This window comes from Arabidopsis lyrata, assembly GCF_000004255.2.
Source record: "Arabidopsis lyrata subsp. lyrata unplaced genomic scaffold ARALYscaffold_8, whole genome shotgun sequence".
Classification (NCBI taxonomy): Eukaryota; Viridiplantae; Streptophyta; class Magnoliopsida; order Brassicales; family Brassicaceae; genus Arabidopsis; species Arabidopsis lyrata.
The window spans coordinates 673,700-744,198 of record NW_003302548.1 but is presented as its reverse complement, the minus strand read 5'-3'; the positions used below and the strand labels follow the sequence as shown (position 1 = coordinate 744,198).

Here is a 70,499-nt window from a genome sequence, read left to right as displayed (position 1 = left end):
TCATCTAAAACACTTTTTGACTCTTTTACAGTAAATGCCCATAATCAATTTTTAAAAATTAAAATAAATCTAACATCTATATTATTAATTGGGAATCACTACATATTAAACAACCTTATAAAGGGTAAAATATTACAAAAGATGCCATTGATTTTTAGTGTTTTTAAATAACTTCATTAAGAGTACAATAGTAATCACAAAACTAGGATATGACCCGCGGTACACCGCGGGTTAATTATATGATTTTTTTATCTATTTATAAACTGATAAATTTGTTATATAGAATATTTTTTATTGTACACCGCAGATTATATATGCTGTAACTAAAAAATAAAAATTTTAAATTGTATTTGTTTTGTTTTGTGTTTAAGATTGTATAATTGTATTTTGATTTATTATTTCTAAGATTTCACCCGTGGTATATTGTCTCCTATTAATATCGACCCAAACCCGTCCCACCATATAATCCCGTCCTGTGAAATTAAACATCATTTTATTATTTTTTTTAATAATATTTTTATTTAAAAGACATATAATTCGACTCAATTTAAAAGTTTGCTTTCAAATGGTTTCCATAATATATATATATTTTTAAATTAGTATGTATTTTTTGACCAACCCGTAAAAATAATATACCACCGATATTAAAACATATTATAAAATTATAACTATATATATAAATATTTTAATAATAATATTATGCCACATTTTAATTATAATTTTTAAATAATTAAAAATAAATAAAAAAAAACCTTATTGAAGTTGGAATGTCAGTTGAAGTGAATATATAGGGTTTTTCGATTTGCATTTACCATAGAAATGAATATATAGGATTTTTAATATGCAAATCTTGTATTTAGTATTTACAATAGAAATGGGAAAGTGGGAAGTGGCCCATGTAAATCACAAAGCGTAGCCCAACAAATACTAAACGATGCGTTTGGCAATCGTCATGTCCCTTGTTTTTTAATGGTTATTTCCGAGAGAGAGATGGAGGAAGACGCTAGCTTTGACGGTGGCGGAGAGTTCGTTGGAGGCGATTTAACCGGCAGTATAAAATGGTGTTGGTACAATATGTTGAGACGACACAATCTGGTACATGTAAGGCATTTTGTCAATTCTAAAAACATAATCAATCAAACAAATTATCTTCGTCTCTTTGACTCTTTCTCTCGGTCGTGTTCATCATTGAATCCCAGCTTCTTCGAAGTGATCCTTCACTTGTAGACTGCGATTTTCTGTTTTTCTTCAACGATTGGTGAGTTCTAGATCGGATCATATCTTACATCCACAGATTTACTGTTTCAAAATTGAATTGAGGATAATTCGACAATTCCATAATCAAAAACCATCTTCTTCGCTTCCACTTCTTCAGCTAACAGGGAAAACCTAACCGTTGAGCTAATCCACAGTGACTCTCCTCATTCTCCACTTTACAACCCTCACCACACCGTCTCTGACGGTCTCAACGCTGCTTTCCTCCGCTCAATCTCACGCTCTCGCCGTTTCAATACCAAAACCGACCTCCAATCCGGGTTGATCTCAAATGGCGGCGAATACTTCATGAGTATCTCAATCGGTACTCCTCCGTCGAAAGTCCTTGCCATCGCTGACACGGGAAGTGACCTAACTTGGGTTCAATGCAAGCCATGTCAACAATGTTACAAACAAAACAGTCCACTCTTCGACAAGAAGATATCTAAGGGAAAGGAAGGAGAAAAACCCTAACGAAATTCCTACCATTTTTGTTTTCATTTGCAGTTGCGAATTGGGATCGGCTAAAGCAGCTCCGATTGCACAACAATGGCTTCTCGTATCATCATCAATCATTCCTAAAAGGTTTCTTTCTCGATTTTTTCGTTTTATCTACCGTTTTTGATCTTCTCTCTTTGATTTCTTTTTTTTCAATCAGTCTTCCTGATAGTTTTTTGCTTTGGAGCCTGCAAATTAGAATCAAGAGACAAACTAAATTAGTTTAATTGGAGATACAAATAAGTCAAACCTCTAGTCCAGATGCTTACATTGTTTTGAATTCTTCCACCTCTGGAATATAAAGATTTTCATCCACTGGAAACTATTAAACGTGGTAGATAAAAATATTTTTCTACCAGCATTAAAGCTGGTCATCAAGTTAAGATTTCTTACTTATTAAGAACATTTAGAATGTTTGAAAGAGTAGGATATACGAACTCTTACCTCTATATTCTTAAATTCGACCAGAAAACACTTTGCTTCCTAAGACATGCAACATATCAAGTTAGTTGATAAGAAAAAGGTTTAGAATCAAATCTTAGTACATGGAAACTTACTTTCTCATCAGTCTAGACCATATCAAGTGTCTCCCTTTTTTGACAGTATATTGTCCATGAATGCAGGTTCTTAAACTTGGACGCACCATGCGGCTTTGTAAGGTCTCAAATGTCAAATCTCTGAGATTGGAAAATGAAGCAACCATTGATTTCTGGAAATGCTTCTCTTATCGTGTTAAAAGGTAAACTTTGTGCTGATGTGTAATTCTCTGTTAGCGAAAACATATTTATAGATGTCATAGTCTCTTGGCGTTTAGGTTAGAGAATTTAAGAAATTCGTGTTGAGAAAGTATAGAATATCTTTACAAATCTTTGATTCAATAATATATAGAATATGCTTTATAGATATTTCGTCAAAATTAAGAACAAATAGTTTGATTTATTAGACATTTCCAGTTGATGTTGTGTATATTGAATGTAGACATTATATTGTTCAATTTTATTAGGAAACTGAATAGATTTGTAGAATATATTTAGCATATAAATGGGATACAATGAGATAAACAAATCGTCAGAAATTAAAGTATATTGTTAGGATTCCATGTTTAGTTGTTATAATCGTATAATTAATGTTGTAATTATTGTTGTTTATTTTTGTAGAAAAAATCTTACCAAAATAGATTATACATAATAATAGTCAAAATTTGTGGAAGAGATTCCATTGTTAGGATTTGTTAGATTAGGAATGTAATTAAGAGGATATTTAGTCGAATTAGTTGATTTTTTTTTTGGAAAGTCGCATTTAAAAGAATCCGAGAGTTTTGATTGGCCAGTGAGTCGGGTCAAAAAATCTAATCGGGTCAAAATCTTTTAAAAAACCCGACCCGATTGGCTTTGAGCAAATTTGTACTTCAAAAATGTTAAGTAGATTAATATATTTAAATACAAAATAGTTAAATTCTTTAAAATAATTATTAATTTCCAAAAAAATAAACTAATTTTCTCTCTCTTATTAATTATGGACGAAAATTTGAAATTAATTTCTAAAAATTTTTTAACCAATGAGAATTGAAAAACTAAGATTTGATATCCAACTAAAATTTTATATAAACCAATCCTAATAGACTATTCTATATCAAAAAAAAAGAAATTAGTATCATTTTAATTCAAAATACTATGCCTTAAAAGATTTATCAATGGAGGATTTTAATATTGAATTTGAAATTTCATAAGAAAATCAAATACAAATTTAAAGATTTAGTTTTGTTATAATATTTTCATAAATTTTGAAATATAAAACAAAATTTTATTTCACAATTTTTGAAAAACGATATTAGATATTAACAAATATTTATATTTACTATGAAATAAACTCAAATAATAATAAATTTAAAATAAGTATCATCATGGCCTTCGTTTAGAGCAAGTTTCGGAAATATCTAAACAATGCATTGTACATATTAATTTCCAAATTATTTTGCGTTTTTTTTCAACCGAATCTTCCTTAAATAAATCCCTAAAATATTGCACGAAATATTGTAAACTAAATATATATTTTGTATTCAAAACAAATTATGCAGCAATAGCATATCCCTTTTAGAGATGTATCTCAAATTTTTATTTTTAGTCCAAAAATCAAATTAATTATGATTAAACAATGAAAAGAATAATATGCATAATTTAGCTAAGGAAAGAAACATTAATAAAAAATTTAAAATATATTTGTTATTTTAACAACATATATATTAATCTGCAAAACTCACAGTATGTATTGTATGGTATTTAAAGGTAAGCAAACAAGAATTTGGTTTATAAATTTAATGGAATGAAATGAAAATAGGAATTACGAGACGGGACGAGATGAGAACATAAATTAAAAATCAAACTAAATACCCAACTGGTATGTGTTCGGCTTATGAGCACTATATAAAATAAATTTGTTTACACACATAATTCTGTACGTACGTTTTCATTTACACATATTCTATTTATGCCGGATACGGGACCGTCATATATTTATTTCACGTATACGAGACGGGTTATAGAACGAAGAATTTATGACAGATACAGGACGGGATAGGTTTCCCGTTCCAATATAGTTATGCCTAGCTAATATACATGAAATAACCAAACTAAAACCGAATCCATATCCTATATAACACATGTAATCAAACTGTTAGAAATGTTTTGATTAGTTTAGAAAATAAAAACCGTAACATCATTTAACTTTTGCAACTAAATTATATCTTAATTATTTCTTAAATATAATTTCACACGTACGTGTAGGTCCGAATCTTAAAATATAACTATGCACTAACGCAACTGAATTCCGTTCATTACTCTAACTATATAATATTTATACTATTATGAAGTTCACTAACACAACAAAATATTTTATATTTTTAAAATCTATATAAAAATTTATATATATAAAGATATCTCTGCACATACGTGTGAATTCAGATCTAATACACTAAAATATATATCATAGAAACAACAAATAATCTATATTGAATTAAAATTTGTTAGAAATTTTTTTAAAATATGAAACCCCGCACGTATGTGCGGATCAGGATCTAGTAAAAATAAAAGTATGAAACTAGTTGATAAAAGTTCCGATATGATCAAAAATATCAATCTGCTCACTTTTTCAATAATCCTTATTTTCAACAAAAGTTTTGATTGGCCAATAAGTTCTTCCTAAGTTCACATGCTGAGTTCTTTATTTCAACTTATTTTAAAAAGCAAAATTATACAACCATATCAAGAGATTAAATTGACATTCAATACGACAATACCATACATACTACTGTAAACATATACTACCATATCCATATCAAATGATCAAATTCCACATTTAACAATTTACCTCAAAAATCACTCTTTCAACTACAAACCAAAAGTAAAAATGACATTTATATCCGACAATTTGTTCTCTGTAAATCGAAAGACAAGATTTGTGTGTGTTTCTTACAGCATTCTATCCTGAAGATCACTGAATATACTAGAGGCAAATGTTCCGAGCTTATTCTTAGTTTCCTCAGCTAAGTTAGCAATAGATGACATATCTTGCTGCGCCTGTGCATAAACAAAGTCAAATCAGAAAAAAATTATAAGCAGAGTTAAGAAAAGCTGAAGAATTTGATTCTACTTCAGAACTTTACCTGGAAAGAAATTCGGTTGATGAGATCGCTTGCAGTGATATCGATGTTGGAATCATCTGGTCCGTGGCCAAAAAGATCAGAACTTGAAATAGCTGCTGAGCCCTGTTAGATTTGTAATCGCATTAGGTATGTATGAACAATGAGACTCAAGAAAAGTTTATTGGTTTAGGACATACCGAGAATTTCTGAAGGGTAGCTTTTGAGTCCAGATCAGCATCTCTGTTCTGGTTTCCGAAAAATTGGGCAGAGGAAATCGATTTGGCGTTTGAAAACTTCTTTCTTGCTTCATCTGTTTCTTCAACCTAAGTAAAAAATGTACAGTTGAATTAAGATTCGATTTCTATCTCTTTCTTTAGTTCTTTTAAAAATGCAACTTTTCTTTACCTGAGCATTGGATGAGCTTGAGCTTGACTTCTTGGGGAAAGCACTGTCCATTCCAAATTCATTAAAGAAATTCGATGACTTTGGTGGAGCAACATGGCTAAGCACTCTTGTGCCACTTTGCCCACCAGATTGCTCATCATCAAAGTACTCAAATCGAGAGGCAAATGATGATCCAGCTGATGATGTGTCGTTAGTTGAAGAAGCAGCAGGAATCACAGGTACAGGCTCTTCAGGCTTCTGCTCATAGAGGTTATCCTTTGGCTACATATACAACAAGGAAAAATCTAATCAAAACCAACGCGAGCTTTTCATTCTTTAAAACAACTAAACTCTTTACCTTAGTAGTAAGCTTACGAGCACCAAGACCACCAGTCTTCCCTGTCTTTCTCGAAACAAGGGGTTTCTTAAACGTACTAGCAACAACTTTCTGAGAAGCTTTTGGTGAAGAAGTGGAGACAACAGTTGCTTCTTGCTTAACCAAAGAACTCTCTTTTGGAGATTCAGAAGTAAACCCATTTTCAGATGATTCCACTGGCTGAGAAGTAGCAACAGAGGATAATGACGGTAAAACAGTTTCTTCGGCCATAGCTTTAGCAACTTCTTTAGCAAGTGTTTGTCTATACAAATCAGCAGCTCTTGAAGTATACTTAGCCTCAATTTTGCCACCATCATTCCATCCATGTTGCTTAAAAAACACCTGAGCTCGGTTGTTCCCACCAAACATCATTGTTCTTAGCTGCTCAGGACTCCACGAGTCTAAGATCGTTGACCTTCACAAAAACAATGAATGTGTGTATACAATATGGTCTTATAATCAACTAGAAGATCTACAACAAAGTAAAATGCTATAAATAGAATAGTCAATAGGAAAAAAAGTCAATCTCTTCCTAATCACAGGCTTAAACCCTAGCCAGAAGGTGAAACATTGCTACAGGTCCTTGAAGCTATAATTAAGCCTAAAGAGTTCAAATTTGTGTTCCTCAAGATCCAAAGTTTTACCTGACGAAGCTAATATGAACACCGAGACTTCGATGAACAGCAGAACAATCGATGCATAGAAAGATCCCATAAGGAACCGAAGCCCAAGTTGGATTCTTCGCACTACAATCGAAGCAAACCTAAAAAGCCAAGTAAAATCAGATATCAAATCGGGATATTTAGGTCGTATAAGCTCCAGATCTGATCGAAACCACACCCAAATTCAAATTGGGAATGGAGAAAACCCTAACCTTGTTCTCGGATTTTGATTTCAGTTTTCTGAAAACAACATTCTTATCGGTGAGATTCTCAGTCGCCATCGTTGAAGATTTCACAGGTGTAATTTGCCAGAATCTGGAAATCTGAAACTGGTGACGATGGATCGCTCTTCTTCTTCAAAGCAGAGAAATTGTTTTTTTTTTTTTCCTTACGAAACCTGTAAAGGTCATTTATTTTATTTTATTTGTTTACGTTTTATTTTTTTATATTGTTTTATTGTTATGCAACATTTTATATCTTAAAGGCCTATCAATAGATTAGCGGATCAATACTAAACTCGATGGGCTTGAATGGCCCAATCATAAAGAAACCCATATTTGTATTACTCTTACGAAATTGTCTTTTTTTTTTTTTTTTTTCACACAATTCTAAATCAAATGTACTCTACAATATAACCATAGTCTAAAACCTATCAAAAACTTATAAATCAAATGCTTTTCTCTTTTGTTATCCTCTCCTTTGCCAAATATACGACGTGTCACATGACTCACAATTTTTGGACGTACCTCTACCTCTGTATTCAATTTAATGATCAATCAATAACCAGTAGTCTCAAGTCTCAATAAGTCAATAGAAATAATAAAAAACAATATAAAGATATAACATAAAATGTATAGCATCATGATTCCATATTCATAGCATTTGTCCACATGTTCTCTGCTATTGTTGCTCTCCAATTATTAGCAAGTACTCTTTGTTGTTACAAGTGGATTCGATTGGATACTTGAGAATGCTTGATATGAGAGAGTGAGAGAGAACTTGAAAGTAAAATCGAGATCGAGAGAGATAGAAAGACAAGAAGGAAGAGAGAAAATTGAAAGTGATAGAAAGACGAGAAGGAAAAGAAAAAATTGAACCAGTTGTTGGCATGCTTTTTTGGACTTTTTTTTTAAAACCAAATACCACTTCTAGAGGTGGTATTGTTTTGTTATTATTTTTGCACTAAAAAAGTGTTCAAAAGTCTCTCCAAATCTATTTTCACTATTTTTCTTAAAAAGAATTGTGAAGTTGGAATAACAGTAGATTTGCTTTGGTTTTTCTAAATTCTTAATTGAATAACAAGAGATTTGGAATTATTTGAAGTGATTTTATATAAATTCCACTTTCAATAACATAGAATTTAGGAAGAGATTTTAAAATCACTAATTGAATAACAGGTGATTTTAACAAAAAAAAAACAAAAAATTTAAAAATCACTGTTTGAATACACCCCCCTTAATCACAAAATCTAACCATAAAACATAAAATTATAAAACTAAACCTCATCGAAGCTTGTCACTAAATTCATCTTGTTATATTTGCAAAGAGGATCGTTTGGAAGATGAAAACATTTCTGTCCAAAATTTTAAAACCACGATAATTGTTAAATCCCAAAAATCCAAAAAAAGGACTTATTATTGAAGCATAGTAAGGTATTAAATTCGGCTATCTACACTAATTCGTCTTTCTTTCTTTTTTTTCGTCGAGACACTAATTCCTGTAGAACCTTTTACTTCTTCTTTTTTTCTGATAAAGTAAAACTTTTTACTTGATACAATGTTTCTGTGACATGTTTATTAATGTCTCGTAAGAAAACTGGCAAGAACCTAAAGAAATAGATATATTTTATTATGTAATGTCAATAATCATATGTTAGTGTACGATTAGTGGGTCTAAAGTTTTTTGTAATTACATCATCCACGAGAATCACGTGAACTGGAGCATTTTAGCCATCGTGAATTCGTGATTAACCATTGAATATTATTGTACATGTTGTCCTTATCACTGACTACTTTTCTTCTTCTTCTTTTTTTCTTATATTTTATTTATTATTAATGGTTGGCATTATCATGGGCAACTTTCGTGGGTAGTCAAAGTTTAGCAAATTGATAAAATTAACTATTTATGAAAAAATGTGGTTATAAGGAGGACTGAAATATAGGCTTTGAATAGTAACCACGTACTACTAAAGTACAGTGTATACATCTTTGACAGTTACTAATCACAAAAAATTTATCAAAACCGTTACTAAAAGTTTTACTCTAAACTTTTTTTACAGTTTTTTTATACAGCTCTTTCTTACACTTTTGCACTATTCCGATAAAGCTTACAGGTCCAGCTAACAACTAAAAAACTTGTACAGTTTTTGGTTATCAATCGGATCTATAATGAAGAAAAGAAAAACAACTTAAGCATCTCCTAAAAGAAAGCTTACAATATGCCATGACTAAAAATATAAAAATTTTAATAAATAAAAAAGGTTTTAGTAATAAAACCTCTCAACTAAAGATGAATCGTAAGAGCTTTAAATATCGGTCGTTGCTCGGCACCTTTAGGAGAACTTTGGGGAGTGTATTATGTCTTTTTTATAGCTTGGGAGAAGCGGAAAACACAGCTGGAGTTAGAGGTAGACTCGAAAATGGTGGTTGGTTTCTTGAAGACGGAGATATGAGAGTCTAATATATCCCTTGTCTTTCCTGGTATGTTTGTGTCATGGCTTCTTAGCGAAGGACTTGATAGTCTGTATTACTCACGTGTATAGAGAGGCTAACCGTCTGGCGGACGGGTTAGCAAACTATGTTTTTTCATTACCGTTAGGTTTTCATTATTTTTGTACGATTCCGATGGTTGTTGATTCGATCATGCGGGAGGACGCGTCGGGATCTTCGTATTCGAGACTAGTTCTTTTGTAATTTTTTTAGTTTCTAATAATAATAACCGGGAGATTGCCTCCCGGTGACTTACCAAAAAGAAAAGATAAATCGTAAGAAAACTTTTCAATTATTTATTTAGTAAAAATTCTTCAACTTAAAATATCAATGCAAATTTCGTTCTGCTATAGTGTCGTAAAAATTGGATAGATTACGGTAAAATTAAAACGCAGTGTTTACAAAATCTCTTCCAATCGACTTCGACATCACATAAACTTCAAAAAATCTCACTTTGATAAACTAAGGTTCTTCAATTCAGGTTTTTCACTTTATAAATTTTAGAGCCTAGGTAAATTAAAGGATTTGTAATCAGATATAAAGAAAAACTTTTTATTGTTTTTGTTTACATTTCGTGTTGTTTTCAATTTCTGAAAATGTTGCGTTTTAATTTAACGATATTCCGTCTAAATTTCACGACATTATAAACGAAGAAAAATTTGTATTAATAAATTTTAAGTTGAGAATTTTTTTTACTTAATATATACTCCCTCCGTTTCGTTTTAGTTGTCGTTTAAGGTTATTTCACACAAATTAAGAAAGCATTAAATTTTCTGTTTTACTCTTTATTAATATATATTATAAAAAAATTCATTGGCCAAAACATTAAAACTGTAGGGATAAAACTGGAATTTTCACCAAACATTTGCATTGAAAACCTAAAACGACAACTATTATAAAACAAAATTTAAATCCTAAAACAATAACTAAACTGAAACGGATGGAGTAATTAAGAAGTTTGTTTACTCTACATCTTTAGTTGAGGAATGTGCAATTATGGTGACAGAAACATGGAAAGCAGACAGGACTGTGCCTAGACAGAGGACCCAAACAATTAAAGTGGGCTACTTAACATAATTCCAATATAAAAAAAAAATTTAAAAAAAAAAAAAAAAACCTCTAATGTAAAAAAAAAAAACCTCTAATGTAAAATGTTTAAGAAAAAAAAATCGAACATCAATTCTGTCTCAGTTTTATTTTCGGATTCCGAGGATGAGCCGGACGCCCACGTCCTCTTGCATCAACGAGGGATAACTCTTCGAGTGTAAAATCAGACAAAACTTTCGTATTTCTTTTTCATAGCACAGAGGAGATTTGTGTATGCCCTGAATACAAGAGAAGAGACCTCAGATGCATGTGTTAAGCATATAACTAGGTTATTCTTCCCTTTTTTTAATTATAATCAGGCGTTCGCTATTTTGTTGGATACATTAGTATTTTTAAACATTCTTTTTTTATTCTATTACAAATAATTTTTGTGACTAGCAAATCATTTTGCAATTTTTAATGCTAGATAACTCGACAACCGATTTGTTATATACCCCACAAAGATTTAAGATAAGATGATTTTCCATGCATCATACTTAGGAGTTAGGATCAATAAGTAATGAACAGTTTTACATGTATATCAAAATGTCTCTGTTAATTTACAATAATTTGTAATTTATGAAAATCAAACTTCATATATGGTGTCTATAATACATATGAAGTTCACAATAACTTCATATATGGTTGTTTGAAAAATTGTTAGGCGCTAGTCGGGCACTCGGTATGGACCTAGCGATTAATCAGAAAATCGGATTAAAATCAGAGATTAGTTTTATGGTTATTTTAATATTTTTAAAACATTAATCCAATATTGTTTTCAAAATTGTTGTAAACGCATAAAACTTTATTTTTGAGACAATTCTTTATGATTTTTATTGCAAATTTATGATTTTTATTAAAATTTGAACATAAGTTATTGTAAAACATCATAAACTCCTATTTTAAATGATTGAATAACAAAAATAAAAAGTTTTTTATACTTGCAATCTAAAAATAATCGGGATATGTAAGATTAGGCGGGGAATAATCGGATTAGACGGGAAGTAATCAGATTAGACGGAGAGTAGTCAGGTAACTGATTTTTTTTTAGGAGATTAGTCATTAATCGAGGCGGATAGGGTGGACCTAGCGATTAAGCGGAGAGTAATTAGGTTAGGCGGAGATTTTGGGAAGGTGGTGTAAGTTATGAAAATCAAACCTCATGGTATATGGTATGTATAATATATCACTATGAACAAAAATTGCAATATGAAATTTTGAATTCTAGCATTGGCCCATATAATAAACTCTCAGTCACTTATATCACCATAAATGGATTTCATCAAAATTTATTTTGAATATAATAAGTGGTTCTGTGATTTGTTATCAAAAAAAAAAAAAAGTGGTTCTGTGATGAATCAATTACGAATGAAGGACTTATTTTGATGGCTTTTACAGAATTTGCCATTTTATCAAAAAAATTTGAAAATTGCCATTTTCTTGTAAACAAAAACACAAATTTACATATAATGCTTGGGTTTGTTAAGTTCCAGTTTTTTGTAAGGTATAGTTTTTGTTATAAAGTATATGTTTTATGAAATTATTTTTCCAAATTTTTAGTTTTTAAAAATGGCAAAAATGGCAAATTTGAAAGAATGTTGAGAAAATGGCAATTTTGAAAAATGGTCGAGCAAAAATGACTTTTTAGATAATAATCCCGTTCTGTGATGGCTCATAAACGCATCTTAGTTATGTTTTAGACAAAACAGTGGTCCAAACGAAAATTGTCACACCATGCATGTCCCATGAAACATTTTTTTACGTTTTCGTAACCGTTAACCAAATATTTCATAAAATACTCTCAACAAAAAAATAATTTATTTACAGTTGTTATTAAAAATAAAATATATTATTGTAGAGAAGAATCATCTTCTCCAAACAATCACTAAACGCCATTTGCTTAGCTTTTTTCCCTCTTTTTGATTTTTCTTCCCAACACGTCACCTCTATCTCTTCTCACCGGAAAAGTCTTCACCTTTCACCGGCGGATGTTCACATGAACGGCACAACATCATCAATCAACTTCTTAACCTCCGACGATGACGCGTCGGCGGCTATGGAAGCTTTCATCGGAACAAACCACCACTCATCTCTCTTTCCTCCACCGCCACAACCACCACCACCACCTTCTTTTCCTCAAACTCAATTCAACGAAGATACTCTTCAACAACGTCTCCAAGCTTTAATCGAATCCGCCGGGGAAAACTGGACTTACGCTATCTTCTGGCAGATCTCACACGACTTTGATTCATCCACCGGAGACAACACTGTAATCCTCGGCTGGGGAGATGGATACTACAAAGGAGAAGAAGACAAAGAGAAGAAGAAGAACAACACGAACACGGCGGAGCAAGAGCATCGGAAAAGAGTAATCCGTGAGCTTAATTCGTTAATCTCCGGCGGAATTGGAGTTTCCGATGAATCAAACGATGAAGAAGTAACAGATACTGAATGGTTCTTCTTAGTTTCGATGACTCAAAGCTTCGTTAACGGTGTTGGACTTCCCGGAGAATCTTTCTTAAACTCTCGTGTGATTTGGTTATCTGGGTCGGGTTCTTTAACCGGGTCGGGTTGTGAAAGAGCGGGTCAAGGTCAGATTTACGGGTTAAAGACGATGGTGTGTATCGCGACGCAAAACGGCGTCGTTGAGCTTGGTTCGTCGGAAGTTATAAGTCAAAGCTCAGATCTGATGGATAAAGTTAATAACTTGTTTAATTTCAACAACGGTGGTAGTGGTAACAATGGTGGTGAAGCTTCTTCTTGGGGTTTTAATCTGAATCCAGATCAAGGAGAGAATGATCCAGCTTTGTGGATTAGTGAACCGACGAACACCGGAATCGAATCTCCGGCGAGGGTTAATAATGGTAATAACTCGAATTCTAATTCTAAGTCTGATTCTCATCAAATTTCGAAGCTTGATAAGAATGATATTAGCTCTGTGGAGAATCAGAATCGTCAAAGTTCTTGTCTTGTTGAGAGAGATTTGAATTTCTCGAGTTCTGGGTTGAATCAAAATGGGAACTTTCAAGGTGGGTTGTTGAAATCGAATGAGACTTTGAGTTTCTGTGGTAACGAGAGTAGCAAGAAGAGGTCTCCGGTTTCGAAAGGGAGTAATAATGATGAAGGGATGCTTTCTTTTAGTACTGTGGTTCGTTCCGCTGCGAAATCGGTTGATTCGGATCATTCTGATCTTGAAGCATCGGTTGTTAAGGAAGCGATTGTTGTTGAGCCACCGGAGAAGAAGCCGAGGAAACGGGGGAGGAAACCGGCGAATGGGAGAGAAGAGCCGTTGAATCATGTTGAAGCGGAGAGGCAGAGAAGAGAGAAGTTAAACCAGAGATTTTATTCTTTGAGAGCTGTGGTTCCTAATGTTTCGAAGATGGATAAAGCTTCTCTTCTCGGAGATGCTATTTCGTATATCAATGAGCTTAAGTCGAAGCTGCAACAAGCGGAATCTGATAAAGAAGAGATTCAGAAGAAGCTAGATGGGATGAGCAAGGAAGGAAATAATGGGAAAGGTGGCGGGTCGAGGGCGAAAGAACGGAAAAGTTCGAATCAAGATTCTACGGCGAGTTCTATAGAAATGGAGATTGATGTGAAGATCATAGGTTGGGATGTGATGATACGTGTACAATGCAGCAAGAAGGATCATCCTGGGGCTAGGTTCATGGAAGCGCTTAAGGAATTGGATTTGGAAGTGAATCACGCGAGTTTATCCGTTGTGAATGATTTGATGATTCAACAAGCTACCGTGAAGATGGGGAGCCAGTTTTTCAATCATGACCAGCTTAAAGTTGCTTTAATGACGAAAGTCGGAGAAAACTATTGAACAAAGTCGGCATGTTAAAGAGATGAAACTAGTGTTTTCATCGATCGAATTTAGCGGGTAAATGTATGGTCTTTTGTAAGTAGTAAGTACTCATTTTGCATCACTCGCTTCATGTTGTTAAATGTTGTTGTTCATTAGGAGAACTTGATTAGTTCTTAGCTTAGTGTTATCATAAGCCTTAAGTGAGAACGAAGTTGGAGACGAGACCAGAGAGAGTTAGTAATATAATAAAATCTTTGGTTGTACTTGTATGTAAATTATATTGAAGTTTTTTGGTTCTATGATTGAAATTTTGTCAATTAAGAATCACTTATCACTTTTGAGTTAGTTTGTAACTTTTATATAACATAAAAGTCCAAATTTATGAACTGTAGTGTACAAAAAGCTGAGGAAAATAAGTGGTCGTAAATGGATTTTGCAGGTTAGTGCTCTTATCTTTGTGAGGGGATATGAGGAAACTGTTTATAATGCCAAAAATGTGGAGACATGTGTTATTTGTTTTTTGTATACTAAGTAAAAGAAAGTAAAGTTTAAACAAAGATTTGTTAGTTTTAAGTAATGAGTAGGAAGTCTTTTAGTGCCTATCTTATCTTATCTTATGTGTGAGTTCGAGTATATCTTTATGTTTAGAGAGCCGTGTGATCTACCCTATGTTTCTTATAGTCTTGAGTACATTCTAAAGACTAGTCGTAAGTATTTTAGTAAAGTTTGGTTTAAAATTCATCGACATATATAAGGCGAAAATCAAGATTTTTATAAAGTTTGGACCGGAGTTTGTAGTTTAATTAGTTGGTGTTAGTACCGACACCGTATCACAATTCGATTTTTTTTTTTTTTGACGTCGAGATTTATTATTTATTGCAAATTATGAGAACTGTTACATAGACGATTCTACAACGGACAATTCCTTCCGACCCTTATTAGATCCACAACAGACGATATTTCCTTCTGCATGCTCTTGACGGACACCTTCAATGATCTACGACCTGACGACACTTCTCTCTCTGCGTAGAATCTTGGCGAACGGCTATAATTGTACTTCGCTGGAGATCTCCTGCACACTTGCCTCCTTTAATATGCAAATTTATTAATAAATCGCAATATCTGGGACTCGAACCCCATACCTCTTGGTGTAGAAGCATTAATTAACTCTTGGTCAACCAATGGGCTAAGGGGCTTCCACCACAATTCGAATTTAAAGGGGGTGTTATTGGTTTATTAATTTGTAAATCCATATAGAATTTAAAAATTTCTATTAATTATGAAATCAAGATATATGGATTTTGAAATAACATGTGTTTACCCATGGATTTGAATCCTTCTATTTTTATCTTTCAATTCCATTCAAATCCATTTAAATCATAATTTGGATTCTCAAATCCAAAAACAAATGACTAAACGAATAACATAGGATTTTAACTAGTATTTATAAATCATATAACCAATAACACATGATTTTAATTAAGATTTTAAAATCAATGATTGAATAACAAATGGTTTTTGTTTGGATTTCTAATTCCTTATAAATCCATGATCCAATAACCCCTCCTAAATCTCAAATTTTTGTTTAAATTAAAAATGTGAAGACATTTGATTTTATGCAAACATGAACTACTTTTCTCCATCATTGATGAGTTCTAATTAAAAAACCACCAACTTAAGTTTTTTTTTTTTTTTGCAATATATGAAAAATACTTTTCATGTAGTACCATAAAGTTGACCCCTCTTTAAAGGATGTTAGGAAATAATAGCCATCTTTCATCTATCTTTGGCTATCTATATTAAATAGTTCACTCAATTCGTTCACACTATAATTTTGTAATGAATTTATGACTACAATATATTGTTAATTCTTACAAAATTTGTCTTTAATTAACCAACGACCAAAGACATAAAACTCTCTCGTTTCTATGAAGTTAATAGTTGTTAAATTAACGTGTGAGGCCATATGTCTACTTACACAACAACGTATGTGTTACCCAAAATCGAATTTACAAATATACACTTTTCACTAAAATTAGATTAGTTTTCGTTAGTCTTTACTAAAATAAAACAAGAAACATATTTACTAACTAAATAAAACCGAAGTCTCTCTTTCTTCTTCCTTGTCTCTCTCTCTCTCGTTATTGATCTCCATTGTCGTAAGGAGATCATAAAAAGGCCATGAGCCTAAATTGTCTAACATGTCAAGCCCTTCCACGAACAGATTCCAACAAAAATGTTGATCTCTCCGGTCCTGGACCACCAAAGGTCGAGATTAACCATGTTCTAGGTAAAACATGTTGTGTAGATCCTATTGGTGGAAGAAATTGGTCAGGGAATTTGAGTCCTAGGATCTATGAGAAGATTGGACGGTCAGGATCGTCTTTAGCCCATAAGATGAAGAAGGTGAAAAAGATTCATCACATTAGGCTAAGTGGTCCTGTTGGTGCTAGCCCTAGCAATGGACCGACCCGGCCCGAACAACCAAAGCTTGTAAGGAGCACTGGAGTCCGAAGGAATTGGAGTTTTGAGAATTTGAGAGATCAAGGATTAATAGAAGAAAAAAGGAAGATTAACATATGATCATGATTGATCATGATTCTGAGATTTTATATGAATGTTTAAGATGACATATATCATCGATTGGAAGAAAGGATAAAGTTGATTACATATAGTTTCAAATCCAGAGTCGTGATTACATAAATCGTGATAGAATATGTGAGATATATAATAGTATTATTTGGCGGAAAAAATGTTTCCATTTATTTATTACTTGTCACGTTTAATTTGTTCTCTTTGAATATCTGTTTTTGTGTTTCTTTTTTCTTTGAATGAAAAAATACGTTTTCATTGAACGTGTTTTGTTTCTTTCGTATACACGAGAGACTATCCTTATCGGTGTGGTATACTATTCCTTCTTAATAGTCAAATTGCAAGTGAAATAAAGTTTTTGTTATCGTTAAGAAACCTATCAACTAACAAAGCAACAAAAATTAATCATAAGAGAAAACAACAATGCTTATCTCTAATTCTCTATGAGTATCGACTTAAAGTCAAGATTATTATCATTACAATTGGGCCTACTTTTCGTACTGCGTAATTCCGAAATAATAATGCAGAAAATTGACATGGCAGATTTCGTTTTCTAATCGTCTTGAGAGATACTTTTGTGGTATAGCTTATCTTTTTTCTTTCGATATACTAATTGCTTCGATTGGTAATTCCTTATCGTTTTCATACAGGGTATATCGTTGTGGTATGTATAGGATGTACCAATTTAATAATTGATATGTTGCGTTTTTTTTATGTCTTTTGTCCCTTGTTTAACTTTTGTTTTGGATGGGAGGAAAAAAAAAAAAAAAAATCTTTCGTTTTGGATGGTTTGTCGTGTCGAAGTCTGTTTTTTGTGTCATTTCGGTCGTGTCTTGAGTCTTGTACATGTTCTAAGTGCTTATGAGGAATTTAAATGTTTTCGAGGGTTAATTGGCTTGTTCGGGCCAAGAATGTTCCAGAGAATGAGTAGACAAGACAAGGCAAGCTCATTGACAATTACTTTAATATATTAAATATTTTTTTAATAATTTTGAACCAATAATAATTTGAAACAATTAATCTTTTTCAATCATTACATCTTGAAATTTACGATTTATTAAAATTTATTAATAAAATAAAGAAAAAATTTTAAAAATTAATTTTTGTAAAACAACAAAAAAAAACTAGAACATCAATTTTTTAAGATCGGAAAAAATATTATTTACTGTTTTCTATGTTCGCTAAAAATCTGTATCGTTTTGTATAACCTGTAAGTAAGACTCAATATCTCATCCATATCTACTACTAAACTAGTTGGATCCGATCTATCGTTTATTTGTATATTCGACTAGATTTTATACGTTCACGGGCAATATTTTCAACAGTTTAATACTATTACCAACTTGTACATTAAACACTATTACAATTTTCAACGATAAGACACTAAACACGTGTTATCATCTGATTTAATTGTAACGTATGAATCGTACTAAAACCATGGTATAAAAAATACGACTCCTAAATAAACAACTTTAGTCATATTATAAACACTAATCCTCAACTTGTTTATGCATGTATCCTAATTAAATCCACTTGTTGGTTTTCCAACTAGTAAAAATCGAATAGTAGTTATCAGAAACTAGTATTAAATCAACTTAAATTGAGAGACAAAAAGAGACAAAAAAAGTCAAAGTTTCCTTTTTAAAGCCTCTTGTTTTGTTTTTCTTCTTCTCTTGTTTCTTCTTTTCCAATCTTCATTTTTCCAGTCAAATTCAGAAAACGCGTAAGTTCTCTTTCTCGTTAAAAGGGTTTGTTACAAAACCCTTAAATTTTACTTGTTTTAAAGATATTCTTGGTTTAAATCAGTAACCAAAGAACTATAATTTCCTAAAAGATTTTAACTCTTTGTGGTTTCTGTACTATTTACCTCCCAAGATTTAGATTTGCTCTATTTTTGTTTGTTTGTTTCAGGTTTAATAATGGATGATCAGAGAAATCGTGTTAATGATTATCATAATAATGATCATCATCATTATCTAGGTGTGAATAAGATGGGAAAAAACATCCGTAAAGATCCATCAAACCAGCAAAATCAACAACAAAACCCTCAAGCTTTGGTTTACAACATCAACAAAACCGATTTCAGATCCATCGTTCAACAGTTAACCGGACTTGGTTCAACTTCTTCCGTCAATCCTCCGCAAGCAAACCCACCAAAACCTCCAAATTCACGGTTGGTTAAAGTTAGACCGGCTCCTTTGACCCAACTCAACCATCCTCCACCTCCACCTCCACCTCCGGTTCAATCGGTTCCAATTGCATCTGAACCGGTTCAGCCTGTTAACCAAGTTTCGGTTAACCCGGCCGAATCTCCCATCTCCGCTTATATGCGTTACCTAATCGAATCAAGCCCTGTTGGAAACCGAGCGCAGCCACAAAACCAAAATCCGGTTCAACCATCAACCGGTTTATTTCCGTCACATCAAACCGGTCCTAATCCAATGTCATTCCAGTCTCCAGCTTCACAGTTTGTTTTGTCACCGCAGCCAAGATCGCCATTTCCATTGTTCTCACCAAATTTCGCGTTCTCGCCGCGGTTTTTAGGCGGTACTGAATCGCTACCACCGCCATCACCCGGTTTTTTCTTCCCATTGCTCAGTCCATTATGGAAAAATCAATAGCTAATTAGTAGTAGTATATTAATAATCCTTTAATTAATGGATTAAGGGTTCCAAGTTGTATGCACTTTGTAACTTGAAATAGAAAGAAGTTTGCTCATTTCATTTCTGTATTTGAATGTTGATAAACTAGATAGATACGATATCAAGATCATTCAACATCAATGTGTTACTTGTTTTTTGTTTGGTCTTTAGTTTGAAAAGTATGCGAGTCTTAATTATTATTGACTTATATCAAAATTACTCAATACAACTCTTTACTTATTTTGTTATTATTGTTGAATTCTTTTTTTTTTCTTTAACGTCAAATCGTAATCTTAAATTTTTTTGATACAAATTGCTATTTGTGTCAAAATTCCGTTTTCGTTATATGTTTTCAGTTTTGCCAATTTTGATTTCATGAATTTGGTGTCAGTCACGATTGTGTGGTTTCATTATATCTAAACGCAAACTATGAAATGTTGTCATTATGAATCGATTTCGTTCATTAAATATCGGTGATTCAACTTATCATGAAACCAAACGATTCAAGTGTAGTTTCTTCATGATGGTTTTCATGTTTGGCATAGCACAAAATGTGCTTCCTCCCGCATGGCGCATGAGCAACCAAGCGTATGGAATCACGTAAAAAGCATAAGTGACAAAATGTTCATATACATGTCTGAATTCGTAGAACCTGATAGACGCATCTACTCCTAATAACATGTACCAAGCTTGCTAACTTCGTTAGAACCATAATCATTCGTTTGAATAAAACTTTCAAGTGGCAAAGGCATCCGACATATGTGACATGACAGTTGAAGCCTTGAAGGGAAGATGAATCCAACATATCATACTCAATCATAAGATAACATCACAAAACTACCTTAGAAAGGTATTCTTTTTTTCTTTTTTTTTTTTTGTAACACCTTTAGGAAGTTTATAATTAAATGGAATATTAGATAGATTTTCAATAACTTTAGGTACCCCATTGTCATAATTAAACCAAAAAGAAGTTTTGATGTTAATCATTAAAGTCGTGGTGCTGAAAAATCCTCTCTTTTAATTGGTTCACCATCGTTAAAGTCCGGAGCCTTTGATTTCATTTTTTTATCCTCCAATCAAATAAAACTCAAAATTAACCTTCTGACTTTATTTATTAACCAAGTTGGCAACTTGTAGTACCCCACTAGATTTGTCCCTTTCCCTAATGGAATAAAACTAGAAGCATCTTCAGGAGTTCCTCACTTTTCTGCTTCAATTACTAAATACAATCAATTACAGTACTTTATAGAATAAATAGATAAAACCGAAACTAATCATTATATTTTACGACTAGTTTCTGAATTATATTTAATAATATACCATTTTACAATATGTTACAGCAACTTTTTTGGGTATAAATGGCGTTTTTAGATAGATTACTAGAAAACATTTAGTTACTCAACTACTAAAATATTTTCATGCAACAACCAAGTTAGAAAAATGAAAACTAAATAAGCATATAATTTTTGTCCAAAAAAAAAAAAAAGCATATAATTAATGTGCACACAAAAAAAAACATATACTACAAAAGAATAGTACTAGGGGTCTGCAAATTATGGTGGCTCCCTCAATTGCCAGAAATATATAAAAAGGAGTGGCTCCCATAATTTGTCACCGTCTAACCATATTTGAGAAAATAGATTTATGTAACAAATGTATATTTTTTTGTCGGCTGTAACAAAATTATTTTAAGTGTTGCCTCATAATGGATCATCCACTTTAGAGTCTCCAATAATCCATCATTAGATAATGTAATAAATTAAAAATAATATAATCATACTTAGCTTCCTCAAAATTTGTAATATCACTAACGGAGATTTTCGTCTTTCAAAGCCTTTTCCTTTTCAAATGCCCAACTCCTCTCTGTTCTAATACTAATTAGTTTTTAGAATGTAGTAAATCTTGTTAGAGCGAGAAAAAAGAAAAGAAATTAGCAAAACATATAACATTTTTTTACAACGAAATTATATATGAAAAAATAAAATAATCATTGAATCAAAAGAATATAACGAAACGAAATAAATGATTCTTTTAGTCATAAACAATGGAAACAACTAATTTTACCAGTTTTCAGATTGTCAACATTGACTTTTAGTAATGATATTAACCATTTTACGGGTTTCTATTTTATTTTATCTTAGTGTCCCATTGGTAACACAAGATTTTATAAAATTTTGAATTGTTAGCTAGAGCGATAAGTTTTTTATAAATAGTTAAAGAGTGTAAATGGTAACATGAAAAAAATATTCAGCCAGATTCAGCCAGATTCAGGAATTCCGCAGTTACCATTTGCATAAAACTAAATTCAGCCAGATTCAACAGTTTTTCCAACATCAACAGATACATAGTATGTTCATTTCAGATAAAAATTTGGATTATAGCGATTCACAACTCGAATTAAAATATTTTTGGCTATTAAAAATTACACATCAAATTTATATTTTAAAATAAGTTAGATCATACAAATACGATATATGAATAATTCATACACATAAAATCATTATCAGAATAGACAAGAGACATATTTATGTTTAGATATCTATAGATAATTTTAGATAATTTTAATAAATTTTAGATACTTAAATATAATTTTCCAAATTTTTGCAAAAATAACTCATACTTATGCTAAAATAATATTTAAAATATCAAATTAAAAAAAATTGTTAATCATCCTAATCATATTAAGGATTTAAACTACTAGAGAACAATGAAAAATCAATAAGATAATCTATACTATATTATCATGTTTATTTTTAAATTAATTTTTCAATAAAACTTTGACAAAGCTTTCTATTAATTAATTATATCTTTTTAATAGTTCAAAAATTAGATTTGGAAGAACAACTCAATTTTGCTAAAAAGATATTAATTCTAGTATTTATTTATTGGTATAAGAGTTAATTAGACAATTAGATAATTTTATCTATTTTATTTAGATATTTTTCTTTAGTTATTCTATTAATATTCGTAATTATTTGACGATATTTCAGTTAAAGTCTTAATTATTTCAACAGATTCTGCTGAAAAACACCAAAAAATTCAGCTAGATTCAGCGGTTACCATTTGAAAATGTAAAAATTCAGCCAGATTCAGCTAAAAATCACTAAAAATTCAGCCAGATTCAGCAATTCAGCCGGATTCAGCCAGATTCTTCGGTTACCATTTAGACCCTAAACTGTACAATATAGTGGTTTGAGAAAACTCTACAAAAAAAAACTGAGAGTATATTTTTTGTATCGCTTTATTTGATATCGCTTTTGTGATTGCTAAATTTAAAAATTGTATACTTTGTAACGTTTTTTTTTTTTTTTTTTTTTACTTTGTAACGTTGTAAGTTGTAACCAATCAATACCATGAAAAGTTACTACACACTTACTATTTTTTTTTTAAATAAGCTACGAAAAAGACAAATATACATATATCAGTTCTAAGCAGATCATATATTTTCCCATATCCCATCTGACCTAGAAATGAAGCTATTCCATAACTCATTTAAAATACAAAAATTGAATAAAAGAAAATAAAATTAACTTATAAAATACAAGCTATACAACATTTAAAGAAAACTAACAGAAAATTTATCTTGTCAACCAAATTAATAATTAAACGAATTACTATAATTAGTATGTTATCATTCCTAAATCCATGATATCTATAACAAGTAAGCTACTCCCTCTATTTCTAGAGATTTCACATATTTTAAGAAACAATCATTGTTTAATTATTTATTTTTATTAAACACTTTTTAATAAACTATGAACCAATAGTAATCTGAAACAGATAATCATTACGTCTTGAAATCTACGATTTATTAATATCAATTAATTAAAAATAAAAACAAATGTAAAAAATTAATTTTTGTGGAACAAACCTACAACACTAGAACATCAAACTTTTAGGAATAGAGGGAGTATTAGATTTAACTTTTCTAAAACATTCCAATTATCTAGGAGAGACTGAATTCAAAAGAAAAAAAAAAACATAACCATAAATCAAACGAGGAAATTACAATTCAAGAAAAAAAAAAAAAACATATTACAAATCAAAATAAAATTAAAAATCCCCCAATTGTTTTTTTTTTTTTACTTCACCTGAGAAGAAGAAGAGTTTCTTCCTCCGTCACCGGCGTTGTTGTTGTTCCGATTCATAGCTTCAGTGATCGAAGCAAGTTTCTGAAGATTCAATCTAATAACCGTATCAGCAAACAATCTCGTATCTTCCTCCGAATTACCTTCCGGTACATCAACAACGTACGATTCCAAAACAACGGTCCAGATCCGATCTTCTTTCTCAAATCTATGAACCGTCGTCACCGATTTATAATTCCTCAGCCTATGTTCACCACCGGTGATACTAAACCCAGTCACTCTCCGATCATCGTCCAACAGATCTAATCTCTCTCTCGATGTATTCGCCGGAAGTCCACTTATCACGTTCACGTCGCGCGTGCATCCCACTCGCATCTCGAAACCTTCCTTCACGAAACAGCTTTTGATGAAGTGTTTGTAAATCTGTGGTCGATCGAATCTTCTCACGACGGACCAGACTGTTTCCGGCGGCGCGTGGATTCGCTGAGCTAAGAGAGATGAGCAACGGCCGTGACCGAGTTGGTATGTGTGGAACTCGGCGATTGATTGGGAGAGTGAGGTGAATTCGTCTTGAGTTAACTCGGAAGGCATCGTTTGGTGATGGAGAGTTGAGATTCTCTGGTTGTTCTCTTCTTCTTCGTTTACTTGTGAGGACTCTGAATTCGCCATTGATGTCGTTGAAAGAGAGAAAGTTGAAATTTGAAGGAGGAAGAAAGAGAAGAAGGGTAGATTTGGAATTTAATAGAGTTGAGTTTTTATTTTTTTTTAATGGCTACCACATAAATGTCATTAGGCACTGAATCTTTCTACTTTTAGTTGATTATTACTATTTTTGTTGAAACGTACATCAAAATTAGTAACTATTACAAAATTATGTACACTTTTGTAGAGTCTAAAATAATACTACAAGAATTTATATATTCGTTCAAAATAATACATAGATTTATTTTTTTTGGATTTTAAAAATCCGATTTAACGTACAATAAACACTGTTTAGTTAGACTTATCATTTTATTCTTTTATATTCGTATTGAATGTATAAGTCAAAATTATCTCTATCCAAAAAAAAAAGTATAAGTCCAAATTATATATGTGATGCTAATTAAAAATATATTATTATACCGATTATTCAACATTTTAAAATAGAATACATCATTTATCATATTCTTCATGAATTCTTAGTTTGGTAATTATATTACTAATGAAAATTGGTCAACACGAACTGCAATTAAGTTATAGAATTAAAAAATTATGTAGGGGCGTCGAAATATTTATTTTTATTTGTTTGGTTGGCAACCGTTGAAAATATAATTATTCGAATGCATTTAAAGGTTAGCTATTAAGCCTTTCTGCGTGAAGCTATTATCCCTTATATATTAATTGAGAAGCAATTTTAAAAAATAACCTTATTTTTGATTAACAAAAATGCCATGTGACGTGTCGTTCTCACAAAACTTTTCAATCCGTTTAAACCGATCATTTATTAAAATATTTATAGATTTTGTCAATAGTTTTACTTATATTTATTTTCCTACTTAATTTCTATTAAAACAAAAATATAATTAAAATATGAAATTAAGATATTCTAATCTATACAAAATGGACTACCTAATATTTTGTATATTGACTAATATACCAAGATATATATCATAAATTATGATAAACATAAACATTAATACATAAATAAAAATTTTATTAATCTTGATAATCATTAATATACCACAGTTTGATTTATCTAATAATATAAAAATCGAAAATCTTCAATATCATCAATACATGAAAATTGGTTAATAATAGTTTTGTCCCGCACATAGTGCGGGTTGTTAGCCAATTACTGTACTCTATAACTCTCAATTTCTCTAGGGACTAAATTTAGTCTGGTTTAAACTAAATAATTGTAATGATTAAAACAATTTTCAGTAAAATATAAAAAAAAAAATCATATTACTTAGTTTAGAGAATTTTTTATCAAGTGATAATTAAATGTGGGCACGAAGCCTCCGTGTATACATTTACTAGTTTTGGCTATGTTTATTTATTCTGCAACCGAATCTGCAAATCCTTTTTTTCTCTTATTACCTTGACTTTTGTTTTTTTTTTTGTATTTCAATTTTTTCTTATACACGAATCATTACGTTAAGTATATATATTTTTTTACAAAGATAATAATGTATAGACAAAAAAAAATGAAGATAAATAATTGGGGTACATAAGAAATATACTGTAGGTACAAGTTATAAACCATAAAAAGTAGTCTCCAGCTGTTTTTTTTTTTTTGGCGCCTTGTAGACATTTAATTTTAATGTCTATATGTGTATATACGTGCACGGTTCAATACAAATACACTTATATCAAATTTGATGATTAATATTTAATATATTAATTTAATTTGAATGTTATTTTCATGTAGTTTAGTTTGATCAATTCCATATCGTTTTTTCCCTAATGTGTGCGTATCTCAGATTTATATCATATACCTTTTTGCAGTATGTATTTTCTGGTTTTAGATTTTTTTTTTTTGTAAACAGTGTTTACGAATGAATCAACATTTTAAAATTGTACGGATATTCGAAGTAGTTTAGAAAATTAGATCTCGTTTCCTCATAATTTATTGAAAGTTGACTTTTTCGTTATAAAAAGCATATATTTATGGAACATTATTTTTCTATACATCCTACTATTTTAAAACTTTAATATCAATATGATTATAATTTTTTTTAGTTTAAATATCAAGGGTGTAAAACGATGCTAATATTTTCACTAATCATTACAATTTCTCTAAAAATTGTATCATTACGCTATATTAATTTGTTCTTTTATTTAAAATTTTAAATGAAAAGGAGAATAGTACTCTGGCAGTGGCAGACAATGAAATGGAGCTGACAAAAAAAAAAATTCATAATTAAAATTTTAAATGTTACCTTTTCCTAAAGTTAAAGTTAGAAAATAATTCATATATTTATGAATATATAGGTTGCTATATATTCTTTAAGCATTATAGAGATAATAAAAGTATCAAAAGTCTGTTTGGTGGAATAATAATTTTGATTCTGATCATTGCGAATTTTTTTATTCTTAAATCTGGTTTGAAAGAATTTTCAAATATAATATTTTCAAGACTCCACTGAGGCACTGACCAAGTTATAATGGAATATACATTGATAAGAAAATAAAAAGGATAAAAGTAGTGGAATATACAGTTATACATATCTCTACATCCACACATTTGTATTTTTTGGAGGGTAGTTGCTTTATAGTACATGATGTACTGTACATCCTAAAAGTTAATATGACAACAAATTTTTTTATTATTGTATAGTACAATTTTGGCTACATTGCTATGGTTGTCAAAAAAAAAAAAAATAGTTGATGTCGACTACTTCTATATAATTGTAGTTCCTACTGCTAACTTTTTAGTTAAATTTTAGGTCTTTTAGAAAATCATGTTACGAAACTAATTAATCCATTTGTTTGTTTCAATCATGTCAAAACCCGAGCTTATCTAGTATCTATCTATATACACAAGAGTAAAAAAAAGATGTTTAAGCAATAATCGATATTAATCCTAAAGTTTGATGGGTAAAGAAAAACTTAGATTTAAACAAAAACGAAATAAATGCATAGTCCAAGGAATTTCAGATAACATAAAATTAACAGCCCAATAAGCTAAAACGAGACCATTTCTTGGGAGATTTTGTCTTCTTCTTCTTCTTTGGTTTGCAAGTTTCAGTAGCATCATTCTTCTTAGTCTTCTTATTTTTCTTCTCCAGTAATGGCTTCTCTACATTTATCTCTTCCTCTTTCTCTTCTTCAATCTTCTCCTCCATCTCCTACATTTCACAATAACATTATGAATCACAATTATGAAAAAAAATTCTGTTACAAAATATGACAAATACTTCTTCTTTTCTTTTCCTAGAAAATTTTAAACATGAAAATGAAAAATCTAGTATTCCAAATTACTTTTATGTATTTTCTAAGTTCTAATGTTAGATCCTAACAAAAATGACATAATTTCGCTCTTTAAATGCTTAGTCAAGGCTATCTAGCAATATTTGATTATTTTCTTTTTTTGGTAAGAAATATTTGATTATTTTCTTGTAATTTGTATTTGAAATATTAAACTCTTATCTATAAATAGACAACAAAATTAAATAAATATATATATGTATACCCGAGGGTCTTGTGGATGTTGTAAGGGAACATGAAAAGGATTAATGTTGCTACTGAAAATGGGCAATGTCTTTGTCAAATCTCTCTTAATCCTTTGGTTTGATGTTTCACCGGACCCTCCAGTTGAAGTAGAAGATGCACTGCTCGATTCCAATTCCAAACATATCTTTTAAACATCACACAAATGAAAACCTCTTAAAACCTTATTATACAAAAACCCTTGAAACATTACACTTATTTTAAAAGAAAACTGATCAAACCATACCTGAAAAAGTCTGGTTTCCAAAGCCGCGATTCGATCTAGTAATGATCCTTTGAAATACGCTTCTCTGATCGCCGTGCCTCTATCGATCAATCCACGTGTGGTAGACGCGCTTTCCTCTTTCCATTTCGGAATCGGAAGGTTTTGTTGTCTCTCTAGGTTCTTTATCTACGTAAAAACCAAAAAAAAAAACACTCGAGTAAATTCATCAAATTAGTAAAGTATGTGTTCTTAACTTAGAAACCAAAGATAAACAAAACAATTTACAACGAAATCCAAGTGTTCAAGCCTAGAGAGCATAGGCAAAGAAGAGAGTGAATGTCTTTGTTGCTCAATCGTCTCCATAAGACTTGTGATTATTGTTTCTCTAACTTGTGATATTAATTTTTTGGTTTATATAGTGATAAAAAGTTTTATAAATAATTAAAAAATGTAAAACGATAAAAGAAAAAGCAGTTGAGTTCCCTCCTTTTTTTCCTGTTGACATTCTCTACTTGTGCAGAGTCATACGCTAGTTTGTTATTTAATTAAAACTTAACAAAATAGTCAAAATATTTAACTCCAATTTATAAACCAAAAATAGAAAAACTAAAACCCCTATATTATAAACTCTAAACCTAAAACTTCAAATTCCTAACCCCAGAATAGAAACGTAATTTTAACAGATTAAACCCTTAACAAACCCATAATCCAACTCTTAAATCATTCAGTTCGGTTTAGTTTTCCATTCTGTTTTTGTTCTATTTTTGTTCGGTTCAATTTGGTTCGTCAAAATTTTAATGTCAACCACGAGTTTTTTTTTTTCTTGGACAAAATCAACCACTAGTTTTAATCGGTTAAATTGGTCTTAACCAAGTCTCAGAAATAAACTGTGTAAGAGATATTGAAATAAACTGTATAAAAGACTAGATTGTTACCCGCGGTACACCGCGGATTGAATATTTTTATTATTTGTTATTTAATAATACAATAATAATTGGTTTTATTTTTTTTTTTTTTTGTGGTTATATATATATATATTTATATATTATAGTTGGGATTGTGTTATAAGTTATCGATATTATTTGTGTATAACATGTTTTAATCGAGTCATATGTGTTACATAAAAATTATTTCCTTTTATATTAATCGTCTAATTGATACTACATAATTAGTTATTTTTTAAAAGTTTGGTAATGTGTAAACATACAGCTAGTTTCTATAGTAAGATTAATTTTCATATATGTGCATTTGGCTTTTATATGTTAAATGTCAATCTGTTTGCATTGGTAATATAATTTTCAGATTTTAGATATCTTGTATTATCTGATTTATTTAGATGTGAAGGATTAAAATAATTTTAATCAATATAAATTGCACGATAGTTGGATTTTATTAAGGACAAATTAATTTTTGATCATGTAAATATGGCTGTGAATAGTTTTTTCATATGCAAAAACTTATTGTTTGAGATAATAATATGTTTTAATTAATTAGTTTGCATGATATATATTGAACTTTAATGTTACTGGGGAAAAAAAAAAATGCAAAAGAACCGGTCAGATTAGTTGATCTGATCCGGTAACGTACCGACCGGTTAACACATTTGATCTCGCGAAGAAGGGTCATTTTCAATTCCGCGAAACACAAACCTAACTTCTTCTTCTCCATTTTCTTCATCTTCTTCACCATTCTCTTCATCTTCTTCTTTAATCTCGTCTTCTTCAGCTCAAAACCTAAACAAAACAAAACCTTAACACCACTTCTTCTCTCGATCAATCAATCAGCGATTATTCACCTTTAATCGACCATAGATCTTTCCTTAATCGTCGATCCCAATTAACATGGCTTCGAACGGCGCTTCTCCGGTATCTTTCTCACTCGATATCTTTCTGCAACAATTAGTGTCTTTATTTTGGCTCCTTTTCTAATTGACAGTCTTAAACTGACCCATTTTGTCAATTTCGGAAAATTCGTAGAGGATTGTTGATGCTGCTGATAACAGCTTGGATAAGATCAAGCAGCAATTGGAATCGAGGGTTATCGGAACTTGCTTCTGGGACCTCTTATTCAAGCGAGCTGAAACTGTAAGTTCAATTCTTATTCTGACAATAGTATATTCAATAGTTTGTAACTCAAATGATTTTCAGTGTTCTGAGCACAGCTAAACTTTGAATGACATAGCAACTCTACTGATTAGCTAATCGATTAATGTGTGTTTGTCTAGGAATTAACATAGAATCCGACTAATTGAAAGTTGGAAACTCCTCAACTTAACATAAGCAGATAAAAAAATGAAGAGAAGGTAAGAGTACAGTTAGTGATTTTGGGCTGCATAAAGGACTTTATGATGATTATTTTGAAGTATCTAACCCTTGCTGTATATTGAATAGGAAGCTTCTACCATCAGAAGACATCAGGACAAAAATCTGAAACCAAGGAGAATCAAATCTACATCCGCATCTATGCAAGGTTAGTTTACACTTTCTTCTCACTGAAATGTAATTTATAAACATCTACAACATTTTCATTAATGTTAAGCTAAGATAAATTGAGTGAAAATGAGAAAACTAAATGATTGTGCATCTGCTTGATTGATTGTACTTTATTCAATACATAAAAAGAAAGACATAACCAAATATGACGAAAGTAAGAGTTTTTAAAGAAGTCAAATATAGTTAGCACAATAACTGGAATTGAAAGGCGATTGATTGGTTGTTACTTTCTTTTGAACCATGAGACATTGAATCTGTGAAAAGGTAAGTAGATTGTTAGTCAAATATATGATTGATTGACTGGGGGTTTTGCTTACCATAAAGCAATTATATTATAAAATAAAATGGTAAACTAAACATACCTTCTTTGATAAGATTGTTTGACAAATAATGCAGGAAGCATTATGAGTCAATATTCTGAAAAACTTCTTTGAAAACAACATTAGTTGTTTGCTTTTGAATCTTCCCTTCTTTGTCTAGAATCAGAATTTTCAAACCTGTCTTTGAGGTAACCCTAGATAAAGCAACATATAGTTGCCCATGAGAAAACACTGGCTTAGGCAGATAGAGTCCAACCCTCTCTAGTGATTGTCCCTGACTCTTGTTGATAGTCATAGCAAATGCTAGTGATACTGGGAACTGTCTTCTACGCATCCGAAAAGGTAGCTTTGTATCGGATGGTGTAATATTGATTAATGAAATCAAAACAATATCACGAATTCTGTCTCCGGTTATAACTCTTGCTTGAAGAACACGTGGGGTCATCTGAGTTACCTGAAGCCGAGTACCGTTGCATAGACCACCTTTAGGATCAATATTCCTGAGTAACATTATTGGAGCACCAATCTTCAGACGCAGAGCATGGTGTGGCAAACCTGGTAGCCTGATACTGTTTAAGAAATCTGGTGTGATAACAGGATTTTTAAGTGAATCGGAATCTTCAGGATCAATACTATCAGCACTGTAAAAAACTTGCTCATCACCTGTTGAAAAAATTAAAAAAACCTTTTAGCTGTAAGAAAGACTTGAAGGAAATAATTTCACAAAGCTAGTAAGCTATGACTCACCCTCCAACTTGTCTAACATATATTGGTTGATTGTGTGTACATCATCATTGGTTGGAGCCAGAATTGCTCTCTTTTGAAAAAATACTGGATCTTCAGTACCTTTTAACATAGCTGGATCTCCATATATCTCACGAGTAATGGATTCAATTGGATCTTTTGCTTCGGTAATCAGAAGTTCTTCAGGTATATCAATTAGAGCCTCACCATCATTAGGTTCCGCAATTCTACCATCACCAACAGCTAGAAGCCAATCACTGAATTCTTTGATGTCTTTTGCTTCTTCTACACTCAAATCCTTCTTAAGTAGCCTCATGTTCTTAGTAAGCTTTAGAACCTTACAGTGATCCCAAAGATAAGACGCATTAAGAGCTGCCATCACAATCTCAGCCCTGCCTGCACCAGCGATAACAGGTAGAACTTGTCTAAAATCACCTCCAAAGACAACAACCTTTCCACCAAATACTTTGCTATTTTTATTACCAATGATATCACAAAAACTCTTATCTAGAGATTCAAAACACCACTTGCTCATCATAGGTGCCTCATCCCATATAATAAGAGAAGCTTTCTTTATCAGATCAGCAAGATCAGACTTTGGCTTTATCCTGCACACTGAACTGCTATCAGGTGTAAGAGGTATGGCAAACCTTGAATGAGCAGTCCTTCCACCTTCCAACAACAAAGAAGCGATACCACTTGAAGCCACGTTTAGAACTATATCTCCTTTAGATCTAATAGCAGCTGAAAGTGTTTTCCAAATAAAAGTTTTTCCTGTACCTCCAAATCCATACACAAAAAACACTCCACCTAGATCATTGAATACTGCAGTGGTAATCTCATCATAAACACCTCTCTGCTCCGGTGTCATAATATCTATCCACTCAGCATGCTTTTCAGCCAATGATGTACGGTCATACCGCATTTCATCAACAATCAAACGGTTAGAATTATCTATACCTTCTCTAGTTGGCTTAGGAAAGTTTTGTATATCTTCAAGAGTACCTCCATTAGACAACATCATTTTTTCTAGTTCTTGAAGAGTGTAGTTCCTAATTTCTGCCTCTGTCAGATTCAAATCTGCATATAAAATAAATGGCAATGTCAAGAAAAGAATAGAATCATTGCTTATTTAACTGAGAAAATGTATATGATATAACTTAAGCAATTTCATTATTTATCTCACCTTGGTTGTCAAACTCATTTCTCTTCTTCTGTTGAATATCTTCTGCTAACAAATGCCACGTCTGTTCCCAAACATATTCTGGCCTAGATAGGGAATCAGATAGTAGCAACATAGCGAAGAAATTCCTCAAAAAATCACCAAAACAGAATTGACTCGCATCAAACAGACTGTCAATGAACACCTGGTCATCATCTAGAATTCCTCGTGCAAAACATGCTTCTTTGTAAGTTGGATAGACAACACCATTATATGTTTTAATGTCATCAAAACATGTAGGACCTCTGACGATGTTAAGAAGGACTCGTAGAAAATATTCATCTTCTAGCTTCCTGGGAACATAATTAATCCGACCTAAGGACCATCCTCTAGACCTCTTATTCCACAGCTTATTAGTTCCATCCCATGTAAAATATGCAGGTATCTCTGCATATAGGAGTTCTCGAGCACGCTTTCCATTTTTTCCAATTCCATCATTCTTATTCAATGTTAGCCATGCCATGAATTGAGAATCTCGATTGAGAATTCTGTCCAAAACATCTGATATCACCTCTTTTCCTTTAAAATAAGCTGGTTGCTTTCCTTCTACATGAAAAGATAGCTTCAGAACAGGTGTTGATTTATGCTGTATCGGAAACTTAAAAATTCTCCAAATTGCTTCAGATGCTGACACATATCTACAATTTTGAATAATAAACAAATCCATTTCAGGATCCAGACTGACCAATCACAGAAATAAACTGAGAAAGAGCAAAATTAGGATACAATACCTGCAATCAAAATAATCTTTTATTTCATTCTTCTTTTTCTCCTCTGGTAATGGTTCTGATCCATTAGCTGTTTGATCTACGTGTGAGCCATTATCTGTTGGTGGTGGCTTGACAGGCTCCACAACAAATGCTAACTTATCTGGGCCTTTATTTATATACTTGAATAAGTATTTAATAGACCCAGTTTGATTACACCATTCAACGTTAATGTGAGCACCATACCTAACTGATAGTTTTTTATTGTATGGAACGACATACCTATTATCACATTTAATTCCACATTTCTCAACATAGTGGTCAGAGCGCCTTCTTCTATAGATAGGAAAACCATCAGCGCCTACCCTGGTGATATCCTCAAATTTTTTAGGATACGATTTAGAACACTAGCCATCCACCATACATGGAGAACTCATATTTGCTGCACCACATGGGCCATGAATCATTGAATTACTAACAACCTCATAAAGCTCTGGTTCTGTTTCTTTATCTGGAATCTCAGCAGATATCATCCTGTCAATATCGCTTGCTGTTGGAAGTTTGCTTTTAGCATCCATGAATAAAAGAATGTGAGCATGTGGAAGGCCTCTTTTCTGGAATTCTACAGTATACATAGCTGCATAACATAGAATAAAGTGTGAAAATTATGAAATAGTCTCAGTTTATTGTCACAAAATTGGAAGTAGTCAGACAACTTACATGCGACAGTCTTTCCAAGCATCTTCTTTTCTGTTAGATCGTTCATCAGAGAATCCAACTTGATTTTGAATATCCTAGCAACAATGTCTGGCCTATCCTCAGCAGTTAACCCTCTAGCTGTGACATATCTTGTTATCTCAGGCCACTTAGGGTTACATGTAAACGTGATGAATAAATCCGGGAAACCATAATGTTTACATATGGCCATAGCATCATAATAACTCTGAACCATATACCTTGGACCACCAGTAAAAGATGCTGGAATCAAAATCTGATTTCCTTCTTCTTCCATATTTGTTACACCAGAGTCAGCAGCTTCTTTTAGTGAGTTTGCATTCTCACATCTAAGCTTAGACTGATTGAACCTTATGTAGGATAGACGATTTGATTCAATAGTGGTGTAAGCGTCACAAAGAAACTGCTGAAACAACCTCTTCGACAGTAGAAGAGTATGGCACTCACCTGGCCTCTCCTGAATACGGAATGCAAACCACTGACGCATACTAATACACTTCTTCTTCTTCTGGTTATTACCCTTATAACATTTCTCTATACCTGGGGTGTAACCATCTTCACCATAGCAGAAAATCAGAGGATACTGAAGAGCCAGATAAGAAATATGAATCTGGCTAATCCTGGTTAGGTGGCCTGTAGTCCTTTCTTGAAGAACTATATCACGGTTTGGCATACCTTCTGTAAAGTCTCATGGGATTAACGCTGCAACCTCCGAAGTCGTAGGCATGCTGTAAGTCCTTCCATCAGCACCTTTACGACCAGAGCATATCCTCATATGAAATGGTTGGGGATTAACTACCCCAAATCTTTCCTTGGCAATTCTAAAATTCTTGACATAAGGATTAACTTCATTGAGCATTTTCATAATGGCTTCAATTGTCTCTTTGTTCAGTATATCCTTGCTTCCTCTTCTAGATGATTCTTTCCCCTTGCTACATTAAAAAAAAAGATGCCCATGATTGAGTATACCACAACATAGAAATACATAAGAATTGAATAAGCCTGTTAAGTAGAAATAATACTAACCCAATAACAGTTGCTCTGTTATCTACTTCATTCTCAGTATCTACTATATAGAGTTGTGAATACTTCGCATAATCACCTTCTGCAGGTTTCAAACTGCCTATCAAATGATAGTTACCTCCTTGTAAACGAAACATGCTTGGACCTTTACCCTTAGGTATAGACTTATCTACTTTCCCACCTAGTGAGGTCATTGCGAAAACCATATTCCATATTCTCAAGTGCTTTCTGTAATTCCTACTTTGAGGATCTTTCCCAGTCAGAAGTTTCTTGATCAATTCTGGTGACTCTTTAAGAAAAGGCAGCTTAACAGAACCTTGACCACAACATAGTGTAAATGTAGGCTCTGTCGTTTTAACTTTTTTGTTTATTCTTTCAGCATGCCACATCAATGCACCACAATACTTACACGAGTAAGTAGGGTCACCATGATCAAGATAAGCTGAAAAACATAAATATGTTTCTCATAAGTTTCATATTCAGAATTACCAAAAATAAAAAAAAGTACTGGGAAGGGCAAGAAAATTTACTTATTGGTTTGTTTTTCTTTTTTGATTTTCTTTTCTTTTTTCTTTTCGGAGGCACATTTCCTTCATGTGTTTCTTGCTGAACAGACTCAATAGATGATCTTGCCAAATCATTGGTATGAGATGAGACTTCAGTGATGTGTGACATCATTTCAATCTGTTCCTCGTTAGAAACTGACATTTCATTGTTATCTACTACTTCATCTTCACCTTCACTGCAACTAAGATCATAGCTTTGAGCTAGTGTCTCATCTTCACTGACATTACCAAACTCAGGATCATCATACATTTCATCATCTTGGCTATAATCACTATCTTCATTATCTATTACTTGAGTTGTATTCTGACCTTGAGAATACAAAACAGGAAAATAGGTTAAGACATGCCTCTTAATTACATTTTGTTTCCAAGCGAAAAACAATACAGTAAAGACTGTTACCTTTAGATGAAGAAGAGGTTTCTGCATTTGTAAAATCAATATCTAAGTTTTTCCTTGGCAAATTTATTGTATGAGAAACAAAGCTTGATGTCTGGAGGTTGGTTATACATGATGGATTTCCAGTGTATTGAACACCTACAACAGATATTAAACTTATTACTTATACAATATACTTCTCTATTTAAAACATTATCATACCATAATTGTTGCAAAAATTATTCATATGTGGAACTTAATTAATCTAACCACCTATTCTCTTTGGTGTTACAGAAGGTGGAGGCATTATTGGAGTTGTAGGTGTTCTGCTAAAAAGACTCTGGCTTGTATTAGTCATGGCGCTTAATCCAGATGGAGTTAACAATGGGTTAGGTCTAGTGTAAGGAGAGCAAGGTACCAGAATTTTTCCACGAAGTGAACCTGTTTTAAAACTCATCAAGATTTAGAGATAAAGGTATTTTCTATTTATCTTTGATGAGAATGAAAACAAAATAATTGTAAATGAAAACTTGTCTATAGAAACTAACCTTGATTCTTACTGTTCTGTTTTGCAGATGAAGATGTATTAGCATCTGCAGAGTTCTCAATGGGGCTAACTTGTGGGTCTGGAAGGTTAGTAATATCTCTAAAAGCACTACCAAACGCTGTACTAAGAGGGACAGAACCATTCCTGATTATAGGTAGATTAAACTGAGAAATGTTCCTTAGTCTAGTGTAAGGCTCATTTCCTCGATTACGTTTTGGTGGATTAGACTCAGGAACATTATTTTCTGTTGGAGATAGAGGTTTTTTTTTCATATTTTAGTCTAAGAATGTCTATAGATGATTAGACTATGAGGTAACTATATAAAGGAGATTAAGGTGTAAATAGAAAGCATTTTGATATCTGTAGATTGACTATTATTGTTAAATGATTGTCTGTTGCCAAAGATATAGGAACTAAGATATGTTATTTTCTATAAGTAATGAATGAGAACCTTTAGATAATATGCGGAATATACCAAACTATAAGATTGATTCCGTGATTATAGTGATTATTGTTTTAATTATAAGATTACTAACTATATTTTTTGTATCAGGAAAGAGAGCAATGAAATATTCTTGCTATTCACAATCAATAGCACATAAGGAAGATGGACTATTCAAATAAGGTAAAATGAACAAAACTGATAGTTTAGCAAATATCTCAAAACTTGTTAATTTATCTAATGAAATTATAACTTTGATACAATAATTATATATTTTATTGATCATATACTAAAACTTACTATAAAACAAATAACCATTAGAGTAGATTAATTAGATAAACATTAAATTCAAATAAAGGATAAAGCAGTTGATAGTCAAAAGAAACTTAAAACAAACTTGTCTTCAGAAACATAAAACAATAGAGAACCGAGAAAGTATTTTTGTAATAATAAAACAACTGCAGCCACTGGTAGAACCAAATCATCACACTTCCAACTTCATTTTAACATCCTGAACATCATCTTGTTGTTCTGCAAAGCCACGTCTGTTTCAAAAAAGAGAAACATTACTTAATCCAATCAGTAATCATAGCATTTGATTACTTATTTAACTTCTGATAGGTAACTACTTACATGTATCTCGGAATGTCCAAATCAGGAAAGGTTGGATCAAGGAAAAGCCTTGAACAACCATACTCACTCATCAAACAGTTTTGACCTATTAAAACATGTTGATAGTTACCAGTTAGAGTTATTGTCTAATGTATTTGACAGTTATATATAGTTTAGAGGAAAATAACTAACCTTCAAACTCAGCAACCCTCCAAAAACGCAGGACAATGACAACTGGGTCATAATTGTATGTCACAGAAGTTATTTTCCTAAACCATTTAGTCACAAAAGCCTGACAGGACCTACCCTTTGCAACACAGATTGTTTTCCTACCCCTACATGATCACAGATTCAATGCATTCAATACCACATCGCCAATACAGATACTAATTTGAGATATCTATTAAAATAAAACTTACATGTCATCCTTGATTTCGACAACAACAAATCTGGCTTCATAGTCTGTCTCTCCTTGACGACAAACAAATGGAAATCTTTGAATAGCAGAGACACTCGAGACCACACCAATAGCATCTGAGAATAAATTACAAATATACTTAATTAAAGTCAGAATAAAGCAAAGTTTTACTAATTTTCAATCAAGAAATAAATATACTTGAACCTGACACATGTTGCTTATCCTCTAATCCAGCATACTCAACTTCATCAGAATGAATGAAGTTGAAGAAATTTCCATTACATCTAGGAGACACAGGCCACATAGTGGTAGGCCATATACACTCTAGTGCAAAAGGATTCCAGGAGTACTTAACAGGTTGAGTAGATGGTACCACATGGAAGTCAGCCATGTAGTACTAGTGACCCTCCTTGAGACCTGGCCGGAAATTGTATAAGTAGTTTCCAGGAGGGATAAATGCATCAATCTGATTGGCCTAGGCATATAAGAAGAACTAAATAGTAAGTTTTCTCTGTGAAGATTCAAACAAATTAGTAAATCTGTGACTTAAGAAACAGAGGTTCAATAGAAGAAATTTTCTAACATTTTCATCAGTCAGAATCATAATCGTAGGTTCATCAATAGCGTCTATACCTTGATTCCAGATAGATAAAATCTTCACGTACAAAGTCCATCTAGGTCTTTGCAGGTTGAGATCGGAAATGTAGTCAATAGTACCCATTAGAATCACAGAAAGTGTAAGTTTTTCTCAGTTTTTTTTTATAGAGAAGGTTAGGTTTCTGAATAAATCTAAAGGTTAAGTCTGAGTATTTATAGAATCGTGTAGAGATGTGAATGAATAGATTTAATTTCCTATATAAAATAGATATTATATATTGTAAATCATTGAAACCGTTTGAGATAAGTAAAGTTAGATATAATATATCAAGGAAACTGAATCGTTAGCCTGTAATAGTTCGGTTTAGTTTTCCATTCTGTTTTTGTTCTATTTTTGTTCGGTTCAATTTGGTTCGTCAAAATGTTAATGTCAACCACGAGTTTTTTTTTTTCTTGGACAAAATCAACCACTAGTTTTAATCGGTTAAATTGGTCTTAACCAAGTCTCAGAAATAAACTGTGTAAGAGATATTGAAATAAACTGTATAAAAGATACATAAATTTTGCAGAAAATTTCAAAGAATCAAATCTAAAAACAGAAAAGGTTAATCGCAATGGAACATCCAGAAATCGGACCAACGGTTAAACCCAACCCGAGCCGGTTTATCCCAAGCTTGACCTTGTCATCTCATAAGCCAAGAAGCAAGCAGCATTAGCAGGAACACTCCTAGCCATTGCTGGACCGAACCCTTTATACAAACCTTTAACTCCTTCAGATTTCAGAATCTTCCGAAATGCATCCATCGACCCTGTGTATTTCGGGTTTTTATAATCGTCGACTTGAAGAACACTCTTCACGACATCGGTTGGATATACAATTCCCCAAAACGACGCACCAGCAACTCCACCCGCCATGATCAATGACCCTTGTCCTAAGCTTGAAGTGTCTGAACCACCGGCTAAAAACCGCTTGAAAGCTTCGTAGGCTGCAAACATTGTTGCATTTCCCGGGACTTCACGGGCGAATGTCGGGAATAAACCTTTGAATAGACCTCGTGCTCCGCCTTCAGATCGTAGGACATGACGGGCTACATCCATTGGTCCCCCGTATTTCATGGCTGCAACCACTGAGCTTGTGGTAGAGGCGCCGGCTACTGCTGCACCTTGTGCTTGCAGCCTGATGGTGAAACAAGATTGAACACACACACACAAAAAGAGACATGTTTTAGTTCTGTTTCAGTTTTCTGGCCAGTGAACTAAATTTCGAGGCTGCGTATCCACAAAATGCAGTCTAGAGCTTGAGTTAAAAGCATATATAAGCTCTGATTTGTAATACATGTCAAAAGAATCTAACCTGCATTTGATCAACTCGGTAGGACAAGCAAGGAACGAAACCGCGAAACCAGCGCCAGCTCCGCACACAAACTGTTGGCTAATGGTCAAAGGAACTCCAGCTTCCGACCTAAGCAGTCCTTCCATTTGACCTCTCACGGTGAACAAAACCGCATTGAAGGCAGCAACGGTTGCAAGAGGAGCTCCCATACCTTTGTACAAACCTTTAGCTCCTTCAGAAGCAACGGTCTGCTTAACTGCATCGATTGCACCGGTGTACCTTGGAAGTTGTCCTGGTGCTGGAGTCGGTTGGCTCTGAAGTTTGACCTTGATTGTGTCAAATGGATGACCAACAACTAGCTGAGCCGCTCCTCCAACAGTCCCTGAAGCTAAATCCTTCCACACATCCGCCATTTCTAAGAAAAAAACAAATCAATCAAATTTCTCAGAATCAACCAAAAACCAAAACTTTTTGTTAATGAAGAATAAATTTTGACAACCACTTAAATCAACCAAAATTTAAACTTTTGTTAACAAAAAGAATCCTACACATTTAACTTGTGACCTAAACCACTTCAACTAACCAAATACTACTTTAGAAACCAACCAAAGTCACTACTTTTGTTAATGAAGAATCCTTCAAGAATCAAGATTAACTTATATAACCAAACCACTTAAATCAACCAAATTCTTCAGTATCATCAACCAAAATCAGTACTTTTGTTACTTGTGACCTGAACCACTTAGCCAATCAGAGACGTTTCTAAGAGTTATTTCTCATAAAAATTGGATTTTTTTTTTTTATTTAGTTTCCAAGAAAGTAGGAATCTTATGATCATTTCCAATCATTACCAAATAAGAGGATTCAGAAAACAATGAGAGAAAGCTTAACAAAAACCTGAAAATGTAATCAAACTCAGACTCTAAAAACATGTCAGAAATTTGTCTTTGAGAAAGTTTGAATCTTTTAATCCACAGAACTCAAATGGTGGATTCATAAGACAATGAGGTGAAATCAGATCGAAAACCCAGAAAGAAAATTCAATAAATATTAGCTTACCAGGGATTGATTAGAGAAAATCCACTCGAGATCAGATGGATCCGATAAAGGTAAGAATAACAATGGCAGATGCGAATCCACGGGATAGAGATTCAGAGACACAAACGAGTGATGATGAGATAAAATCCAAAAGAAAAGGTTTCAAGTTGACACAAAAGTTTTAACTTTTAATAACTCGTCGAGTGGCTCTCTACGCCACAAACACAACCACAAAGGATGGAGCTTTGCAGAGACAGAAGTTTTGTTTTGTTTTTCTCTTTAAGAATAAAGCGTTTTTGTTTTTAAGTGGTTGGTGAAAAATGTAGATCAGTTTGGCTGGTCAGACGTTCGATCAGCTTGATCGGTCGGTACGTTTATAGGTAAACTGGTAAACGTCTAACGAGCACGTGTGGTTCAGGATTCCAATTTGGTTAAGTCTTCGGTTTAAGGATTGAGCTAGTTTGAAGTTTATTTGGGATCTGTATGATGATGGGCCGTGTAGTTCTTTGATAAGGCCCAAACATTTTCTACCTTGAAAGTAGGCATGGGCTTTCGGTTATCCGTTCGGTTATCGGTTGGGTCCATTCGGTTTTTGGTTCTTTCGGTTTTAAAATTTAGTATCCATTCGGATATTTTGAAATTTCGGTTCGGTTTCGGTTTGGTTCCGGTTCTTTCGGTTTTAAAATTTAGTATCCATTCGGTTATTTTGTTTACGATATTTTCGGATATTTCGGTTATTTTTGAGTATTTTCGAATATTTTGGATATTTTTCGGTTATTTTTGAGTATTTTTACTATTTTTATAGATTTTTCAAGTATTTTTGATTATTTGGTCAATAAATAACTAATTATTTCGAAAATATAATTGTATTTCGGGTATTTCGGTTACCCAAAATATTTCGGTTCTGTACCGATTCGGTTACGGTTATTTCGGTTATCAAATTTAGTATCCATTCAGTTATTTTCAAATTTTCGGTTCGGTTCGGTTTTTTTTGCTTCGGTTTCGGTTCGGTACATTCGGTTCGGTTTAAAAGTCCAGCCCTACTTGAAAGATAGGGGAAACTCGTAAAAGCTTGGTTGTTCGTGGTTTTCGATTAAGATATATATAGCTAATTGGGAATGTTACCAAAATTCTATGCTTACTCATGCTATGTCTTGTTTGTTGTGATCATATAGCTGACAGAATACTAAAGGATCCAACTATGGAAGCCCTGCTATCGAAGGATGCATCATCGAAAAACTTATCGAGTAATGAACTGATTACAGAGTTGGATCCACCAAAAGAAAGGGTGTTCTTAAGGAAAGTACATACATCTTGTCATCTTGATACCAAAATAGTCAAAGGTAGGAAATGATCATACCAAAACATGTAATATGATTAAGTAAATACCGTATAATAATTAAGAATTTTCAACATGAAATTTTATATCAAAACATTTAATATTATAAATAGGGGTCAACATGAGGATTTAATTTTATACCAAAACATTTAATATTGTTAAGTAAATTACCTTATAATTAAGAATTTTCAAATGCCAAAATTGACTCCCCTCCTTATAAATTGGCTCCGCCTTTGTTATTATACCAACGGCTGAACATAGAAACGATGCAGACTAAGCAAATGGCTTCTCTTTGGTTGTTGATCATATTCTCTCTTTCATTACTTTGCTTCCATGGAAGGTCTCAAAATACTAAGGTATGTCACCATTTTGTGAGCACTTTGATATAAACTTAAATATATAATAATAATACAAATAAAGTTCTAAAATTCTCATATATTGCAGCCTCAAGAACCCGAATACGAATGCGTTGATATCTACAAACAACCTTCGCTACTACACCCTCAACTCAAAAATCATCAAATCCAAGTATATTTCTATATATTTACATTTGTGTGTCGATTTCTTGATCATATAATTATCCCTATTTAATTGATATATTTTTTGATGCATCACATAGATGAGACCGAGCGACGAATTCTTAGCCATGCTATCAGGAGATACATCAGCAGAAAACTTATCAGACGATGAAATGGTTGCTGAGTTTGATATACCAGAAGAAGGATGTCCACAAGGACAAGTACCAATCCATAAACCAAGAAATCTCAACCACACCGAGAAACCTTTTCAGCCTATTAATGGATATGGAACTGTTGGTCAACATGTGAAGTTCCTAAAATTTTATACCTTAACTATATATGATCCAACCATTTGATGTGTATATTTATAACATATCGTTTATATATACAGGCTGCGATAATGAAGAAAATCGATGCTATCCCGTGGCGTGGAGCATCAGCATGGATTAGTATTTACCAACCTAAATTGAGAAATAAAGAGCAATTCAGCATGGCTTTGATTTGGCTCAATACTGAGAATCAAGGCGAACGCACCAGTGCTCAGTTTGGTTGGGCTGTAAGAATTTGAACGCACCACTTAGAGCAACCGATCGACTTTTAGCATATATGTGCAATTAGTTCATTTGAATAAATATCATGGTTAAAAGTTTTACTGATGACATTTTTTTTTTTAATAATATGTATGAATATATTAAGGTGATTCCTGCATTATATGGCGATTACCGTACAAGACTTACTGCATATTGGAGTGTGAGTAACAATGTCACCATTCCTCGTCTATCTCTATTACAATAATGTTGGTTTTTTTCTCTCTTCTTTAACTGCAAATCGTTTTGCAGCCGGATAAACTCGAAAACGGATGTTACAATACGAAATGTAAGGGTTTCGTTCAAATTGACCGGAGAATCTTTCTTGGTGCCGGTTTTTCGAAGACCTCTGTGGTGGGAGGCACACAATTTAAAGCTTTCTTTTCAATCAATCAGGTATATAAGTATAACAACTACGTTTTTGAGTTAAACTAAATTCAGGTATATACAGTAATAGGTTGAATAAAAGTTCAAATTTCTCAAATATTTTCTATATTAAAACCAGTTCTTTAGTTTCAATTGGGTTAGTATTATTCCTTAACCTATAAACTCGAAGAAAATTTTCACTAGATAAAACTAGTGAAATTTCTTCCCAAACTTTAATATAATTTACCCAAAAAAAAAAAAAAACCTAACACTTCTTTTTTTTTGGGATGTATACAAATAATAGGATCCAAAAACAAAGAATTTGTTGTTGACAGTCGGGAAGATTTACATAGGGTATTGGCCAGAGGAACTTCTACCTTATTTCTTTAATGGAGCGGAGGCAGTTATATATGGTGGATTCACGAATGCTCCATCCGAAAACATTCAACTCTTTAATATAGTTAGCCCACCGATGGGTAACGGGAATAAACCGCTGGATGAGGAAGTAGATCTAAAACATACTTGTTATATGCACTCACTTAAATATGTGACACCAGATTATAAGAGTGTCGATATTGATTCCGACAAGGTCACCGAAGTTGCGGATGCAGGTAAATGTTACGACGTGATTTATTTTGATAAACTTGGGCAATATGGACAAGCGTTTACCTTCGGTGGACCAGGTGGTTACTGTGATGTGTGAGCTTCATTTATGTGATATTTTGTTATTTCTCTTTTATTCAATAAAAAAATCTTTAAATTCCTGATTTCCTAGTCGATTTTGATAGCTTTATATTCTTTTACAATGTTTTTGTATAACCAAAACTCATGGACATCAAAGCAAGAGATAAGATGTAATCGCCATAAATACACATTGGAAGTATATTTGCATAAAACATGTAATGGCAAACTTGCAACTATACATAGGATAAGATGGATGAACAACAATCACGTCATTTACTACTAACCTTACCAAGTTCAACTTTCATCTCTCATGTCGTCTAGACAACCGTCTAATGGACGTGTAAACAATTGATAAATCGAGTTTAAAACATCTATAACAATTGATGATTTCTGTGTCAAGATATTTTTGAACAATTTCTATAAGACCATATTTATCGGAATAACTTATTTGGGTGTTCTTAGGGTTAATTAAGTATTAAAATAATGTAGATAGAAGAACAGTTCTTGGGTGGAGAGAAAAACATGTCTAAACAGTTCTTGGACAAGAACAGTTCTTGGATGTTCTAATACTATTTTCTTTTATTTTATTATTTTTTTAATGGTAAGAACATAGGATAAGTTATCCGAAGTTATCTCCTTGCATATGCCTTAAGTCACTTAAAAATGGCATATTCCCTTGTGGCATATTCACAGTGTTATTAATATCGCTCTCAGTCGGACATATGGACAGTAGAATAGTGGGGACCAAAGTTATAAGGATGCCAAATTTACATAGAAAGTTGCAATAATCAATCAATTGTGTCCTTCCTGTCTCTGACATTTTCTTTTGTGGAGCAAAATTTCATCACGTGCCTTGTTGGTTTTCGAAAACTAAAATAGGACGACGATATACAAAGCTGCAAACTAAAAAAATATATATGTTGAAATGTTAAACAAATCTAAAATATATGTTATATCAAGACGGCGAAAACATATATTCTCTTATATATATATATATATATATCTATATACAGTATATGTATATTAATAGTACTGAAATTAGACAAATTTGAACAAACATGGTTGACAAAATTTATTTATTACTAAATATAGAAAAATGTTGATATATGGTAAAAAGGCGAGTAATCTTTTGATTCTTTAACTTACATCGAAAAGTTTTTTATGTGCCCTAGCAAGAGAGAAGAGGCGGTGGCGGTAAGTTTATTTGTGTGGAACTCGTCGACCTGAAAGGGTTCTTAAGAATTTATGGTTACGTGGTTAGAGTTAGATTATGCGGTTTAGGATTTACTGATTTAGATAGATAACAAATAATTTTGGTCAATAACAATGAAGAAAGTGAACAATAGTTTTAAGAAGAAAACATGTGAAAGTTTTTAAGAACCTGTTAACATTTTCAAACATTTGTAAGTTTCGAAAAGTTGGTAAATAATTTCAGAAAAAAATTAATTTAAATGATTTATGAAATCATTAAAAAATACATATATTGAATATATTGTACATACATATAGTTTTATATGGCCCCAAAGATTCTCAAGGCAGCCAATCCAACTTACTGCTGACAACAATAATACAAATAAATTTGTGAAATCCAATATTGTGGGTAATGTTATTTGGCATATGACGACATATTGGGGGCAGTGAGTGAAGACTGAAGAGTTTAGAGTGAAGAGGGAAGTTGACGACGTGTCTCTTTTAAAAATTGTATGCTTCTTAACAAATAATGAAATAAATGATGGTGACGTAAGTGTTGCTGGAGAGAGAGGTCTCACTACGGTGTAGGCATGAGATTTGATCCGAAGAAACGGATATCCGGCAAAACGGATACGGATACGGATAGTAAAATAACGGATATTCTGGATACGGATAATTTAAAAATTTGGGCCGGATAATGGATATACGGCAAAAAAAAAAAAAAACTTTAAATGCCTTATGAGTCCATTTTTCAAGTGTTAAAGCCCAAAAAAGTTTGGAAGCCAACTTTTTAATTATTTTTTTTTAATGTTAATAAATAAATCATATGAGAAAAAATAAAAAGAAATTTTTAAGAAGGATTTAAGAAGTTGATTAATGTCTTTTTTTTTTTAAGAACATCACTTAAATCTTTTAAACTTTTTGCTACTTTAATAAATTCTTTGTTAATCTATTTATACTAAATCAATAGTCACTTAACAAAAACTGCAACACTCTCCTTTTGACATGTGGCAAAACTCTCAAATTTTGCTTTTTCAAAATCCAATTCTACTATTCTTGGAAAAAAATTTGACAAAAAAAATAAATAATATTACCAGTTTTTTAGCAACCACTACTCCCCCATGATCTCAAAGGTATCCCTTTTTCGAAATCTTCTCCTACTTTAACTGATGAAAGTAATTAACATATATATAGATAACTTTTTATATTAATCATTATGTAGTATGCTAACAAAGTTTGTCGTTTAAAAAAAAAAGTTTGTCATCTTCCATCAATAACTTATTTGTTTCATGATTTTGAAATTTAACTACATAGCTAATGGATTCAATGCACTTCCATTAAAAAAAAACATATGTTTGATTTTTCTAAAATATTTTGAAATATGATGTAAATTGACATTTATGTTGTCTCTGCATAGCAGGTGCCATAATGCTAGTGTTTTGTATGTATAATCAACTTCTAGCTATTTTGTGAAATTTTTAAGCTTTTTATGTATGATATTAATGAATTTAGGATTTTAAAATACTATTTCCGGTTTGTCCAAAAAAAAAAAACACTATTTCCGGATATTCGCGGATATCCGGATTTTCAACGAATATCCGGATATCGGATATCCGGAATTCTGGATCCGGATACGAATACTAAATTGGCGGATAATGCGGATATGGATACGGATATCTTAAAAAACCGGATATCCGCTCCGTTTACAGCCCTACTACGGTGACCGTGTTACACATAAAGTGTCGTTGGAAGTTTGAGCGATGGTTAGGGTGATTCTTTTCAACCGTCGTCATCAAATCAAATTTAAAATTTTATTTCCGCATAAAATTTACAAATGGTTAAGACTTGAAAGTATAGCCACCAATTTTGAATAAAAAGTATATTATTTATTGTAACGCCAATTTTATTTACCCTTTATTGTACTTATATACTTTATTTATTTATTCACCAAAAAATATACTTTATTTATTTATATGTATATATTATTTCATCTGTTAATATTTTTTATGACATGTTATTTATTAAAATAACATACTTACGTGAGAATGCGGAAAATAATGTGGTAAAAGGATGTAAAATTAACATTTAGACTTCCGATTTCTATCTTCCAAATATATATATTAGATTTTAATCCGCGGTACAACGCGGGATGATTTAATTTTAAAGTTAGTATAAAAATATTTTGTAAATTGTATCTCCTTATAACATATTTATTTATATTATAGTTTACAATTGTTATTAAGTAACGGTATACCACGAGTCCACGAGATAATTATTAATAAACTGAGGATTTAATCCGTATTAAAGCGGTATATAAATATTGATTCAAATTCGTCCGTCATATAAATCATTTCCGAAATATAACCCGTTCCGTAATTTCTTAACCCGTCCTGTGATTTGTATTAAAAAAATAAGGATTAAATCCGTATTGAAGCGGCGGATTAATGATATTTTAATCTTTTTATTATTGTTGATTCAAAAACCCGTCCCGCCAAACCCATCCCGCCAAAAAACTCATTTATTTTATTAATGTTCTTATTTATGATATGATTCTGAATCATTGTCTAAATATTTTAATCGATGTAGAACGTTGAACACACATTTTCGTCAATTGGATAATATATGTCCGTTTTTAAAATTTCGAATCACAGTATATGCAGAAAAAAAATTGATTTTTTTTTTTACTTTATGTATTATATGATGATTCAAAACAGTTAAAAACAAATCAAACAAAGATGATAGGAGAATCATAATTATAAATCTTACTCAAATCTTCTAAAAATCTAAATTATTAAATATGGAATATCCGGTGTATGAGTTGGGTTAAATATAACCCGACCCAACAAATTTGTTGTGAATGAATTTTTAAAATGGGTCGGATATCCGATATACCCAAAAGCTTTTTTACCCACTCGTCACAAAAAGTGCTGCGATTATACTAGTATAAATATATATATATATATATATATATATTGGACAGCGTCTCCCAAATTCTTTAACATCGGTGGTTTCTATAAAATTGGTTGTCTACGAAAAATTGCATAAATGTTATTTATATTGTTGTCGGAAATAAAGTTATATCAATTGCAATTGCCTTACATAGCCAGACAGGTGGATGGATGTACATAACACAGTCGAAGAGAACGACAATGTACCAAAGTTACAAATATCTCAAATAATTAGAAAACGACAATGTTTCTGTACCTAGACACCTTTCTTTGTAGAGGAGAGCAAAAAATGACATCTACAAAATGATTACATAATTGTCATCTAGCCAAAATGAATATATATAAATGAGTACAATGGCCATTAACAATGAACTAAGACAAACAATATTGTTAAACGAAAGACATGTAATATTTATTATTTTCCAAGAACTTGTAGAAGTACTTGGAAAAACATTTTTGAAGTAAATAAAAATTAGACATTAAAATTTACATAAGACGGAAACATTTGTAAGAATTACTGAAAACAGTCATGGTCACTCTTGATAAATATTTAAAAATGATGAAAGTATCATAAAACTTGCTGAGTTTCCAAATTGTTAATATTTCCTAAAAGGTTTGAAAAATGTCTCAAAAATCCAACCGGAAAATCGTGATAAACTATGTACACTAACACATAGAAGTTTCTATCAATTCAAGAATAAACTGTGTTAATACAAATAAGTATATCTTGTTTCAACAAATTAAAAAGCTAAAGAATCTATATATATAATGGGAGAGTTGTCTCTCCATCTAAGGTGTCCACATCATCATCCATGTCATCACATTTTATTATTTTTGTGGGCTCCACATATGTTATTTTTTAAAACAAAAACTAAAACTAAATTAACTCACACATTTTAAATTATTACTTTTCATTAAAAATCAATAACTTACAAAAAATTAATTAAATATGAAAAAACGAAAAAATAGATATACAACACGAAATATAAAACTTTTGAATTAAGATTAGAGAAATAGAAAGTTAGATAATCATGTCTTAACATATAATGAGTGAATATTTTTAAATAGTTAGAGTTAGGAAAAAGAAACTTATGATTTATTTTAATGTAACAAGGCCTGGGCGAATTAACCGAACCGAACGTAACGAACCGGAAATGGAGCAAAAAGAACCAAACCGAACCAAAAATTTGAAATTTTCCGAATGGATACTAAATTATATAACCGTAAGAACCGGAACCAAATCGGCACCGATCCGAACCCAAAATATAATTACTTTAATAAAAAAGATTTTCTCAGATTTTCTGATAGTTACTTTAATAAAAAGATCATGCAACCTTTAAAATAGAATTGAGTATTCAAAGATAGGAAGTTAGAAAAAGATATACAATCTATCTTGAGAACTAATTCACAATTGAGTATATTATATGTGAGTCAATATAATGTGTAAAAGAGTCGATGTCGGAGACGATAAGTATATCACAGAAGATAACGAGAAAAATTATTGTAGAAAGTGAGATAATGTTTTTACTTCTTTGAAAAGATAATGCACATGAATAAAGTAAAATTGGAAAAAAATAAAGTAAAAAAAAATTAAAATTCAATTGATTAGATTTATATTCAAAGATTCGCATTAATAAAAAAATTAAAACTAAAATCCCGCACAATGTGCGGGTACATAATCTAGTTATAGAAATGAGAAAAAGATACTCCATTAATGTTGGAAAGAGAGGATGTGGTGGTAACTGGTCAGTTGCTCCTCCCCACGTTTTCGTGGCCTTCTTATCTTCATACAACCTCTCCCTTCCACAAGCCCACAAAAAAATATGAAATTTGGAAAAAGAAAAAAATAACAATGTAATTTCAGATTTATGCTGTTGTATTTATAACTTTTAGTTCAAAATTAAGTTTAGTCAGTGTTCTAAAAAGCGGTCTATACGGTATTAACATAGTATAAATAAAATTTTTTTTGGTAATAACAATATTTGAGGAAAATTAGGAAAATGGCAGTAAAACAAAAATGGTTTATATATTCTAGAATGTTTATGAAATTAATCTGAATATTTTGTATGGTATTTTTTAAGTTATATTTTGTGATTTATTATTATTATATATTTATTATTATATAAAATACTAATTTTTTCCATTTTCTTCCGATCTGCATATCCGCAGTGTTAACGGATGTAAATTCGGATAATTATTTCTCAAATCCATGTATCTACAAATTCTAGGATATCCGGTTGTTGTCTATCCCGACTAGAATTATATAGGCGAGTGAATAAAAACTTACGGTTGAAAAAAATATACGGTTAAAATGAAAATAGTTTTCTTTTAAACAGCAAGGGTCAATATTTACTTAATTTTAACTAATTAATATATTTTGACCAAAAAAATGTCAGTATTTATTTCACGGTTAACCGTTGAATCAATAGATTACGTCTTTTCAAAAAGTATTGTCTTTGAAGTTTGAATATATGTTACACACTTTTTTGTTAATCAAAAGTTATATTCACACGCTTTTAGATTGGAATGATAAAGTTTCTGCGTTTCTTTTCAAATGATTGAGAAGCTAAAATACATGCAAGGGTTAGAAGATGTACCTTTTTTTTTTATCAAAAAGGTGTCAAAGTGTTTACTTCTCACCTACTTGTTGCATTCTTTTTATATTTACAAAAAAAAACCATTAAAATAAAAAGCCAATCTTAAGCTACACCTTCACATATGAAAAGTATATTATAAATCATCAAAAGCTAGGGTTCGAAATTTAAAAAATACATTGCTAAGTTTGCCTCTTCTTTACATATTTACTTTGATGTTCTTGAATGTTATATCCTCAACTAGTTAAACCCAGTTTCTCAATTATATTATCCAAAACGTATTTTGTTTTCCTTATCATGACAATAAATAAAATTTTCTACATTTTGATATTCATTTTATTAACATATACAGTATTTTACATATAAACAAAACAATGTGGTCCTTTCACCTGGTGGATACATCAAATTTATGTATGTATTATTTCCATGCACGCGTGTGAAACAAAACAAAAGAGTTCACTCTCTTCTTGCTTAGTTTAGATATAAATACACGACTTGAGAGATGACTTATAATACTCCGGCGACGATGATTAATTCCGACGATAACTTATCAATGATCGAAGCTCTCTTCACCTCCGATCTGTCGCCATTACCTCCGGCGAATCTCAGCCTCGAGACTACTCTCCCGAAGCGTTTACATGCTGTCCTGAATGGAACCAACGAGCCCTGGACTTACGTCATTTTCTGGAAACCGTCATACGACTATGACATTTCCGGTGAATCAGTACTCAAATGGAGCGACGGAGTTTACAATGGCGGCGACGAGGAAAAGACACGAGAGAGGTTGAGGAGGAAGAAGACGATTCCGTCGTCTCCGGCGGAGAGAGAGCGTCGGAGTAATGTTCTCCGGGAACTTAACTCGATGATCTCCGGCGAAGCTTTCCCGGTGGTTGAAGACGAATATGTCAATAAAGATGATGACGTGGAAGCAGAAGTGACTGATATGGAGTGGTTTTTCTTGGTTTCCATGACGTGGAGTTTTGGTAGCGGATCCGGGTTAGCGGGTAAGGCGTTTGCTAGCTATAACCCGGTTTGGGTTACCGGTTCGGATCAGATTTACGGGTCGGGTTGTGATCGAGCTAAGCAAGGAGGGGATTTAGGGTTACAAACCATTGTATGTATTCCTTCGGATAATGGAGTGTTGGAGCTTGGATCCACGGAGCATATCCAACAAAACTCGGATCTTTTTAATAGGATCCGGTTCCTTTTTAATTTTGACGGATCCAAAGATTTTCCCGGAGCCCCGAATTTGAACTCGGAGCTTTTCTCATTTCAGTTAGAGACCGGTTTTTCAAGTACCGTAACCGATAACCCGAATCCGAGTTATAACTTGAATTTCTCGACGTCGTGTTCAACATCGGCGAGAGCTAGTTGCGGCGATGTACTGAGTTTTAGCGACATTGTTAAACAGAGTTCTGAAAATCTGAACCCTAATACTTATTCTGATCAGATCCAAAACGCGACGGTGATGCCGGAGAAGAAACAGGGAAAAAAGCGCGGGAGAAAACCGGCGCATGGTAGAGATCAGCCGTTGAACCACGTGGAAGCAGAGAGGATGAGACGTGAGAAGCTAAACCACAGATTCTACGCGTTACGAGCGGTTGTACCAAACATATCGAAAATGGACAAAACATCGTTGCTCGAAGACGCGGTTCATTACATAAACGAGCTGAAATCAAAAGCTGAAAACGCTGAATCGGAGAAAAACGCGATTCAAATTCAGCTCAATGAACTTAAGGAGATGGCAGGACAACGAAACGCGATTCCTAGCGTTTTTAAATACGAGGAAAACGCGTCAGAGATGAAGATCGAAGTGAAGATTATGGGAAATGATGCGATGGTTAGAGTGGAATCGAGTAAGAGTCATCATCCAGGAGCGAGATTGATGAATGCTTTGATGGATTTGGAGTTAGAAGTGAATAACGCGAGCATGTCTGTGATGAACGATTTTATGATACAACAAGCAAACGTGAAGATGGGGTTGAGAATCTACAAGCAAGAAGAGCTTAGGGATGTGTTGATATCTAAAATTAGCTGAGAGTTTTTTTTTTTTGTGTTTTGAGAAAATAATGGGGTCAAAGTGTAGTTAAGTTTTGTGATTTCCTAATAAATTAACGGCCCTTGGATTAAATTTTACAAATATAACAACTAAAAATAAATATTATTGTATATTTTTTTGTCAACAAATATTATGGTATAATTAGATATCAAATCTTAGTTTAATTAGAAGAAAATTAATTGTAAAATTTCTGTCCATAATTAATGAAAGAGAGAAAGTAAGTTTGATTTTTGGAAGCTAATTATTGTATAAATTTATAAAAATACTAAAAACTAGTGTGATATAATTTAAACAACTTTTAGGTTAGTTTCTATTTAGATTGGTCTCATGTCCTTAGTTCACTTTTGTACCAATTTGAGTAGGTGCGCAGGACAACATGTTATTAGCAACATGTCAATGTTGGTTATAAAGTAGTATACGATTTAAAATTAAACTTATTGGAGTATATACAGGTCAAATCTTGTGACCGAAAACTAGGAAGATATGTTGCCAATTGTCAAACTTCAAGATAATGAAATGAAAAAAATCGATAGAAGAACTAGAGATGAATAATTTTTATCTTATTCATCTCTTTTTAGCAGATTAATATTTTTTATATGCAATGCACAATATGGAAGTTTAGTTATTCTTACAAAATAGTCCATGTGGCTTTCGGCTCTCATTAGTCATTACTATACTCATTTGTACATCACAAATATATATAGCTATTGTAATGTTTTTTAAACTACTTCCAAGTTATATACGTGCAAAAAAACAAAAAAAAAAACAATAGCCTCCTCGATACGTGCAGGTTTCTCTGGTTTTCTAGTTATCGTCTCCCAGTACCATACGAATGGCGTGCTGCGTATATATTCCTTTTTCGTGTTTTAGCTTGCCAACCACTATCTTTTTTTTTTTTTTTTTTTGTATGAATGTAAAATTTATTCACCAAAAAAAGACTGTTTTACAATAAATGCAACGTTAATCTGAAAATCCAAAAACAATTAAGGAAGAGATTACAACATGAAAGAATCATCCACGTCAATGGGTACTAAACCAATATCGCAGCCCGCCTTCGAAAACGGGTGAACCAGTCAAAACCAAGGTACTTAGCCTGTTTCTCATACTCTTGTCAATCACAATTGTTAACTGCGAGGCCGGTGTTGGAGGCTCCCCATGTCTTCTCCCATTCCGTTCTCGCCAAAGACTATGAATAGAGAGTTGAAATACATACCGCAACACAAACAAATGAATTTGTGGAGTTGTCGAGGATGTGAGGAGAGGTAGTAGAGACTCCCAGCTTGTTGTAAACCGTAGTCCAAGCATATCTCGGGTTAGAGATGACCAAACGTGAGAGGAGTAGGGACAAGAGAAGAATAAGTGGTCCCTTGTTTCTACTCTCTCTTGGCAGAGAACACATCCTCCATTTGAAGCCCTGTTCCATTGCAACAGTCTGTCTCCCGTAGCGAGGCGATTGCGAATGGCGATCCAGGCTGTGAATGAATACTTGGGTGTGGAGTGTTGGAACCATACACCCTTGTACCAGTCACATGTTGGATTTGTTTGCCGTATCGCTTGCCAAGTTTCCTGTGAGTTAAAAGAGTTCTTGAAAGTACCATTACTTTTTTTCCAAAGAGAAACATCATTACCAGAATGGGAAGAAAGAAGACGGAGAGAGTCCATTTGTTCCTCAATCTGATTCAAAGCACTTGCGCGATGTCTACGGCGACGATGCGACGAGAGAGCTGCGGCAACAGTGGAGTTGGAAGAGATTCCCATGTCAATGCTACCACGGGGGCCAGTGATATCAACTAATCTCCCAAGAGAGCACCACGTATCCTGCCAGAAAGAGGTATGCATACCTGATCGGACCTCCATTTTATGAAGAGGTTTAGCCATGTCTCGATATTTCAAAATTTTCTTCCACATCCATGAACCCGCATTACTTGTGCTACGGGCTGACCAAAGGTGACCGTGACGGAGCAGATTTGTTCGAATCCAATTGACCCACAGGGAGTCCTTAGCAGACATTAGTCGCCATATGAGCTTCAAGATACACACCGTGTTTGTTTCAGAGAGTGGTCTTAAGCCCAAACCACCTTCCTTTCTCGGTTTACACACGTCACACCAAGCAACTTTCGCCTTTCTTGTACTTAGTTCAGGACCAGACCATAAGAAAGCAGAGAATAGGCTGTCAAGCTCTTTGATACACTTACTTGGCAAACGAAAAGCCGAGAGCCAAAAGTTAGTGATACTTGATAGTACAGATTTTATCAATTGAAGCCTCCCCGCAAAAGATAAAAAACGACCAGTCCATGTTGTAATTCGTGATCTTATCTTCTCTAGAAGAGGAAGGTAATCTGATCGGGTCATACTCCTAGTGAGGAGAGGTAAACCAAGATACCGGACTGGGAGAGTACCCGCAGAGAAAGGAAAACGTTGAAGAAGATCTTGTTGATGCTCTTGTGAGTGACCTGCCAAGAACAACGTGGACTTCTCCAGACTGATTTTTAATCCCGAGACTGCTGCAAACTTATCAAAAACTTTCAGGATACCCTCAACTGAACGTGCACTTCCATCTGAAAAAACCAATATATCATCCGCAAAACACAAGTGGGTTAGTCTCATGTTTTTGCAACGAGAATGATAACCAATTTTGCTAGACATGGCCGCTTGATCAAGCATACGAGACAGAACGTTCATACAAATGACGAAGAGGTAAGGTGAGAGAGAACAGCCTTGTCTCAAACCCCTCTTGCTACGAAAAAAACCCGCTAGCTCCCCATTGACTTGAACCGAGAAGGATGCAGTACCAACACACAACTCAATCCAATGAATAAAATTATCCGGAAGATTCATAGTCTTTAGAACTGTGAGCAAGAAAGGCCACTGTACCGAATCAAAAGCTTTTGAGATATCAATCTTCACCGCACACCTACCCGAAATAGATTCTTTGTGGTAATCTTTGACCAACTCCGAAGCTAGCAACAAATTCTCCATCATAAGCCGATCCTTAATGAATGCAGACTGGTTTGGTGCTATAGAGGAGGGAAGTATTATCTTCAATCTATTAGCAAGAATTTTGGAGATTACCTTGTACAAGACATTGCAGCAAGAGATAGGTCTGTAATCTTTCATCTCATAAGCTTCAGTCTTTTTTGGGATCAAAGCCAGAATAGTAGTATTAATTCCTTTAGGTAAGAAGCCTTTAAGGAAAAAGGACTGAATCGCTGTAACAAAGTCTGAACCCAAAATATGCCATGTTTGCTTGAAAAACTCCACCGTATAGCCATCAGGACCCGGGGCTTTATTCCCCGACATCTTAAACAACACTTTACGAATCTCCTCCCCTGAAACCTGAGACTCCAACGCTTCTTGATCCACAGTGGAACAGCGAAAATCCACCAAATCTTGAATCTGATCCATTGATACTCCCTCATAATCCACTGGTTCCTGAGTTAAAAAATCCTCAAAAAACCTGACTGCTTCATTCTTAATATCTTCTTGACTTGTGGCTACAGAACCATCATGACATTTTATTTCTCGGATTGCATTTTGAGCTATTCTGGCTTTGACTGCATTATAGAAATATTTGTTGTTTTTGTCACCCACCTGAAGCCAATGGAGCTTTGATTTTTGCCGCAAAAAACCCTCTTCTAGCTCCGCAACATGATCCCAAATCTTGTAAGCCTCTGCTTCCTCTTCCATTGAAGAAGTGGTTGAATTAGCAAGCGTAACCAACTGCTTTTCACAAAGTGACTTATGTGCTGTCTCAACTCTGGTCGATAGATGGTGAAGTTTCTTACGGCCTAAGGAACGCAGAATCGGCTTCAGAGCTTTGAGTTTTTTTGCAAATCGATACATAGCAGATGTAGAATGAAAAAGGACAGGTGTGCTATCCCAAAATTCTTGAACTACAGGCAAAAAATCTGGCAGTGACGTGATGACATTCGAGAATTTGAATGGTCCACGTGGTCGACGAATTTCTGTTCCAAAGTTGAACCTGCAACGAAGATGATCTGAGCAGCCCCCTGGCTCAAAAACACAATAAGACTCTGGAAAAGCTCTGGTCCATTCCTCATTCACCAAAACCCGATCCAATTTTTTGCAAATTAATCCCTCATCCCGCTTGTTACACCAAGTGAACAGGGGACCGTGTGAACTCATATCTTTACGGTATACCCATTTCTTTTTAACATGTCAACTAGTAGATGAAAATCTCCATCGCCAGAAACAATAAGAACGTTTCGAGACAGCGAATCATTAACAAACAAACATGCAAACTGTTGAATAATTCTTCTATCCGCCATATCCATTTGTCTTTCATAGGGATAAACAATAGGTAGTAGTGACTCCGAAACTAGTGTCTTACATGGTAGCGGACACCGACACTCTTGAATTGGTGCGTCCACTAATGTGAAACCAAGAGATTCCAGAAAAAAAATTATATATGTATCATAAAATACCACACTAATAAGTTTTTGTTCCAGTACTATCACTAGTTTAGTTCTTCAATGATATCACAAATTTTTGTATAAAAATATTTGTTTCAACCACAATAATTACAATAAAATTAAAAATATATATTTGGGTTTCCTATTTCCAATCTAGAGTTTATATTTGAGTCAATTAGGTGCGTACCAGTTTTTTTTAAAGTAATTAATCATATACTAAAAATATTTTTGTGTTTGCAAGATAAGAGAGAAAAAAAATTAGATGACCAAAATACCCCTACATTAAAAGAGAAGAGATTAGTTTCAGCCTCTGCCTATTTCACGGCGGCTCCCAATTCAATGAATCAAGAGACAACTCCTTCGTCTTCTTTCCCATCGGATAGTCTCAAAAAATTTCGATGAATCCGACCGCCAACATCATCTTTCATCTTAGGTAACATCTAATCTCTCCCTTGTGTCTACACTAGACAGGTTTTTATGGATGAACCAGAAAGTATCTGACAGAAAGATTTCAGGTGGAGTTATTGTGAAGGCAGAAAAACAAATAACTCAAAATCGATTAACTGGTTGAAAAATCGATGAGAAAGAGATTACCTGAGAATCGGATGTGGTTGAGCATGATGGGGCTCGCCGGAGAGGCTGGGGAGCTCGTCGGAAAAGTCTGAAATTTCAGAAAATTTCTAGAAGATCGAGTGAAATAGGAAAAAGACCGAGTGAGAAAAATCAAATTACTCAATGGATTGAAAAAGATCTGAATATGGAGAAAGGAAAACAAATAGAAACGATTTTGGGGATTTGAGAAAGAAAAAAAAATTGTAATATCAATCAAATGGAGAAGAATACCCAGAAAATCAATCATTTTTCTTTAATTCAAATTATGAGAGATTAAGTAAGAGGAGAGATGGAGGAAGGGAGCACAGGAGAAAAAATGCACAGAAAAGTTGAAGAAGAAGGGTATTTTCGTCATATTTAGGGGTAAATTATATCATCAAAATTTACTATATTGCCACTTCTCCTTTGACTCAATTACTTTCAAGTCAAATGGTATAGGGTGCAATTACTCTTTATATTTTTCCCATTTTAATTGTTTGATTTATTTTAATATTGAATTTGTGGTAAATATAAAAAAAATATTAGTGATGGTATTTTTGGAACAAAAACTTGAAATTGTAGAATTTTAGATAATTACTCCCTTTTAAGATTATATATGGTCACAAAGTGCAGATAAAAAAGATCTAGTAATACAATTCATGGAGTGTTTGACGAGCATGTTTATTTTGTAGAGAGCTTTCATAAAAGTACTAGGTAAGAACCCGTATTGCACGGGTGAAATTTTATGTTATTTAATATATCAATTTCTATATATTAGAAATATATTTGATTAAATTATTATGAATTTTTAATAAGGTTTGAAAATTACAAAGTTGTTGTGTTTAGTTTTATCATAGAAATTTATAATTTGTAAATTTGGATTGGTGATAAATCAACAATATTGTTTCATCTTATGTTTAATTAATAGAAAATTATTAAAATTTGCTTTATGGATTTTATTGATTTTATTTGTTTTGTATGAAAGTTTAATTTTAGAAAATTATTTTTGTAGTTTATATACATTAAATTTTGGTGTATATGTTAAAATATTTGTTCACATTTAATGGTAAGATTTAATATTTGAATTTTGAGTAATTATTTCTGGTAAGTTTAGGATTCTTATGTGTTTGACAATTAGTATTAGAATAACCAAAATATGTATTATGAGGAAATAAGAGTGTTTAGTAAGAAAGGTTATATAAAGAAAAACAAAAAAATTGAGAATAATTATGAACTTGACACATAAACATCAAAAACTCTCTTTTAATCTATACAGGATATTGGTCTTTTGTCCTAAACTCACTTTTCTACCAATTTTGATTATTTTTTTCCAACCAATTTGAGTACGTGCGTAGGACAAACAATTTCTTGCTATCTTTGTTTTCAATTGTTCAAAGAAGAAATTTAAAGCATACCTATCTATATTTTTGTAAGCTTGAAACTGATCTTGTTATAAGATATAGTTTCAAAAACCAAAACACATCACAAGCTAAATATTCTTCATTAAAAAAAAATGGAGAGTGGAAGATCTTCTTATGCTTTTGTTTCGGTTTTGATCCTTGTGGTGCTTTTGTTTTCAGGTAGAATCTATTTCTTAGATATGAATGCAGATTTATGATCGTAAAATATTGTCCTCTAATTAAATTTGTTGATGGATTTTGCAGGGGAAGCAAATGCGATTTGTAAATTTGGGATCGGAAAATGTACATATCCAGGCAAGTGTCAACAAGATTGCATAGATAAAGGATTTTACTTTGGAGGAGATTGTGAAACAACTAAAAAGGGTCTAACTTGTTGCTGCATTAGAGGACTACTATCATCATCCACGAACAATTAATTGAACAACTGTTTAGGCTTCCAATTTGTATCATTAATATGTCCAATTCCTAAAATTAAAATCTCAATAAAATAAATGGAGTTATCTTTTCTATCTCGTACTACTAATTATCTTCTAGTCCACGGTTAATTGCAATGGATTAATGGTGTAGTGATGAGATTAAAAAGAATCTACAAAATACAAGTATTCAGCCAAATGTTGTTTTTAATAGCCTAATAACTAATGGGCCTTCTTCGGGTCATTTTAACCCAAGCAAATAACTAAAGGGCTTAATTCGGATCATTTTAACCCGACCCGGTATAAGTAAATCTATGGCGCTCTCTGGTTAAATCTTTTTTAGGGTTTCGTCAATCTCTCTCTCTCTCTTCCTCTTCTCTCATTGAAATCGGACGACGATGGGGAAGAAGAAGTCGAAGGAAACGGAGACGGAATCTCTAAACGATGAATCTCAGACTAAATCAGGTATCTTCTCTACTCTCTTCTCCGGCGAGGTTGCTGAAGGCGAAACTTCTGGCTTTGCGAGTCTCTTCTCCGATGATAACCCTTTCCGGCGAAAAAAACCTCAAGAAATCAAAGAGTCGTCAAGTCCCGATGAGAAGAAAGGAGATAAACGAAATGCAGAGAACGAAGAAGGAGATGAAACAGTTTTGCCTGTGAAGACGAAGAAATCTAAAAAGGAGAAAAAGCTAAAATCTCCGGTTACAGATTCCGGCGACGATGGTGTTGAGAAAGAGACGAATTTGGATGTTGTAGAAGAAAGTGGGTTGGTTTCAAAGAGGAAGAAAAGGAAGAGAGATGAGATTGAGAACGAATACGAGACGAAGAAGTATGGAAGCGTTGAGAAGAAGAAGGTTGGTGAGAAGAGAAAGAAAGCTGATGAAGTAGCTGATACAATGGTTTCAAAGGAAGGATTTGATGATGAGAGTAAGCTTCTTAGAACTGTTTTCGTTGGGAATTTGCCTTTGAAGGTTAAGAAAAAAGTCATCTTGAAGGAATTTAGTAAATTCGGTGAGGTTGAATCTGTGAGGATACGCTCTGTGCCAATTGTCGATGTGAGTTTCTTCTTATAGTTAAAGATGAGTACTTTTGGTTGAGGTTTTTGTGTTCAATGGTTTCTGATTTCATTTGATTTTTTTGATTGATTGAATAGTCGAAGAGGACAAGGAAAGGAGCTATTATGTTGAAACAAATCAATGAGAAAGCTTCAAGGTCTGTGTGTGAAATCTTTTGATTTTGAAGTTTCAGTGAAGAAAAGTTTTCTAATGTGAATGTTTGTGGAATTGCAGTGTTCATGCTTATGTTGTGTTTGAAACAGAGAAATCTGCTGAAGCTTCTCTGGCTCATAACATGTCTCTGGTAATATATCGCCTTTTGTTATCTGTGGTTGAGTTTAAGGAGTTATGTGTGGATTGATTAATGGTTTTATGTTATATTTAGATTGATGGGAATCATGTCCGCGTTGATAGAGCATGTCCGCCTCGTAAGAAACAGAAAGGTCAGGATGATACTCATTTGTATGATCCTAAGAGGACAGTCTTTATGGGTAATCTCCCTTTCGATGTGAAGGTTAGTAGTACTAGTCTTGGGCTCTTCTCCTGTTCAATTTGCGATAGTTGAACATAATCTCATTAAGTTTTGTTTGTTTCTAATGCAGGACGAGGAAGTGTATCAACTGTTTACGGGTAAGAGTAATCTGGAGAACAGTATAGAAGCTGTTCGTGTTATTAGAGATCCTCACTTGAACATTGGGAAAGGAATAGCTTACGTCTTGTTTAAAACACGGGTATGTTTAAGTTAGCTTTGATTGATCTTTTTAAGGTTTGAGTAATCACTAGTTAGATCTGATGAGACCTTTTATTTTGTTAACTATAGGAAGCTGCAAATCTCGTAATCAAGAAAGGATATTTGAAGCTTAGAGAAAGAGAGTTACGGATTTCTCGAGTCAAACCTGATGCAACGCCATCAAAGAGAAAGAGCAATCCTTCTGAAGCTTACTCGCCGGCCCAGAAAAGACTGCAAAAGGACAAAGTGGTCACACCAACTCCTACGGGGAAGGCTAATCTTTCATATCAAGGTGTAAGAGCTTCAAAATCTGGTGATGATAAGAAGAATCCTTATCAGAAAAGCCCCGCACAGGCAAAGATGAGACCTAGAGGTAGCAGCAGCAATGAAGACAACAAAAAATCTGGGAATAATAGTGCTTTGAAGCAGCGAAGTCAGAAGCGGCCAGCGGTTGCAGCAAGAAAGGCGAAAGCAAACTCAAAAGGTTCGAAAGAGAGCGGTGGTAAGCGATTTGCAGGGACTAAGCGAAAACAAGAAAACCGGACGCCTGAAAGCTTCTCTAAGAAGAAGAAAACGAAACGGTTTTAGGCGGTTTCTTTCAACCATTATGGTGAACCTCTTTCATCTTCCTTAGTTTTGATACTAGTCTGTTTTGTAATGTTCTCATATCAGTCTTGATATACTGTAATGTTGCAACAATTATGATTTCGTGCAAGTTTAAAAGGAAAAGCTATTTTGATGATTACTTAAGATCACATAAAACAGAATTTGTAGTTTCTGTGCTCGAACAGTAGAACTTGGCTTCTCATGGATAATCTATGATAAAGACTTCAAGTCTCTTATGAGTTTATCATTAGAGTTTGAATCAAAGCAACTTGAATAAAGTGAAAAGATTACTATTACAACTTGGGTTTGAACGATACAACAACAGCTTTAGAGGCATCAATCTGGTTCAAAGGTGCTGTCCCGAAAATTGCCTTTAATATGTGGATTAGTCATCTCAACAGATTGCCCACACGCCAAAGGTTAGCATCTTGGGGTCACATTAATTCTGCTGAATGTTGCCTATGCACTATCGCGACGGAATCGCGGGACCATCTCCTTCTTCTATGTGAGTTCTCTTCCCAGATTTGGAGTTTGGTTTTCAATAGGATCTGCCCTCGACAAAGGTTATTCTCCTCTTGGCAAGAACTTCTATCTTGGACCAGATTCTCTTCTCCTGCAGCTCCTTCTCTCCTAAGGAAACTTGCAGCACAAGTCGTGGTCTACAATATTTGGAGGCAGCGCAATAATCTCCTTCACAACTCTGAGAGGCTGGCTCCTAATCTTCTTTTCAGGTTCGTCGATCGTGAGCTCCGAAACATAATCTCCTCAAGAAGACGAAGGAAGCGGTGGCGAAAGTGAAGATGTAGCTGCAGTCTGATGAAGTTGTTGAATGAGTCAAGAAGTAATGCAAGATTTTGTCTGATGGAGTTTCTGAATGATTCAAGAAGTAAGTCAAGATGTGACTGTTTTTGTGTGAGTGTCGGTTTCTAGAAGGTTTGAGAAGATGTGCTTGGAGCATGTTTAGAGGATGAATCAAGAAGGAAAAAAGACTTAAAGAGATTTGGAAGACTTGATGAAAGTGGAGTTTGATGAGAAAAAGGAAAAGTATAAAAGGAAATTTACTTTTTCTTATGGATTAGAAATCTTCTCCTATGGTGATTAGGAAATCGTTTTGGCTATATAAGGAGGAGCTAAGGACGTCTTTGAGAGGCAAGAGAGCTGAGGCATAAAGACAAATCATTGAGAGCTTTCTAAGGGTGTGTGCGACATAGTTTCGCGGTTTTGTGCGACATAGTTTCGCGGTTTGATGCTTGTGTGATCAAACTTATTTGTCTGTTGGTGTAACGTTTGTGTGTGACGGTTAGTCCAGAGACTTGAAGAATTAAAGTCTAGACTCAGGGGGAGTTTAGCTCAGGGTTAGGTTATCCTGATTAAATCTAGACTCAAGGGGGAGTTTAGTTAAGGGTAGAGATTATCCTTAAGGTTTCACGTTATAGAAGGGAGCGGTAAATCAAGAGGGTTGTGCTTGTTTTACGCGTTTGCGAATTGGTTGTAATTTGCTTTCTTGTTCTAGTGAAATCGAAATTTGGACTTGGTCCCGAGGAGTAGGAAAAACCGACTTTGTTAACAAATTTCTTGTCTCGTTTACTTTCTGCAATTTACTGCAATTTATTTGACCTCATCCGCACTTACAAAAAGCTTATACTTCTTTGGATCCGATTACTTCCTCAAATCTTTCTTAACTCTATTGTAACCTTGTTTTTACTTTTTTTGCCAAGGTTACCCTTGCTTAGGTTTTATTTTGTGTAAAGCCTCAACTTTCATTTATGATATTTACATATTTAGCAAAAAAACAACAGCTTTAGAGAAGATTCGGTTTTACATTTGGTTTGAGATGTATTGTACGGAGAGGCTTGAGAAGCCTAGTGCTACATGAAGACTTTTCCTGGAGCAAAAAAAAAAGAAGAGCTTTGGCCTGATGGTAACCACAATCAAATTGTTCATCCCAATGGATAATGGAACTCGTTACCTTATATGACCCGAAAGGCCCGGCCCTGACCTAAAGCCCATGAAGCAAAGTGTCGCTGGAATAAATGGAGGTGTAGCAACAATGATGGAGGAGTCGTCAAAAAATTCAGCGACTAGAAATCAAAACACGTCCTCTCTTCCGAACAATCAGCGACTGAACTTTTGTAATAAACGTGTTGTCCATTCCTCATTTCCTTCTTTAATTTTCAGTCGCTGGAATCAATCCCAGCGATCAACAAAAGAACATGCCTAGTATATACAACATGAAATATAGAATATTGTTACATAGTATATGGAGGAAAATAATTGGTACAAGGCACGAAGACACTCCCACCCCAGCTCAAAAGCTCACTCGCATCATTGACAGAAGTGTAAGAAACAAGCTCAGCACCATTCAAAAGGTGCCCTATGAAAGTGGCCTCAAACTAGAACTTAGATTCTGCGTTTTTTTTTTTTAACTCTATAACTTTCTACTCTCTTTGACTCATTCATTGTACAACAATTTTTTTTGGTTGAATACAATTTTACATTCTTTCAAAATCTATATATAAAAAAATTGTTAGACATAAACATCAAATTTGTAAGGAATTATGAATATTATTGTTATGAACAAGAAAAACAATTAAATGTATATTTTGGATAGGGCAGGGGCGGAGGTATATTGTTATTATGGGGGTCAATTGACCCTTATTTGTAGAAAATTTTAATTTACTTGTAATATTCTAAGTAAAATTCAGGAAAATGGTTTAAAATATGCTTATTGACTCCTATAAAATATTGTTCAAAACAGATTTTTAGTTTTACTATAAAAATTGACCCCTACCAAGACAATGGCTGCCTCCGCCACTGGGATAGGGTATGGATGCATGAATCCAAAATTTATAATGTGCTTACTTAAATTTGTAGTCGCATGTATCTTTGTAACAATTTGTTCCCGTAAGAACCTCCGACTATCTGAACACTCACGACGGATATTGAGTTTACAAAATTACAAATAACATATGTAGCTCTCTAGCTAGGATTTATTAAGGAAAGTCAAGTCCTACTAATTAAATATGTTAAATGTTTTAAAAAATAAACTATTCCCTACGAATTCTCATTAAAAAAATTCTTAAGTTTGATGAAAACAAAAATCAGTAAGAAACAACATAAAACTCTAATAAATAATTTTCCCTTGTATAGATAAAAAAGATGACGACTCAATAGTTAATTATGGCAGTGGTTTAAGAATAATCATGTTCTGATGTTCACTATCAATTTATAGTGTTCCGTGATTGAAGGGCTTTCTAAGTGATACAAATTTGAAAGACTTGATCAACGCCTAAATTCTGTATTTTCAGAATTCAAATATGAAATCGATAATTACTCTGATTGATTGATATGTTTACTGTTTACCACCGAATATTTTTCTTCTTCTAAGACTTTAATTTGACCGCCACAGATAATAATTCAAATCAAATGATACAAGTTCGATGCATCCAAACAAAATTCATATAATAGACAAAAATTCAAACATAGATGGTAAAACTACAGAACAAAAGACCAAATGATTACCTTAAGACAATGGTTTTAAGTAACTAGTAGTGTCCGCAAACCACACAAAATAATGAAAGAAAAAATGACTATGATTTTTTTGTTTGTATAGAAAATGAGTATGATTTTAAACGAATCAATTCAAGTTATTGTAGTCTTAATCAATTGGATATATATACGAAACTTGAAACAATTTAAAGTCCTGGACCAAAAATAAAAACGAAACAATTTTTTTTAGAAAACTGACGATTAATATGAGTAAGCCGAATCCAAACAAAAATTGTAATACATATCAAACCGACAATTACAAAACTTGGTTTTATTTCTGTTTACTTATCAAAACCCCAAATGTAAACACAAAAGCCAAAATTCAAATAAACCATCATATAACATAAACAATAGATATATAGATATATCATATATAGTTTGTTGATGCAAATGAGTTATCATATGCTTATGGTCATGCTTGGCTCCTTGTACGCCACCGGCAGCCGATTTTATAACAAAATCGGTATCCACTCGTGGCATACAGGGAGCCAGGCATAACGACGACAAACTATTATATGTATATGAAAGCTCTAAACATGGACCTTGGACATCTTTATACGTGGATCTTGGCTTGAATCGAATCAGAACCTTTGTTATTACTGTTGGGAAGAGAAGATGAAGTAGTTAGAAAGAAATGTTGAAGAGTTTTGGTTGAAGAGGAATGTGTGGTACAAATATATAAAGGAGAAAGAGAGAAGAGAACTAATTATGTTCTTGCTAAAAAAAATTATTCAAAAGCATGACCATGACCAAAGTTAGGTTTCAATTTTTGAAAGTTTTTAATATGAAGATAGATGAATAAAATAGTTAACAAAAGTACCCATTTATTCACTTTCCTTAAAGGTTCCTCTTTATTCCACATTCTTTTATTTATTTATTGAGAACTAAATCATGCAAAAAATTTTGTTTTTTAAAGCACATAACAGAAAAAAGACAATGATGATGCATATTGTAATATTTTTCTTCATAATGAAAATTCTAAGATATTATAAACTCCAATATATAATTGTACATTGTTATTGTAAGATGGAATTAAAATAAGGGTTCTTCTTGTTAAAGGTAATAACGATTACACAGCGTGCAAACCTGCTGAGTTGCTTTTAATGAAATAGTTATATTGGAGAATTTTATAAGTGTTACAAAAATCAAACTCTTGAATATTGAATGGAGCTCATAAGTCATTCAATCACTACCATAAAGTAATGGAATAGTTTGGTGTAGTGGAATGGTTTGGAGTAGTGGAATGGTTTGGAGTAGTGGAATAGTTGAGTCCGAGGCTGGTTTGCCACTAATTGGAGAAAATGAATCCGGCATGCCATTTTGTGATCTGAATGCCACTGTAAATGTGATATTCCCAAATTACCCTTAATAAAATAAGAGACGATTGGTACAACTAAGAGATAATAGTACAACTGGTTTAATTAAGAGATAATATGAAAACTGATACAAATAGTATAACTGTGAGATAATTGGACAACTGGTACAAATGGTATTACTAAAAGATAATAGTACAATTGATACAATTGGTATAACTGACATATAAATAGGTACAACTGGTACAAATAGTTAGGTACAATGGTACAAATAGTTAGGTACAACTGGTACAAATAAGTAGGTACAACTGAAACGAAGCAATTGTAATTCTAAACCCTAGCGCCGTCACACTTACTAATTCGCCTCTTCTTGCTTTCTTCATCGTCGTCGTCGCCGATTATCCGCCGTCAACCTTCTTTGTCGAAGTTTGTGAACCGTTTTTCTCACCAAACGATTGCGCACTTCAAAGGACGAAAGCACGGGGAGATATCCATGGAGAAGAAACATGAAGAGAGATCCATGATTAGTGAATCTAAGAAATCCATGGAGAAGAAACATGAAGAAAGATTCAATCTATGAAGAAACGCAAAGAGAGATCTATGGAGAAGATAGATCTAAAGTTTCATTGATGATGATGATGATGGAGAAGAAGAGATATAAAGTGAAAGATCCAAAAAAAAATCTAGAAAAAATGAAAGAAGAAGAAGAAGAAGAAGAAGAAGAAGCGTGAAAGAAGAAGATGAGTGAAAAAAGAAGAAGCGTGAAAGAAGAAGAGGAGTGAGTGGCAGGGATACGTAATTATCAAATTAGGGTAAGGGTTTTTGGTCCTTTTGTATTTATTTGATTTAAATTCTTTTATTTTTATTATTCTAAAAAATTGGGTGGCTTTCTAGCCTTTTTGTTCCCACATAGTGGCATTCTAGGCATTGTTTCGAATTGTTTGGTGAAATTATTTGGTACTATAAATATGCTCTTCCACTCCATTGTAAGATACACCATTGATTCACTTAACAAAGAAATGTATAGTTTCTTCCCACATTATTACTCTCTCTCCCTTATATTTCTATCTCTTTTAATAATTTTATTATTATACCATTTTCAACATAAATGATCGATAGAAAATTTACGATACATTATTTTTCTTAATTATAACACGTTATCAGCACGATCACTCTATGTTCGCTGAAAAAAAAAAAATACGGTATTATACCGGGCGGTATGTCGCCTCGTTAAAAAAAAAAAAAAAAAAGAGAAAAAAAAAAAAGATGAGTAAAGGAAAAGATAAGAATACTCTACTACGTCGATTTACTTTATTATCGGAGCGCGGCTCTGCCGCCCCTTTATAAATATAATGCTTTTCTATGGTTGATTAACGCATCATAATTAATTTACTACTTTAACTTATTGCCGTTAAAATTTATTTATGTTATATTTATTCTTTGGTTAATATATAAGGAGGCTCGACCACCTGTATAAAAACCTATTATCTGAATTCTTTAATTTACTGCTTTAACTTATTGCCGTTAAAATTTATTTCTGTTATATTTATTCTTTGGTTAATATATAAGGAGGCTCGGCCACCTGTATAAAAACCTATTATCTGAATTCGTTAATTTACTGCTTTAACTTATTGCCGTTAAAATTTATTTCTGTTATACTTATATTTTGGTTAATATATAAGGAGGCTCGGCCACCTGTATAAATACCTATTATCTGAATTTGGTAAATTTAACTGATTGGCTATTAAAATTTACAGATTGATTTCCTATTTAAATATTTTCGCCAACGGTCTCAAAGAAAAATTTAAAATTTTTTTCAAAAATTCAACTTTTTCCAACGGCTAGGAATAGTATTTTTCAATCTATAAATACATTCATTTTCTCATTCATTTCATCAAAACAAAAATTTTCATATCTCTAAAAACTCTCTCCGAAAATTATTTTGTGTATTTATATCTTTGCGTTGTAGAATTTACTCCACAAGATTTTCGTTTGAATATTATTTTACTTGTTTGTACAATTTTTCTTTTAGTAATCGCTTGCATTATTAATATAAACGGTTCATTTTAAATATGTATTAATTTTATTTCTATACACTTTTATATAAGTGTTTTTCATGTTTTAAAATAAATTAAATAAAGGTTTCTAATAATATTCTATGTTTTTATTTTAGAAACGAAATGGCAAATATTGAGAAGCTTAAGTTTTCGGCTCTACACATCACTTTGGCCAATTATATATTTTGAATTGCCAACGTCGAATTAAATTTACAATCTCTTGGCTTAATAAAAACCGTAAAAGAGAATAATACTTCGACGGTTCAAGAAAGGGAAAAATTGGTGATCTTTATTTTAAGACACCTTGATGAAAGTATGATATGTGATTATGCACACATATAAGATCCCAAAGAGATCTGGGAATCCCTAAAAGCTCGATTTGATAATCGAAAGAAAATAAATCTCCCACTTGTTCGGGATGAATGACAAAGTCTAAAATCCAAAGACTTTGATAAAGTGATGGATTATAATTCTGCTATGGAGTAAATTGTGGTTAAACTAAAATATTATGGTGATATTATCACTGATTCTCAGATGCTTGAGAAAACGTATACCACGTTTCATGAAAACCACATTACCCAGCAAAAACTGTATATGTCATGCGGGTATACCGAATTTTCGGATTTATTTATGGTACTCCTAATAGCGGAAAAGATTAATGAGACCGCTCATGCGAATAACTAAAATGCTTGTAGTGAGATTGCTAATCTCCAGT

At 32.9% G+C, this 70,499-nt stretch overlaps 10 protein-coding genes and 2 long non-coding RNA genes across 12 annotated transcripts; 8 read left to right on the top strand and 4 right to left on the bottom strand.

The window, feature by feature from the left end:
* The first annotated feature begins 774 nt into the window (after nucleotides 1-774).
* On the top strand, nucleotides 775-3,081 carry LOC9299468. The gene is made up of 4 exons (XR_002331753.1): nucleotides 775-1,101; nucleotides 1,200-1,258; nucleotides 1,376-1,839; nucleotides 2,376-3,081. It is a non-coding gene; the product is annotated as an uncharacterized LOC9299468 (long non-coding RNA).
* A 1,931-nt stretch (nucleotides 3,082-5,012) lies between these two features.
* LOC9301239 (probable ADP-ribosylation factor GTPase-activating protein AGD9) lies at nucleotides 5,013-7,215 on the bottom strand. Its single transcript, XM_021013988.1, has 7 exons — nucleotides 7,027-7,215; nucleotides 6,797-6,915; nucleotides 6,135-6,567; nucleotides 5,798-6,058; nucleotides 5,590-5,715; nucleotides 5,414-5,515; nucleotides 5,013-5,327 (listed from the first exon to the last, which is right to left on the bottom strand). The coding sequence occupies exons 1-7, from the start codon at nucleotides 7,093-7,095 to the stop codon at nucleotides 5,220-5,222; spliced, it is 1,218 nt and encodes a 405-aa protein (XP_020869647.1). The 5' UTR covers nucleotides 7,096-7,215; the 3' UTR covers nucleotides 5,013-5,219.
* Nucleotides 7,216-12,475: 5,260 nt separating this feature from the next.
* On the top strand, nucleotides 12,476-14,736 carry LOC9301238 (transcription factor MYC3). Its single transcript, XM_002865118.2, has one exon. The coding sequence runs from the start codon at nucleotides 12,605-12,607 to the stop codon at nucleotides 14,435-14,437; it is 1,833 nt and encodes a 610-aa protein (XP_002865164.1). The 5' UTR covers nucleotides 12,476-12,604; the 3' UTR covers nucleotides 14,438-14,736.
* A 1,644-nt stretch (nucleotides 14,737-16,380) lies between these two features.
* LOC9301237 lies at nucleotides 16,381-17,220 on the top strand. Its single transcript, XM_002865117.2, has one exon. The coding sequence runs from the start codon at nucleotides 16,601-16,603 to the stop codon at nucleotides 17,000-17,002; it is 402 nt and encodes a 133-aa protein (XP_002865163.1). The 5' UTR covers nucleotides 16,381-16,600; the 3' UTR covers nucleotides 17,003-17,220.
* A 1,406-nt stretch (nucleotides 17,221-18,626) lies between these two features.
* LOC9299467 (protein HAIKU1) lies at nucleotides 18,627-19,853 on the top strand. Its single transcript, XM_002865116.2, has 2 exons — nucleotides 18,627-18,734; nucleotides 18,923-19,853. The coding sequence occupies exon 2, from the start codon at nucleotides 18,931-18,933 to the stop codon at nucleotides 19,630-19,632; it is 702 nt and encodes a 233-aa protein (XP_002865162.1). The 5' UTR covers nucleotides 18,627-18,734; nucleotides 18,923-18,930; the 3' UTR covers nucleotides 19,633-19,853.
* Nucleotides 19,854-23,546: 3,693 nt separating this feature from the next.
* Nucleotides 23,547-24,590, bottom strand: LOC9299466 (abscisic acid receptor PYL1). The gene has a single exon (XM_021015853.1). It carries the CDS (start codon nucleotides 24,408-24,410, stop codon nucleotides 23,736-23,738), a length of 675 nt encoding a protein of 224 aa, XP_020871512.1. The 5' UTR covers nucleotides 24,411-24,590; the 3' UTR covers nucleotides 23,547-23,735.
* Nucleotides 24,591-27,269: 2,679 nt separating this feature from the next.
* LOC9301236 lies at nucleotides 27,270-28,592 on the bottom strand. The gene is made up of 4 exons (XM_002863343.2): nucleotides 28,444-28,592; nucleotides 28,180-28,344; nucleotides 27,916-28,080; nucleotides 27,270-27,571 (listed from the first exon to the last, which is right to left on the bottom strand). Exons 1-4 carry the CDS (start codon nucleotides 28,519-28,521, stop codon nucleotides 27,392-27,394), a joined length of 588 nt encoding a protein of 195 aa, XP_002863389.1. The 5' UTR covers nucleotides 28,522-28,592; the 3' UTR covers nucleotides 27,270-27,391.
* A 7,516-nt stretch (nucleotides 28,593-36,108) lies between these two features.
* LOC110228224 lies at nucleotides 36,109-37,509 on the top strand. The gene is made up of 3 exons (XR_002331794.1): nucleotides 36,109-36,818; nucleotides 36,919-36,976; nucleotides 37,444-37,509. It is a non-coding gene; the product is annotated as an uncharacterized LOC110228224 (long non-coding RNA).
* A 1,954-nt stretch (nucleotides 37,510-39,463) lies between these two features.
* Nucleotides 39,464-41,684, bottom strand: LOC9301235 (mitochondrial carnitine/acylcarnitine carrier-like protein). Its single transcript, XM_021013936.1, has 3 exons — nucleotides 41,352-41,684; nucleotides 40,314-40,707; nucleotides 39,464-40,136 (listed from the first exon to the last, which is right to left on the bottom strand). Exons 2-3 carry the CDS (start codon nucleotides 40,703-40,705, stop codon nucleotides 39,623-39,625), a joined length of 906 nt encoding a protein of 301 aa, XP_020869595.1. The 5' UTR covers nucleotides 40,706-40,707; nucleotides 41,352-41,684; the 3' UTR covers nucleotides 39,464-39,622.
* A 640-nt stretch (nucleotides 41,685-42,324) lies between these two features.
* Nucleotides 42,325-45,163, top strand: LOC9301234. The gene is made up of 7 exons (XM_002865114.2): nucleotides 42,325-43,025; nucleotides 43,114-43,197; nucleotides 43,289-43,492; nucleotides 43,579-43,743; nucleotides 43,884-43,937; nucleotides 44,027-44,170; nucleotides 44,445-45,163. Exons 1-7 carry the CDS (start codon nucleotides 42,936-42,938, stop codon nucleotides 44,841-44,843), a joined length of 1,140 nt encoding a protein of 379 aa, XP_002865160.1. The 5' UTR covers nucleotides 42,325-42,935; the 3' UTR covers nucleotides 44,844-45,163.
* A 6,748-nt stretch (nucleotides 45,164-51,911) lies between these two features.
* Nucleotides 51,912-53,688, top strand: LOC9301233 (transcription factor bHLH28). Its single transcript, XM_002865113.2, has one exon. The coding sequence runs from the start codon at nucleotides 52,060-52,062 to the stop codon at nucleotides 53,593-53,595; it is 1,536 nt and encodes a 511-aa protein (XP_002865159.2). The 5' UTR covers nucleotides 51,912-52,059; the 3' UTR covers nucleotides 53,596-53,688.
* A 7,102-nt stretch (nucleotides 53,689-60,790) lies between these two features.
* Nucleotides 60,791-63,004, top strand: LOC9301231 (RNA-binding protein 34). Its single transcript, XM_021010668.1, has 6 exons — nucleotides 60,791-61,529; nucleotides 61,628-61,686; nucleotides 61,764-61,833; nucleotides 61,915-62,043; nucleotides 62,132-62,260; nucleotides 62,350-63,004. Exons 1-6 carry the CDS (start codon nucleotides 60,873-60,875, stop codon nucleotides 62,845-62,847), a joined length of 1,542 nt encoding a protein of 513 aa, XP_020866327.1. The 5' UTR covers nucleotides 60,791-60,872; the 3' UTR covers nucleotides 62,848-63,004.
* The last annotated feature ends 7,495 nt before the right edge of the window (nucleotides 63,005-70,499 follow it).

Coding starts and splice junctions, on each gene's coding strand:
- LOC9299466 (XM_021015853.1), bottom strand. CDS start 24,410: ATGGCGAATTCAGAGTCCTCACAAGTAAACGAAGAAGAAGAGAACAAC.
- LOC9301231 (XM_021010668.1), top strand. CDS start 60,873: ATGGGGAAGAAGAAGTCGAAGGAAACGGAGACGGAATCTCTAAACGAT. Junction 61,687..61,763: donor ATCAATGAGAAAGCTTCAAG/GTCTGTGTGTGA, acceptor GTGGAATTGCAG/TGTTCATGCTTATGTTGTGT. Junction 61,834..61,914: donor TGGCTCATAACATGTCTCTG/GTAATATATCGC, acceptor TGTTATATTTAG/ATTGATGGGAATCATGTCCG.
- LOC9301239 (XM_021013988.1), bottom strand. CDS start 7,095: ATGGCGACTGAGAATCTCACCGATAAGAATGTTGTTTTCAGAAAACTG. Junction 6,916..7,026: donor AATCAAAATCCGAGAACAAG/GTTAGGGTTTTC, acceptor TTGGCTTTTTAG/GTTTGCTTCGATTGTAGTGC. Junction 6,059..6,134: donor CTCGTAAGCTTACTACTAAG/GTAAAGAGTTTA, acceptor TTGTATATGTAG/CCAAAGGATAACCTCTATGA.
- LOC9301235 (XM_021013936.1), bottom strand. CDS start 40,705: ATGGCGGATGTGTGGAAGGATTTAGCTTCAGGGACTGTTGGAGGAGCG. Junction 40,137..40,313: donor ACCGAGTTGATCAAATGCAG/GTTAGATTCTTT, acceptor TTTCACCATCAG/GCTGCAAGCACAAGGTGCAG.
- LOC9299467 (XM_002865116.2), top strand. CDS start 18,931: ATGGATGATCAGAGAAATCGTGTTAATGATTATCATAATAATGATCAT.
- LOC9301233 (XM_002865113.2), top strand. CDS start 52,060: ATGACTTATAATACTCCGGCGACGATGATTAATTCCGACGATAACTTA.
- LOC9301238 (XM_002865118.2), top strand. CDS start 12,605: ATGAACGGCACAACATCATCAATCAACTTCTTAACCTCCGACGATGAC.
- LOC9301236 (XM_002863343.2), bottom strand. CDS start 28,521: ATGGAGACGATTGAGCAACAAAGACATTCACTCTCTTCTTTGCCTATG. Junction 28,081..28,179: donor TGGAAACCAGACTTTTTCAG/GTATGGTTTGAT, acceptor GATGTTTAAAAG/ATATGTTTGGAATTGGAATC. Junction 27,572..27,915: donor AACATCCACAAGACCCTCGG/GTATACATATAT, acceptor TGTGAAATGTAG/GAGATGGAGGAGAAGATTGA.
- LOC9301237 (XM_002865117.2), top strand. CDS start 16,601: ATGAGCCTAAATTGTCTAACATGTCAAGCCCTTCCACGAACAGATTCC.
- LOC9301234 (XM_002865114.2), top strand. CDS start 42,936: ATGCAGACTAAGCAAATGGCTTCTCTTTGGTTGTTGATCATATTCTCT. Junction 43,744..43,883: donor GTGCTCAGTTTGGTTGGGCT/GTAAGAATTTGA, acceptor GAATATATTAAG/GTGATTCCTGCATTATATGG. Junction 44,171..44,444: donor CTTTCTTTTCAATCAATCAG/GTATATAAGTAT, acceptor TACAAATAATAG/GATCCAAAAACAAAGAATTT.